Source organism: Lolium perenne, chromosome 2 (assembly GCF_019359855.2).
Source record: "Lolium perenne isolate Kyuss_39 chromosome 2, Kyuss_2.0, whole genome shotgun sequence".
Classification (NCBI taxonomy): Eukaryota; Viridiplantae; Streptophyta; class Magnoliopsida; order Poales; family Poaceae; genus Lolium; species Lolium perenne.
Window position 1 is genome coordinate 263,173,371 of NC_067245.2, and position 72,089 is coordinate 263,245,459.

Here is a 72,089-nt window from a genome sequence, read left to right on the forward strand (position 1 = left end):
CAGATCATACGCCCGCAGGATTCTGAACGTCTACTTTTCTACACTGACGACCTAGCTAGGTTTTCAACGCCCTCTATCACTGCGAACGATAGACCTCAACATTGAATCTAGCGCGAGCTAGGAGAGACTTCAACCCAGCTATGGGGATGGAGTGGTGGCTTCGAGGACCTGCATCGGCGTTTTGGTTTTACACTTCTGATCCGGTGCTCCTCCTCTAGAAAAATTATGAGTGCGTTAAACACAATAAAAGGGTAGATTTTTCTACACTTGTTCGTAAACGGGGACACGATCGTAATTTCAGTGTAGGTCCATCGTTCGTACAGTTTTCTACAGGCCCGTATGACCCGCGTTGTGTTGTACCTCGTTTTTATACGTATCTACGGTCACGTGCGTGTGCCGAGATAAAAAGGTCATATAAAGATCTTGCTTACGTGACCTCTTTTTTTTCTTACACGACGTACACGTATTGTATCAATATAGACAGGTATACATAAGGGTTTCGGCGAATCCAACACAGAAAAAAAAAACAAATATAACCCTTCAGCTTTGTTTAGGGGGAGCACCGGAGCATCCCTCTTGGTTTTACTTGCCTCGATGCTCTACGGATTACTTTGGTTTAGAAAGAGTATGCATGCCTTGATAATTAATTAATCTTGATCATCAACCATCACTGAGGTGATTTGGATAGGACGTAGTAGTATTAAAATAGCATCAGCGCTAGTATGAAAACACGAGAAAATAGTTTGGAGTAATTAGAATAGCACGTAGTATCATACCTCTATTTAACTGTCCAGTGCAGATGCATGCTGCTAGCTACGTAAGCAGAACGACACACAGATTATCGCGCCGGACTCGGTCCTTAAGCCATATCGAAAGGAATTGGCTCGCCTACTTACCGAGGAGGCCAAGCTCATCGTGACCCCCGTGACCGATGATATGGATTCTACTTAATAAGAATGGTTGGAGAAGAAGAAGATGATGATCCTTTGATCGAGATGTGTAATTTACTCGATCGCACTTCCAGTTGTTTCTAATTCTTTTGGACTTTGGGTATGCCGGTAAGGCCAGTTTTAGACATATTTTTGTACTAATTTTAATTATTTGCTACTTTTAGCTATTACTTGAATTATTTAATGTTTGAAATGTGGCCATAATTGTTTTTCTAAAACTGCAAGGCCGCGGGCGCGGACTAAATACGGGGCATCCTTGGGCCATTGGAAATCGGGGATGGACCTGGGCTTCTTCCCTGTCCGTGAGGCACCGCAAATGGAACATATGGATAATTAGGAGGTCCGCAATGCGATCCACCGTTAGAGATGACCTTAACAGACTGTCGAAGTATTCCCTCTGTTTCAGAATAGGGGTTAGCAACTTTATCTACATACGTATGTATGTCGTATCGAGACAATTCTGCGACACTTACTTTCAAACGTTGATAGTACGTTGAATCAATCGTGATATACACGTATACGTTTATTTTTTGTGCTGACACAAATCTGCATATGTTCATCAACTGGCCGGAGCTCTCAAACGATAATAAGGGGAATTGAATATCAAAACCGAGCTAAGTACTTCCTCGGCTGCTATGAATAAGACGCGCACGCTTTCTAAAAATTGTCTTTGACAGAAAATTTGGGTAAAAATATCTTGATTTTATATTTATATTGTACATATTTGAATATTTGATGCTGTTAGATGTGTTTTGAAAAAAGCTATCTAATGATACCAGTTTTTTTTTATCAATGCTCTTACTTCTCATATATCTAGACTGATTTTAAATCAAAGCTAAATATAAGAAAGCGCGTGTGCCTTATACATAAAAACGGTGGGAGAAGAACGAGTCCATTCATGCATGTGTTTCCTCTTTCCTTTGACGGCATGGAGGACGAGCCGTTCTTGATTTACTGCTGCGGCATGGAGGACGAGTCAGTACTTGCCTTGTCGATACTGTGTATGCACTCCGCTTGCATTGATGCTGCGTATAGTCGTATACACTCCACGCACGCGTACTTGTCGATCAGGGGAGCACTACGTGTGGATTATTAACGTATTGCATGCATGTGCACATGTCTTGCTACTCTAGGGGCAATAGATCGATGGTTTTGACACTCACAACAGCTAAAGAATTTGCATAAGAATGATGCTATTTCATATTTTTTTGTGAAAGAAAAGGAGAAAGATGAGAAAGAACACGCAATGATTCATGGCAAGCTGGTATGGGCAGCCAAAAACCCACTAGCCTTTCTATCCATCGTATTGAATATCATGTAAAGCGAGCGGAATAGTCGAAGCTATTGTATGGGTGTATGCGCGCGCCCCCTGTTCTTCGTTGACACGAATCCGAAAAAAATTATCCTTTCGGCATGTTGTAAGTCCAAAATATCAACTATACCTATACGTTTGACAAGGAAAATTTCCACAAAATTCACATTATTTGGACGGTAATTAAGTTTATTCACGATGCAGAGGGGTGTATCATAAACGCTGTTACTAGGCCGGCCGTAGGCAGCAACCGAATTTACCGCACGGTAAACCAAATTGATCATTATTTATTTTCTGATGGCATCAAACTGATACAATGTAAGACATTTCACACCATGCCTCAAACCGAATTTATTGCCGGGTCTTGAGAATGACGAAGTCGCCACAGGCGCTTCTCTATCAAAGGGAACATCGCCTCATACTAAAAAAAAATCGATTTTACGAGACACCAAAATATTAAATCTGTTGCTTAAACTCGGTTGGTCCGAGGGTATCACAATCCTTTTAACCATTCACTACATGTTACTCCCTCCGTCCCAAAATTTAAGGCGGCTAAGGATTGAACATAAGTCAAATCTTACTAACTTTGACCAAATATTTAGGAAAAACTATTTACATCTACAATGTCAAATAAACATATTAAGAAAATATATTTTATGATGAATCTATTGATATTGATTCAGTATTGGAAATATTCATATTTCTATCTATAAATTTGGTCAAACTTAAAAAATGTTGACTTTTAACTAATCCTTAAGCGTCTTATATTTTGGGACGGAGGGAGTAGTTCTCATGCCTCTGTATAGTTAGGATGCCCACAATTGAATTAAAAAGTCAACGCCATAAAAGTAATATAAGTACGTGAAAAACTAGTAAATCATGTAAAGCAATTGAGACTCGATCTACAGATTACACAGCCCCTTCATGTGTAGGATAAAAATATCCGTTACCGCTTTCTTCAACTGTGTAGATATTCCCCATAAAAAATAAAACACATCCCTATATAAAAAGAAACAAAAGTTGGCGCACAACTGCATAAAAAAGAAACAAAATTGGCACCATACAAGTACATGACAAACTTGTTAAACGTCTAAGGTGACGGAGATTCCATCCAAATACTACGTTGCCTTGTACAGTATGTGGGATAAAAATTATATCACTACCGTTTTAATCCGATGTGCACAAGTCCCTATAAACAAGTCTCTATTTTCAAACGCCGCAAAGATGATCATAAACGAGAAGAAATGTACACTCATAAATGGCCAGCTAGCTAGAGTAGTGAAAGAATCTCACCGTAGCAACTTTGACAGGGCAAACATCTTGAAACTAAGAGCATCTCTAGCAGAGCCTGTATATCTCTGAACCGAAAACGCGGAGTTCAGTCTTCTGTGTTTAATTTAGATGATTTTTGTCACGGCGCAGATTAGAAACCGAACTCGCGAATTGAAAAAACGAAAATCAAACGTCGCGGGAAAATGTGATGCGACGATCTTGCGAAATTGAACCCATTTTTCTCCAATCGAGCTACATTCGTCAATAATTTACATTAAACTAGCCAAAATACGTAGTAGTTCGAGCTACATTCGATAATTTGAGACCTAAACTACTAGATTAGGCCCCGGATTGTCACCGAGGCAGTTCTTACGGCGGCGGAGGTTTTTTCCGCGCCGGCAACTCCTACGCGACGATGACCGCGGCCACCTCGAACGTCGCCGCCTCCGTGGAGCTCCCGCAGGCTAGGGGCGGCCCATCTGCGTCGTCGTCGTCGTCATCGTTGTTGCCGTCGCCGCGCGGGGGAAGCGCCGGCAGCGGCGAGCTGCACGAGCTGGCGGGGCGCCTCCTCGACTTCTCCTTCGCGCTCCTCCTCGCGCGCTGCCCGGCACGCGAAAGCACGCGGCCACTTCCGTGCCGCCCGCTTCCAAGCACGGTCGGAGGCGGACCGCGCGAGACCTTACACCTGGCGGACGCGGAACTGGCTTCTTGTCGCTGATTCGGCCCCCTCCCTACCTACGCGTCTAAAGCGGCACATTGCGGACGGAGGGGTGGTGGTGGTAGCGGCGGAGCGGCGACAGCGCGGTGAAATTGCTCGCCGGAGAGGAGGCAGGCGGCGGCAGAGGAAGTGGTAGCGATGGAGGGGAGTAGGGTTTGGAAACCGAACTCCCTCTGTGGCCCCTTTTAATACGGGGCGGCCGCCGAGTTTTCTCGGACCCCCGAGCTCGTTTTACGGGCCAGACCGCGAGTTCGGGCTCCGCTTTGGCCCAGTTTCGACCTAAACCCGTATTTCCGTCGGACTTTTTCGATTTCGGTCAGTTTTAGGATTACTGTTAAAGATGCTCTAATCGTTCCAGAGTGAGTGACGAGATCAAGAACGACCCGAAGACCCAAAGTGGGACCCGTTTAAAACCGCACAAAGTTGTGCTGGTCAATTCAAATGCCAAGATAGCCTGGAATCATAGGCATTCCCATCTCCTGTTTTCTTTTTCTCTCAGCTGGCAACCGCTTGCTATAAATACGTACGCCACCACCATTATTTTGTCCTCAACAAACTCCAACACCCACACCTACACGGCTACAGCACAAAGAAACACGCAAACCTCTTGTCTGACGTCGAGTTCTCTCTACTTGGATCGACGGCCATAAGGCGAAAGTACTAGCATGGAGTTCGCCGGAGAAGTCGATGACTTCGGCCTCGACCTCATCCGCGAGCACCTCCTCGGGTGCGGCGGCGGTGTCCCCGCCACGGCGGCTAGCTACCTGGGCTCATTTTGCGACGACGTCACCATCCCCGTGCTGCCTCCTTCGGTGGCCGACCCGGCAGCGTACCAGCCCACGTCGTTCTTCCCGCCGCAGCAGGAGCAGCAGATGCAAGGCTACATGGACATGGCACAAGAGTACGCGAACTCCTCTCCGGCTGCCGACGTTGGCGAGGCGACGTTCCCTGCGCCGGAGCCGGTGATGATACAGCTTGGCGGCGAGCCGTCTCCTGTGAGGGCGCCGCCGTCGGCGCTGACCATCTCCCTGCCGGCTCCGGGCTCGTTCGGGTGGGCGGGTGATGCTGGCGCGCCAGCGCCGGTGGCGGTGGCCGACGCAGAGGACTTCCGCAAGTACCGCGGCGTGCGGCAGCGTCCGTGGGGCAAGTACGCCGCGGAGATCCGCGATCCCAAGCGCCGGGGCTCCCGCGTCTGGCTCGGCACCTACGACACCTCCAAGGAGGCCGCACGCGCGTACGATCGCGCCGCGTTCCGGATGCGCGGCGCCAAGGCCATCCTCAACTTCCCCAACGAGGTCGGCACCCGCGGCGCCGAGCTCTGGGCGCCTCCCGCTCCCGCGTTGCAGGACGCCGACGCCGGCGGCGCGACGAGCAAGCGGAAGAGATCGCAGGAACAGGAGGACTCCGAGGTGGAGGTGGTCGGGGTGGTGGTAAACAAGGCCGTGAAAACCGAGGCGCCGTCGACGTCGTCCGCCCCGGTATCGTCGTGGGACACGCTCTCGTCCATGTCGACGGGGACAGCGTCTTCGACAGTGACCTCGGCGGACACGACGCCGGACGGAGGGTTCCCTCCGACGCCGCAAACCTCCGACTGGGAGCAGTACTGGGATGCCTTACTGGGTGGCATGCCCCTGCTGTCGCCCATGTCGCCGCACCCGTCATTGGGGTTCCCGCCGCTGATCGTTAGTTAAGGCTTAAGAGATGGTTAATCACTGTCAATAACCTGGTTTTAGTTAGACAACGGCTTGATTCTGTTGGAACGCGCTTCTTTCAAGCTTATAAGCAGATGATTTGATGTGTGTTTATAGTTTATACAATACATACACATAAACATGGAGATCGGCCGATCTTCTAAAGAATAAGCAAATGATATGTGATACGTTTTGCTTTGTAGTACGCTGCTGTAAGTTGGTTATATGGGTTATACTGTTGTTCTCTCGTTCTTAGTTTGCTCCATTTTTAGCAGAAATCTGACATTATCTTAAGCCCTTTAATTAATTTGGAGACATTGTTCAAGATTTCTTGTTCTTATGCTGGATGGCTATTCAAATAACTAGAATGAAAAATGGGCAAATCGCAAACGAGCAGCAATATGATGCCATTGCATTATCACTAGGTGTTCCGGCACTCTATGGTTTCGCCATTAATCGGTATATATAGCTAGCTATTTCTTTTTATACTTTTGTCAGTTTAAAATAATTATCGGAAACTAAATCTGACAATTCCATTGTACTCTGCGAGAAATGTGAATATGGCTCTAGGGAGAACTCAAGATACCACGATCTCAAGTTCTCAACCCATTTTCAGGTACTGTTCTAAAAGATAAAATCTAAATAAATTGTAATAATGATATCTCTGGAGGCACACATACACTTTGTAGAAGCAAAAAAAAAACATCTTTGTAAGTTTTGTATACAACCTTGAGAAAACTCGTGCACATAGAAGGTTTAGTTGAAGCTTCCGTGTATAATTTTTTTGCCAAATGTATTTGCTTTTCTTTCCCAAATGAGAAAACGAAGAAGTAAGTTTGCTTGTTAAAAAAAAAGTAAGTTTGTACCATGTGACATTTGTTTTTTCGAAAAAAAAGGCTTCAGAACTTCGTTCTATATGACATTTGTTTGGGGTATTGCTGAAACCTTCCTCTCCGTATCATAGACTCGTCCACGACTTAGATCTTGAGAACAAGCACAACCGTATTCTAAAAATTTAGTCTAAGTATGGTAAGCAACGAGGCAATTCCCTAGATTATTGCATTTCATAGAATTAGGCTAAGGAGAATTCACCGCAAGGGACACGAACATCTGTATTAAGGGGCTTTCTTTTTTCGATAAAGGGAATATATTAAGGGGCTTTCAGAAGAAGAAAAAAAATCATTATTAAGTAAACAGACAGAGAAATATAAACAGAAAAACTGGCTTTGGCATATTACACCTGATTTGCGTTTCTAGATTGCTTGAACATTGACCCTGACCCCAGACTACATTCGATAAACATTTTTCTTGGTGCATTACATCTTATCCACATCAATGTTTTTTCCACGTCAAAAAGTATTAGTAGTACGTATTGGTACTGATTCGGCCATCACATCTCCCAACACACAATGAACAGGTGTACGTATGGAGTAGAATTTTCAGCAGTGCATATACCTTTTCCATTAGGTTTGTCGATCTTCCAGTTTAACTTCGTGGTACTTTTGCGCCACAGATGCTGGCGAACTGTGTAGTACTAACAGATCTATAAGAACATTCTGATTAATCCACAGGACAGTCAACAGTCAACGTGTAGCTAAAATAATGAGCTCAGATGATTACCTCGATCTAGTTTGAAGTGATTAACAAAGCTTGATCGAGCTGATGACTGTGGACTGGTTAAAGGTAGCCGGCCGGCCGGACATGTCATGCACGCAACAGATAAGGTCACGAGTCAACAACCGTATTACCGGGAGAGACCTGAAATTTGTCACCTTGCACGTGGACGAAGAAGTCCACCAGAGACCGATTTTGTTGATTCCCTCAACTAGCTGGTGCCGGCCGGAATCTAACCGATCATTCGTAGATGAATCTGAGCCTATCAGTTACTCCCATAGTACTTCACATACGAGGTTTGATCAAAGTTAAATTAACTCCGATAGGTTTGATCAATTATATGTAAAACCTTAATTATTGTTTGGAAAATATAAGTAATATCACTAGTACCATAATACAATGTTGTACTATTATCATATCATTCGTATTTGACCATGTATATATTAATAATTTGTTAAGAAGAAATGTTTAAATATTATAAAGCTTGACTTAACCAAACTTAAATCCAGAGTATTATGGAACAAAGGGAGTAATTAAGACGGGAACGTAAGTTGAGAACACAACATAGGACCTGGCCCTCTCACGAAGTCCATTCTCGATCCTAGAATTTTCATACAGTAGAAAAGGTTATTGGAAAAAGATTCTATGATAAAGTTATCTTAGTTTGGATCATATGATTGGAAGGTTGAAATTTCAATGAAACGTTTTTCTATGCTTACGTTTCATAGGAAGACCCCAAACGAACACTCCTTTTATCTCCCTTAATTTATGTTTTCTGTTCGTCACTTGTTTTGGTATATAAGGGACATTATAAAGGCGATAATATTCACCTCTTATTTCGGTGGGCCATATTATAAGTTGTAGACAGTCTTGCAGAAAATAAAAATAAAAACTCCCGTGGTGGTCTAGTTTTTCAAGGGTGGCGTTTTGTCTCCAAGGTGCACCTGGATGAACAGTAAAATCTTCAAAATTCAAAGTCACACAAAAAATGACATCATAGATGTTTGTGTCTTACACGTGTTTGCAACTTATAGTGAAGAAAAGACATATGGTGTGTCGTAAACAAACTAAACAAAAAATCAGGTCTCTGAAAAGCAATTTTAGAAGCACCTGATTTTTTTACGCAACCCCCGAAGCATGTCTTCTTTCAGCGAAGCTTTAGAGAGGTCCTCGTGGAAAATGGACAAAAACTTGTGAAATAATTTTTCATTTTTCTTTTAACAATTGTAGCAACACGTTTTAAATTAGGTGCATATGTACCCATGAGTTACTTTGAATTTTCATTTTTTTTTTCTTTTGAAGCACTCTATTTTGCTTTCGGAATGAAACCTTCGGTAGCCATATGATGTTTTATTGTTACATATACGTCCAACCTTACTTCTGGATGTTGCCAAAGAAAATAAATGAAATTGTATGCATCATGTTTTTAAATAAAAGGTCGACGATGTTCTTTATGCATGGTAATTAGACGTAGTTAGTTTAGCTATTGCTGCAAAAGCATAAGGTGGTCGACGATGTTCTTTATGCATGGTAATTGGACGTAGTTAGTTTAGTTATTGCTGCAAAAGCATAAGGTGTTCTTTTTGTTAGTCTAGCCTAGATCAGGGCCGAACCGCGCCGCCACCGCGTCCTACGGCCACCGAAACCGCCATGGCCACCGTCCACTCGCTTCGCCGCCACCAGTAGAGATGGTGATGGGCCCCGCCGTCTCCATCATTAGCGACAGAGGGCAAGACCGCCGCCGCCATGCCGCCCAAGATTTTCCCGGTGAAGCCCACGACGGTGGTAGGGGAGACGGACGGGAGGAGGAGGCAAGGAGCGACCCGTGCTGCCTCGCGGAGGCGGGATAGATTTGGTGTATAGATGGGGATTAGGCCTGAATATACACATGCTATGTGTGAATCTCTTGTCTTGGAGACTCGTAATCGTCTTTTCTTCGAATGCCCCTTTGCAGTTGTGCTGGCGGTACATTCTGCCCTCTTGGAGCGCCCCCCCCTATTGTTACTTTTCGTGAGATACCAGTTAAAGATTACATTGTGAGCTGAAAGGAGGCTCTTAGTAAACCTTTCTTGTTGGAGATTATCGTGCTTGTTTGGACATTCAGCCCAGCTTATCACTTTTGCTTCGGTGTCCCCCCCTCCCCTTCCTTCACACGTTGGTGAATTGAAACACGTGAACGGTTAAGATCTTTTCATACCTCTTCGTTGTCAGGGACGTAATGATTAACAGTGAATAAAAAGACATAACTACAAGCCCTAGAGTAGCATGTATGGTCCGTTTAAATCTATGTTGTTCAGTAGTTACACGCGCAGACAATGGTGTACGCTGGAAACTGAAACGTCCGTGGATAAAATATTCCGTCGACCACATCGGCTAGTAAAATTATTGAGTACAACTAGTATATTTGTACGAGAGTATATAGGGCTTGATATGGGTTTTTGCGGGCTAAGAAAAGAAGGCACCGGGGAAAATTTACCCCTTAAGTTTTGGTGAGGGGGGACACCGAAGCAAGCCTCCCAGCTTATATCGTTGGAGGAAAGAGTTTAAAGAGGAGATGGCATTTCTGCTTTATAAAGCTACCAGGAAATCTTATGGGCGCATGAAGGATTGGGTTTAGTTCAGCGCAGCTGTAGCCTAGTTTCCCTGCCTTAAGTTTCTTTCTTTGTTTGGCGCCGCTCTCTAGCTCCATTTGTACTATACTTAAACTTAAATACAAGCAGTGGGGAAACCTCTACCATAAAGCTTCAAAACAACTATTGATCGTAGTAGTCCTTTTTAAGGGATTCTTTTATTTTATTTTGTTTCTATTTAATAATTTGGTTGTGTAACTTGTGTGTATCAGTCTCGAGAAGGTTTTGACGTATTATCGCTGTAGAGGACTATACAGTCATTTATCGCATGAGTAATGTCCATCTGAAAGTCATTGTTTACCACGTAATACCAGTGACTTTGAGACATAAATTCCGTGACAACCTTCTACGACTTTTCGAGCAGCCGCCCTGCTGCTTCGTGATCTTGTTCTCTCTGTAAGCTGCGAGGAAGAATGAAACATGCGTTAACGGGGCGCGTCCGTCTGCAGCTACGAACCGTCGATATCAAGACTCAACAGACTCCAGGTCAACAAACGACGCTGGACTGCTTGCTACGCCATCAAGCTGTATCCTCGATATGCACTCCTGGAAATCCACAGCTAGGGCTACGGAGCTGAAATTTCTTGGGCTTCGCCGATCGATATGTGCTAGCTTGTTCCTTCCTTTAGGTTTCGTTCTGTTAGAGTAGCCGACTAGGTGTTACAGTACTTTTCTTCCACGTGAGCAGAAGGTAAGAAACAGTGATTCCAACTGACTCACAGAGATGATATTTAGCGACGTACAAAATGATCTATATTCTTCTGAAGTACCACCGTTTATTAAGATCGTTCCTTTTTTTTTCAAAATGGTTAACTTTGCTCTAGTCTCTGCATCAAGATGTACACGGCGGTTTTTATTCCATAGTTTCAGAGTGTTAAAAGAGCTTACAAATCATGGATCGCTCAAAGTTAAGATCGTCCATGGTATATATCAACATGATCGACTGACACATATATACTCCATCGCCCCAACAAGAAAAGGAATGCCACTCCTAAAAACCATAAAACCTCAACAAGCTCGGGCATGCTCTAGATTCCAGAAGACTACAACAACGCTAGCTGCGTCGTTTGCTTGTCAACGGCCAAAAGTTTAATTAGGCGAGGTCATCCGACAGATTCCAGGTAGACTGAATGTGTCTGTCGTGCTGGGTTATCAGTGAACGACCTGCAGATTAATGGGCCAGACGTGCACGGCCGGTTTGTGTCAAAGGGCGTGTGGATTAGTGGCTGTGTTCTATTAGCTAGTGTTAAATATATTGTATATGTGTGCGTTATGTAACCGGCCCACCTCTTAGTTTCTTGTATAGTTGAGGTAGATGCCCGCATCATGTATTATATATACGTGCCAAGGTGCACCGATCAATGTATTCCGCTTGCACCCAAAACCCTAGCCTTCTACATGGTATCAGATTCCTCCCTCGACTCCTAACCTAGCCGCCGCCGCCGCCGCGCCCTCCCTGCGCTGCCGCCGCCGCTGCCTCCTCGAGCCGCCGCCGCCGCCCTCTCCTCTGAGCCGCCGCCGTGGCCTACCCTCGAGCCGCCGCCCCACCGCGCGCCTCTCCCCCTCGACGCCGCCATGCAGTCCCCGGGCTCCTCCCTCTCTTCCGGCAGCAACCCCTTTGCTGGCCCGGACATGGCTCTCATCCGCGACCTCAACATCGCGATCGCGTCCCGGTAACCCTCAGCCAGACCTCCGCGTCCTACTCTCCTTGGAAGCGGTACTTCTCTCTCGTTTTTCGCGAGTTTCTTCTTCACAGGCACGTCGACGGCTCAGTGGACTCCCGTCTCATGGTCAACGACGAGGAGTGGATGATCATCGACGCCACCATCATCCGTTGGTTCTACCTCACCATCTCCACCGATCTCTTCCACACGGTGGTGGCCGACGAGGACGACGCCCGCGCCGTCTGGCTCAAGCTCAACGGTCTCTTCACCGACAACAAGCTCCAGCGCAAGGTCCTCCTTCATGGCGAATTCTACGGGTGCCACCAGCTCGACTCCTCCATCGACGACTACTGCATGCGCCTCAAAAAGATTGTGGACGAGCTTCACGATCTCGGCGAGCCCATCGGCGACGAGCTGCTCATCACCACCTTCACCGCCGGCCTGCACGAGGACTACGGGAACACCGCCTCCAACCTCACCCTGCTCCCGGACCCCACTTTCCCCAAGGTCGTGGCGTACCCCAAGCTTGAGGAGCGTCGGCTGCGGATGGTGCGGTCCCGCGCGACGCACACCGCCCTCGCCACCGGCACCCGCGCCGTACCGGCGCCCCCCGTCGCTCGCCCTCCGCCGCCCGGCTTTCCCCACCCGCCGGTCTACCAGCCGGCGCCGCCACCACCGCCACCGGCCCCACCCGCCAACGCCAACAACCGTCGCCGTGGGGGTCGTCGCGGCGGCCGCCGCCAGCAGCAGCAGCCCGGGCGCAGCAACAGCCCATGGGCGGCGCTGCCCGTCCGCAACAGGTCTTCCAGCCGGCCCCTTGGTACGCCGGGCAGAACCCCTGGACCGGCGTCGTGCATGCCTACACCATGCCGGTCCCCGGCGCGCCTGCCCCCGGCGTCCTCGGCCCGCGGCCACCCTCCCACCAGGCGTACTTCGCCGCGCCGCAGCAGTACATGCAGCCCTACGGGTCCTACATGGTAGGGTAGCCGTCGCAGCCAGGCGGGCTGCCACCGCTGCCCCCGATGCCGCCTGCGCCCTGGGATCCGGCCCTCCTCGCCGCGCTGCACGCCGCTCCGACACCGACCGCCTACGCTGGCGGCGGCGACTGGCACATGGACACGGGCGCCTCCGCTCATATGGCCGCCCACCCCGGTACCCTTCATACCTCCCGCCCCGTCACCACTTCTACTCGCATTACCGTCGGAGATGGCTCCTCTCTTCCTATCACTCATATAGGCCATGCATCTCTTCCGTCTACGTCCACTCCACTCTCATTGTCTAACGTCTTAGTTTCTCCTAACCTCATCAAAAATCTTGTCTCTGTTAAACTATTTACACGTGATAATCCTGTGACTGTTGAGTTTGACTTGTTTGGTTTCTCTGTCAAGGATTCCCGAACCCGGATGGTGCTCCTCCGATGTGACAGTCCCGGCGACCTCTACCCAGTGCACTCCTCGCCCTCCACATCCGCCGGCCCCGTCGCCCTCGCCACCGGTGTGGATCTTTGGCACGCTCGCTTGGGTCATCCCAACCCCGCCACCCTTCGTCACATTCTTAGGAGTTTTTCTTTCACGTGTAATAAGATCGCTGATCATTCTTGTCATGCGTGTCGTCTTGGCAAACATACTAGGCTTTCGTTTCCGGCTTCTTCTCATGTCGCCTCCTACCCTTTTGAGTTAATCCATAGTGATGTTTGGACCTCTCCAGTTGCAAGTAATACGGGCTATACTTACTACCTTGTCATCCTCGATGATTTCTCCCATTATGTGTGGACCTTTCCGTTGCGTCGCAAGTCCGATACTCTCGCCACTCTTGCCGCGTTTTATTCCTATGTCGCCACGCAGTTTGGTCGTCCCATTCTTGCGTTGCAAACAGACAACGGGAAGGAGTTTGACAACCTCGCTGTTCGCACTCTCCTCACCACTCATGGCACCACTTTTCGACTCACATGCCCTTACACTTCGCAACAGAATGGTCGCGCCGAACGCGTCCTCCGCACTCTCAATGACTGCGTTCGCACTCTCCTCTTTCACGCCTACATGCCTCCGCGTTTCTGGCCTGACGCGCTCTCTACAACCACTCTCCTTCTTAACATTCGCCCATGCCGCACCCGCGACAACTTCGCCCCTCATCATCTACTCTTCGGTGCACCACCTTCTTATGACGAGCTTCGCATCTTTGGCTGTCTCTGCTATCCTAGCATCGCCGCTACTGCGCCTCATAAGCTTGCACCCCGCTCGCTAGCCTGCGTCTTCCTTGGCTACCCACCCAACACAAAAGGATATCGCTGCTATGATCCCGTCTCCCATCGCGTCTTCACGTCGCGACACGTTTACTTTGACGAGATGCAGTTTCCTTTCAGCAGGTACCCGCCGCCACTCCCTCGCCGCCGGTACTCGCCTCGCCGTCCACCACGGACGATTTTGGACGGTCCAGCCTTGGGCCGCCCCCTGGCTTCGGCGCTGCATGCGCCTCGGGATGTGCTGCGACCCTCCCTGGTCGCGCCCCCTCGCCGCCCGGCTGCTCCCAGTCCGACTCCAACTCGGAGTCCGACACGTCGCCCGCTGCACCGCCTTCGGCGTCGCCCGCCCCTTCGGCCCCTGGCGTGGCCGGGGCCCCTGCCGCGACGGTGCCGACCGTCGCCCCTACGACGCGGTCTCGGACCGGTACTCACCGCCCGAGTCTGAGATACTCTAGCGACGAGTATCTCCTTGCGGCCTCCACGTCCGAGCCCTCTCCGATTCCCGTCTCCGTACGGGCAGCTCTTCGGGATCCTCACTGGTTCGCTGCGATGCAGGAGGAGTACGCCGCCCTACAGCGGAACCGCACCTGGACACTGGTTCCTCGGCCACCTCGCGCCAATGTCATCAGTGGCAAGTGGGTCTTTCGGCACAAGACTCACTCCGATGGCACCCTTGAGCGCTACAAGGCTCGTTGGGTGGTCCGCGGTTTCCGTCAGCATGCCGGCGTCGACTTCACCGAGACCTTTGCGCCGGTTGTTAAACGGGGCACGATTCGCACCGTGCTGCAGCTTGCGGTCTCTCGTGGCTGGCCAGTTCACCAGATGGATGTCTCCAATGCGTTTCTTCATGGACACCTTACTGAGCAGGTCTATTGTGAGCAACCTACTGGCTTTGTCGATGCTTCTCATCCTGGACATGTGTGCTTGCTATCTCGGTCGCTCTCCGGCCTCAAGCAAGCCCCTCGCGCCTGGTACCAGCGGATCGCCAGCTTTCTGCAGACTATGGGCTTCTGCGTCACTCGCTCGGATGCCTCGCTGTTCGTCTATCACCAGGGTGACATGACTGCCTACTTGCTCCTGTATGTTGACGACATCATACTCACGGCCTCCTCCGCCGCTCTCCTTCAGCAGCTTACTCTCCGGCTACGTGACGAGTTTGCCATCAAGGATCTGGGAGCTCTTCATTACTTCCTTGGCATTGAGGTCACTCGGCGTCCTGATGGCTTCTTTCTTCATCAGCAGAAGTATGCCCACGAGTTACTTGAGCGCGCCGGTATGCTCAACTGTCATCCTGTCGCCACGTACACCTGTGGACACGAAGGCCAAGGTTTCCACTCTCGACGGTTCTCTAGCTTCTAATGCTCCGTTCTATCGCTCTATAGTTGGAGCTCTTCAGTACCTGACACTCACACGCCCAGACTTGCAGTATGTTGTTCAGCAGGTGTGTCTCCATATGCACGCTCCTCGTGATTCCCATTGGATGCTCGTCAAACGGATTCTCCGCTATATCCGTGGCACGACGCATCTTGGGCTCACCCTCACAGCGTCCCCCTCTATGGAGATGGTGGCCTATTGGGATGCTGACTGGGCTGGCTGCCCCGACACTCGGCGCTCTACCTCTGGCTACTGCGTCTACCTCGGTCCCTCACTCGTTTCCTGGTCATCGAAACGACAGCCTACTGTCTCGCGCTCTAGCGCGGAGGCTGAGTACCGAGCTGTGGCCAACGCCGTTGCCGAGTGCACATGGCTCCGACAGCTGCTTCAGGAGTTGCATCACGGTGTGTCCCGCGCTACAGTTGTCTACTGTGACAACGTTTCGGCCATATATCTCTCCGCCAACCCCGTTCATCATCGCCGGACGAAGCACATTGAGCTTGACATTCACTTCGTACGCGACCAGGTTGCTCTCGGACAGACTAGGGTTCTTCATGTTCCGACTGCGCAACAGTTTGCCGATGTGATGACCAAGGGATTGCCGACTTCTACTTTTGAGGAGTTTCGTTCCAGTCTCTGTGTCTCTGGCGACGCTTCGACTGCGGGGGGTGTTGAATATATTGTATACTAGATGACACCTGCGCGTTGCAGCGGAGAATCATGTTGCTCCACGGATTGACAGTCTAATAGAACCATAAGTATATTATCTGTAATGGTGGGTTCTACAATAAACATAGACTCGGAATGACGAAGAGCAGCTTCCTAGCTGTGGATCGTTGGGAAAAAAAAAATTAAAGCTGGAGTGTTGGATTGTCCATATTGAGCATATTCCATCAGACCCAAGAGTATAAGACATTAAAAACAAAATTTGTTTGCAGAAGTATTTATGAAGAAAAAGAAGAGGATTTACAAAACACCATCTTCTATTTGTGCCAGGGTCAGTTGCATATCCTCTCTAAATTTTCTAACATGCGTTGCTAATAATTGAGTTTTAGATACATCAATTGAAGATGCTTAATTGTGCTAGATATACCATGCTACTCCCATCTGGTAAAAGAGAAAAACTTGGGCAAGAATAAATTATAATACTTTGAATATCATTGCACGGCAAGTGAGATAAAAATTTCAATCCAACCAACAATACATAAAGTTGAAGTCGAAGGTCAAACTGAGTCCATTGTACAAATCAGAATAGACATTGCCGGATGAGGAGGCCGTGGTATAACCAAGTCATCTAGAGTGCAGTCTTTTCCTTTTAACCTGCATGAAGAGTAAAAGGTAGGTCTGGTGAAGACAGTGAGATTTTATTTAATCTCCGAATCACATATTTTGCACATATAGAATAGTTCATGACAAAAGCATTTGAACAGGGGCATACCAATAACTGAGTTTATTATGTCTGACCAATAATTACGCAGCTACTAATTAAATTCAAGCACAAACAACTACACATGTGTGTTAGCATAACAACAATACATTTATTGTTTCCTGTTTTCTCTGCATAATCGGATATAAGAGAATGACTCGGAACTCAAAATCTATAGAGTTCAAGCCTATGTTGATCATACAATTAGTAGTAAGACAAATTTAAACGATGTCGCAAGAAATGGTCAGTACTTCGTAAACTTGTATATAGAATATTCCTGGTCTTGATCTGCACGAAATGGTGCATTTGCATCAGGAATAGGCATCTTGTTTACTCTTTATTTTTTGCGATAAGTGATCTGGTTTATTCAGCTTCATATAAACACCGAGCGGAGTGATTGAATGTAACATGAGATGAAGAGCATCATAAAAATTCAAGTAGTAAAAAGGATGAACATATCTTGATTCCCCTAGACCCTGGTAGCATAAATAGCTGAAGTAGGATGCAAGAGACAACCTCCGTTTAGGAGCTGAACAGCTTAACCGATTGAACTCTCATCTAGCATCTGCAAAACAAAGAACCCCAAAAGACAGTTTGTTTACTTAGCAACACCCGACCATGTTAGTTCCACTTCTAAAATCAGGTTGCTGTCTGCTCATATGAGACTTACACTACCACGCACCAGGACAGCACACTCATTTGAAAACGACCAGACAATATTAATCTGCATGAGTAGGACACAAACAAAATCGACGGCGTTGTCCTCCAATTCTCCCAGCACCAGGCATGGTCGTGAAGCAAGCTCACAATGGGGAAGAATCTGATCGATGACTGCATCATCTAGCAGCTGCCTAAGTAAAAAACTTAAAAGTACATGGTGGATGTGGAGGGTATGGCTCACGATTCAGAGGGCGCTACGGCAGCAGCATGAGCAATGGCGTGGACAGACTACCGTCGTGGAGGCCGGACGAAGGATATGATGTATCTCGAAGTGGATCAGGGTCTTTATAAGCATCAAAGCATGAGTTATCCTTTCGCCTACCTCCACAGGTTATGGCTCACGATTCAGATACCTCCATTGATTTCTTCAAGGGGTCGTGGAGGAAAGGAAGAGACATGATAACTCGTACCACCAGGGAAGATGTAGTAATGGGCTGCATGTGGGCTCAATAAATTGCCTGCACGGTTGCGCATTCTTTGGTAATGAAGAGACTATGTAGATTGAACGGAAACTGGAACCCAACGCACGACGACACAGCGTGCTGCGTGCGAATACGGCGTGAGAGGAACAGAGGCGACGTGGCTTCATGAGAGGCCAGGAAAATTAGTTAGTGGGGGCTTCCTATTTAGAGATAGAAGATGTGTGCGTTATGTAACCGGCCCACCTCCTAGTTTCTTGTATAGTTGAGGTAGAGGCCCGCATCATGTATTATATATATATACCAATGTGCACCGATCAATGTATTCCGCTTGCACCCAAAACCCTAGCCTTCTACAGCTAGCTTTGACAGTTTATTGTCTAGCTACGGCTCTTTAAGGTAAGGACGAAAAGTAAAACCCATTTAGAAGGACTTGCGCGCGGTAGCAAGACCGTAGAAATGTAGTGGAATAGTCGCAGGTATATTGGCATTCACATGTATTTCAGTACAGCACTTTTCGATTCAAGGGAAAGACCACCAGTTATGGCAAAATAACCACAATGTTTCAATGGTTAATTACTTCAAGGTCTGACTCAATATGCCATGTGTTCAAAAAGAATTTGCGTGGCTATAGCATCTAGCTAGCGTGAGGTGACGCTGCATTGCAGACAGTGCATGCTTCGATCTGAACCATCACTACGTACTGTATCACTTCAAATTTAAAGGTCTCTCTCTTTGTAGAGTACACAAGGTATGAGAAGATTCCGATCCGGTAACATTTAGGGTGTGTTCGATTTGGGGATGGGGTGGAATGGAATGGAACCATTCCATTCTACTGTCACGGAACCATTCCATCCCTGTGTTCGGTTTGGACAATTTTTTTATCACGGAACAGTTTTATCCCTGTGTTCGGTTTTGGAATGGGATGAGAATGGAATGGGTGAGATAGTCACCCGATTAATTATTGTAAACTCGATTAATTATTTGCTAAACTTGATTAAGTAGTGCTAAACTTGATTAATTATTGCTAAACTTGGTTAATTATTGCCAAACTTAATTAATCAGCGTGTGATAGTCACATGTTCCACCTCGTCCGGCCGAATCGGAGGAACCACTTCATTCCGGATCTAGAGGGAATATTTCATTTGGAGGAACCACTTCATTCCATTCCAGTTTGCAACCGAACGCAGGAACGGGCTCTGGGTGCGGAACGGTTCCATTCCGTTCCATCACATCCCCAAACCGAACACACCCTTAGTATCGACTCCGAAATAATTCTTTCTAAAGAGTCCTGCTCCGGTGCTCCCCCCCTAACAAAAGTTGAGAGGTTAATTTTTTTTTCTAACGTTAGTCCCGCTGACCCATATCCTGCCCATGTATGCCCGCCTGTATACATAGGGTATTTCTGTTCCAGATTTGGTGGGAAATTGGTGGGGCGATGTAGGCGGAGATGCCCACGATTCTTTTAATGTCCTGCCACTTTGGTATACGCACATCATCGTAGTAGTACACTATATGTGCAAAAATAATCGTACAAGACAATGCCGGCTACACGGGTCTCTAGTGGATCGTGCGTACATATCAGATTTTTAGATTTTATGATCATGACCCGCTTACAAAGAGGTATGAAAAGATCTTAACCTTCCTTGTTTTTTACGCGGCCTGATATTTGCTAAGGGGGGAGTCTAAATACATGATTGAACTATATATACACGCTCATAGGAGGTGAATGGTGCCTACTTTGAGTAAGATTTAACAAATCTCGGTTCGCACTTCATGGACATATTAGACGAGCCCGTTGGATCTCTACCAATGGTAAAAAAAAAAAGCATTGTACATCATAAGAAAAAATGTGAACATAAACAGAAGAATCTGGTAACTAAGCTTGGTGAGACCTCGACAATCCTAGTTGAATGAAAGAAATTCGTGAAGTCTGTAACATACAGTGACAAGACACACGATGAGAGCGTTGTTGGCGAAAAACAATCTGGATAACGCACTAGAAAATATGAGAAAGAAGAGGCAGGCAAAATACCCTCACGAAGAGAATAAGGACCACAACATCCTCTAAAGCATCCCTAACCCTTGAACTACAAAATCCCACAACTCCATAAAAACCTAAAATAAATGGAGTCAAAGAGATCTAACACTAAACCCAAGGTCTGGCCTTAACTGGTTGTGTCTGGCAATGATCTTATTAGAGGCATAGTTTTGGGAGTGGGGACTATCTTCAGGGTGAAAACCTAAGATCTTTGGTCAGGCGACGATGGCGCTGGTGCACTGTTCCCTTCTTGGAGGTGTCGCTTTAGGAGAGTCTGTATTTCAGGTGTTGTCACGGTGGTGGTTGTATTGCTGTTGCTAGGTTTGGAATGCTGTAGCGGGACTTTTATTTCTTAGTTTTCTTTACTCTTTTTTGGTTGTGTGCATCCGTACTGCCACTAGGCTGGGGCATTGTTGCAGAGGCTGGATGTAATTGGTATCTTTTGATATTAATATATTCCCTTTATCGAAAAATCTCAACATGAACAATATGGGGAATCCCTAAAACCTTACACATTGTCCTTGTATTTGACAAGATCTGCTTCCTTCCTATTCTATTGCTATCCTAGTTTACCACCTTTTCATTGTGGCCCCATGATCGATACTCCTACTTCCTCCACCGCTACCGTACCATGCGCATCCTCCTCCTCCCCCACTATCGCCGACATGCCCCATCGGCCCCTGGTCAACATCTTCTCTACAGTTACCCCACATCACTCTCACTGCCACACCCACCTGCTCATGATTTGCCTCCTCTCCATTGTGACTTGCGTCACCCCCACGTCCACTACCAAGCTCTACTGGCCCCAGCTCTGCCTTCTCTCCACCGAGGCATCGCGCCTGCCACGGTGCGCCCCGAGGGGCTACCTCCATTTCACAACGTCAATTCCAACGGCCCAAGGAGTATTGGGACTATGAAACGCTTGATTTCAAGTAAGGTAGGTGAGATCGATGGTGAGATTGTTGGTCAATTAGGGGTTGCCACTTGTCATTGTGTGGAGGAAGGATTAGGGGAGTTAAATTATATGAGAGGGGCTAGTTTTCCTCCTCGCAAAATGTAACATCCCAGGATTTCAGACGTTTGCGGGGTAGAATTAGAAAAGAGATGTGCATTGCATCGCAAAACTACGGAAAATTTCGCGCTTAATTGAATAAAAATCTAAGGGGAACAAGTTTCTCTCTCGACACCAGCTAGGGTTAGTGTTTCGAGAGTGCGATAAACTTGGACATGATCTCTTTTGAATTAGGGTTTCAAAAGGGGGAAACATTTGAATCCAACACATACAATTGAGTGATTGCTTTTGAAACAAGTTTCAATTGAATTTCAAACTTAAACATTACATGATATAAAAGACAATGAATAATTCAACAAATAATATTATATTTGGATAATTTAAACAATAAAAGAAAAGATATAAGATACAATTAGGTCAATACAGAAACCTTAAGCTTTATTCATCATCAGCAAGATACATTGTCATTACAATATCCAAATATAAATATTACATAATCATTTCAGAAATTGATAAAGGAAAAAAAAGGAAAAATTACAAGTAAATGAAGAACTAAACTAAACTACAACCTAGCTGTTGTCTTGATCTTCTTGATCATCTAGGAAGCTTTGATCTTCTTGATCCCTGCATAATTCAAAGAAAATACACATAGTTTGCCAAGTGGCAATGCCACTTGGATGTCAAAAGAAGTAAAACAGGAAGGATAAGACCAGACCAGCCGAGCTGATCCAATCAGCCCAAGTTCCAACATGGAGCACACACACAGCTGACCAGGATAGGTGCATGTAGAACAACACATAAGCCCATGGCAAGTCAGCAACTTCACAACACATTGCTGTCGACCAGAGAAGCAAGGAGAGGGCAGTATAAAAACTTTTCAACAGACACACCCTAGCCATTCATCGACAGGACCACCAAGGACAGCTAGAACACCAAGAATAGCAAGAACAGCTAGTCCAGTACTTATTTCACCAAGAATAAGTCAATGTTGAAGCAAACAATGGTGGAGTAGCACTAGCACAAGCCAACAAGGAGGAGCATGGCAAGCACCAGCAACCACACTGAAGCTAACCACTACATCAACACAAATCTAGGAGCTGGAGTGAGGTATACCATTAAACATGAACAAACCAGATAGTTTTGTTCACCATTTGCATAGCCATGCTACACACAAGCACCCTGTTTGATCATTATTTGGTCAATAGACCAAGTGGAGCCTAGTAGAAATGGCAAAGACCAGGGATGAATCAAATCTAAGACCATGGTTATGCCAACCAGTCAAGTTGTAGCATCTTCCAAATGGAAATAGGAAGGAAAACTATCCCAGATACTTACCGAAGCTACCTAGACTACATTAGCCCTTTTAAAACCATCAGATATGCAGAAATATATGTATCTGCAAGTATTTTTCAATAGCAAAATGTTGTTGGCAATCAAATATGATCACCCAGCAAGCTATAACCAATTTCCCAACAAGCCAACATAGGGGAGAGCAACCTAAGCTAGCAGATCATCACTGCAAAGGCTAGCTCAATCACCAAGCCTTCCAAACCATCAAGCCTACACAGATATCATCACCCAATAGGGTTCAATTTGCAGTTAGGGTTCCCAACAATAGTTGGCATCCATCTAGCTGAAATAATACAAGTAAAAGAGTCATCACTGCAAAGCAGTTCATCTCATTTATCTACTGGAACATGATAAACTACATAGATAAATAAATTAATTAACTGACAAATAACAGGGACACTTGCTAAGCATCAGATAGAGCACCACAAGCATACGCATGCTTTACCAAGCATAAGCAAACACCAGTACATGGTGTGAAGCTATACAATAGCACAGTTATTCACCGGTAAGCACAGGTAGATACCACATCAAGCATTTATCAAGCAAATGGTGATCACATGATCACCAGGGCTTGCAAGAGCAAGCTAGGCATCAGTAACTCACTGGAGTTACTGAATTGCTACAAACCAGCTAACAAATGCATTATCAGAGATCATAGAAACAATTTTATAATTAGCTGACGCCAGATAGAAGCACTCTGAGTATAAAACTCATCGATGGTGGAATCACCATGCTGAAGAGCATGCTCCTGGCGAACCACGGACAAGTAAAGAGCATCCTCAGACGGCTGATAGCGCTGACGAAGAAAAGCCCACTAAGCAGCAACAGTGGGAAGACCCATGAACTCAGCAACATACTGAGGCAGAACACTGGAAGTGAGAACAGCAGCAGCACGAGCATCCTCATCTATCCACTGAGTGTAGTCAGTCAGATCCAGCCGGTACGTCGCAAGAGCGGAAGAATACTCCTGGACCTTCCAGTCATACTCAGCCAGAGCAGAATCATCAGCACTCCTGGTTGCATCCTTGACCTCCTGAGTAGCATCGGGGAAAGGGCAACGGGCATCGGTGGAACAGGCACCGTAGGAGCAGTGGGGCGCGGCGGACAGAGGATCTCGCCAGAAAACACACCCCAAAGACGAAGACCGCGCATGTGGACGCGCATAAAGGCAGCGAAATCAGGATAATTTGTGCCATCAAAACTCACGGGCAGCGAGGAATCGCAAGATAGCCCGATGAGGAAGACATAGCCTTTTTTCTCTTTTTTTCCAGACGGGATCTAGATCGGGTCAACTCCCGATCGAATCACAGAACTGCACGCAGACGAGGATAGCGCGGGCGGACGGGGTGGCCCAGTGCGGGCGGACAGGGGCGGGTTGGGCGGCCGGAGCGAGCTGGCGAGCGGCGCAACCGGACGGGAGGTGGCCGGAGAAGAGGAGGGCGACGACAGAGCTGCGGCCAGAAATGGGAACCGGCGGTGACCGGGGCGAGTTGGCGGCGGCTATCACGGGATGTAAACTCGTAGCTCTGATACCATGTTAAGGTAATAGACTTGTTGTATTACCGGGGGCCAAAGGCCACAATATATAGTACAAGTATATGTGCAAATATGCAGGAAGCCCCCTAACATATGGGGAAACTACAATATACAAATATATACATCTAACAGTATCCATTAGCACATCATCAAGAATAGATGTATTAGTGCAACATGCCAACCAAGCAAGCCTAGTAATAGCTAGAGCATCACTGTAACCACACCTACACATGATTGGCACTTGCAAATTGCAAGAAATGCTTGCAGCAGTAGCCAAATGAGGCCATTAGAGATACTACATAGAGGCTAGAGCAATGGCAGCAAGCAGAGCTTGCTCAACCAACAACAGCAATAACATAGACAGTAGCATAGTAGGAAACAAATAACAACAAAACAAGCATAATAAGTAGAGCATCAGCAGAAGTTAGCAGCAGCACAGCCATTAGGGCAGTAGTGAGCACAGCAGCAGCAGGACCAGCACAGCAGCCACATGACCAGCACAGCAACAACAATTGCAGACATGGTCAGTACCCAAAAATGGGAAGCCTAGACAGTAGATAGGAGTTGGAGAAAAAGAGGAGGGGAGAATGGAGTGAAGGAGTCGCGTACCTGGAGTAGAAGCACCACAGGCGCCACCGTGGCGACACGGCGACATAGCCTCGCAAAGGCTACGCCAAGGCGCAGCCAAGCCAGGGCTCCACCGGGCACAGGAGCTCCAGCGCAGCACCGGCGAGGCACACGACATCACCACGGCGTCGAGGAACGCCGGGGTGAGGCGAATCACCGCGCACACCCCACAAACCCTAGATGCAGTAGTGTTGGGGCGAGCGGAGGAAGACGTTATCTTCAGATTGACGTAGACTAGAAGGTGTGCCATCAAGAGGCGGATCGATTGCGACCAACCACGCTGCCAGGGACCGCCGGAGACGACTGGGGAAAGCTGGCGATAGCGTAGGCGACGCAGCTCACGAGAGGGGGAGGAGTTGATGGGTTCGTTGCATAGAAAACAAAAATTTCTACCGTGAACAAGAACAAAACCAAGATCCAATCTAGGAAAAGCCAAGATATAATCTATGAAGATCGAAGCAACGAGATGCATGTGAGACTAACCCTCGAAGATTTCCAAAGCCTACGAGATTCGATCTCGTTGCTGATGTAGTCGATCATCCAGTGATGCAATCCGGCAGCACTTCCGTACTCGGTCGTGCGTACGGTGTCGATGAAGCCCGTCCTCTCCCCGTTCCAGCGGGCAGCGGAGGTGTGGTAGATTTCCACGAAATTCTAGCAGCACGACGGCGTGGTGGTGGAGGTGGAGGAATAAAACTACAGGGCTTCGCCTAAGCCAGAGCAGTGCATGGTCGAGGAGAGAGGGGGCGGCCAGGGTTTGGTCCAAGGGTATGGTGGCCGGCCACCCCCTCCCCTCTTTATATAGGTGGAGGGGTCGTCCTAGGGTTTCCCCTAGGGCCCACCCTCCCCTTGGCCGGCGCATGAAGGGGGGAGAACCCCTCCCCCAAGTCTTCCCCTTTATCTCTAAATTAAACCCTTTTAATTTTGGAGATAGATTCTATCTCTATATTTAAACCATTTAAATTAGAGATAGATCTTATCTCTAGGGGTGGGCCAGCCTAGGCCCACATGTCATAGTGGGCAGGACCCACCATGCCATGTGGTGCCTATGTGGCCTCTCCCGGGGTGGTGGGCCCACTGGTGACCCTTCTAGTACATTTTAGAACCTTCTAGAAGCTCCGTTCAAAACACCAGAACTTTCCTGAACCCCGGAAAATGACTTCCCATATATGAATCTTATTCTCCGGACTATTCCGGACCTCCTCGTGATGTCCTGGATCCCATCCGAGACTCCGAACAAACTTTGGTCTCCATCTCATATTCCGAATCTACTTATGCGACATCGAACCTTAAGCACGTCACCCTACGGTTCGTGAACTATGCAGACATGGTCGAGACTCCTCTCCGACCAATAACCAATAGCGGGATCTGGAGATCCATAATAGCTCCCACACATTCAGTGATAACTTAGTGATCGATTGAACCATTTACATACGATACCGATTCCCTTTGTCATGCGATACTTTACTTGTCCGAGGTTCAATCATCGGAATATCCATACCTTGTTCAACCTCGTTACCGACAAGTACTCTTTACTCATTACTGTGGTATGTCATCTCTTGTGATCCAATCACATTCTTGCAAGCTAATCAGACAACATTCCACCGAGAGGGCCCAGAGTATATCTATCCGTCATCGGGATGGACAAATCCCACTGTTGATCCATATGCCTCAACTCACACTTTCTGAATACTTAATCCCATCTTTATAACCACCCATTTACGCAATGGCATTTGATGTAATCAAAGTACCCTTCCGGTGTAAGTGATTTACATGATCTCATGGTCGAAGGATTAGGTAACTATGTATCGAAAGCTTATAGCAAGTTGAACTTAATGACTTGATCTCATGCTACGCTTATTTGGGTGTATGTCCATTATATCATTCACCCAATGACATAACCTTGTTATTAACAACATCCAATGTTCATGATCGCGAAACCACGATCATCTATTAATCAACAAGCTAGTTATACAAGAGGCTGACTAGGGACTCCTTGTTGTTTACATAACACACATGTATCAATGTTTCAGTTAATACAATTATAGCATGGGATGTAAACATTTATCATGAACACTAAGATATAACAATAACTAATTTATTATTGCCTCTTGGGCATATCTCCAAAAGTCTCCCACTTGCACTAGAGTCAATAATCTAGTTTACATTTGTAAAGATATAACACTTTGGCCTTCTGGTGCTTATCATGTTTTGCTCACGGGAGAGGTTTCAGTCAACGGATCTGACACGCTCAGAAACGTATGTATTTTGCAATTCATTTGCGTCTCCACGCATCACTCATTTTCCAAATGAGTCGGCATTAATCATATATGTTCAGTCTTCTGGTGGAACCTTAATTCCGTAGTCTGAAATATGTCACTAATATTCTCACACACAATATAGCTTCAAAGTTCTGACACTATCAGAACTACACCAAATTCTCAAAGAATTCCTCGACTTAACATCCTCAGTCATTGTCAAAACAATGACATACTCTGCCTTTGTTTGTAGAATCCGTCACAATATCTAGAACTCATCTAAATCTAGATAGACTTCTTATAGCTCATTGTGCTACCTTTTAAACAACACTTAGCCTAATTGAGATTGAAATTCATTTTTATATGTGACCAAACTAATATCGGTGCAACACCTTACATCGATTTGTTTTTTATTACCCTTACAAAACTATATATATATCCTTGGTTCTTCTAAAGCACTCGGGGATATTCTTACTGTTGTCCAATAATCATTACATGAATCATTCTGGTATATGCTCATAACACTTTAGAGCACAGGACATCTGATTTTTGTACATATTATTCGTGATCTAAAATCACTCATGTGTTTTTACTCATCGAGTGTTAAATACACTCAAGTCTTGTTAAACCTTCACATGGAAAAGAACACCTTCTTAATATTTTTATATTGAACTACTTCAATATTCATTCTATGTACTTTGACTTAAACTTATTATGTGTTTCAATCTATCTTCATAGATCTTGACACTAAGGGTGTGTTTGGTTGAGCTGTGGCTTATCTGAAAGCAGTTGTGGGCTATGTGCTGTGGAAAAGTAGCTGTGGCAGTGTGTTATGAGAAAGCAATGAAAGCCATATGACAAGTAGCTGTCTCAACTGTGGATGTGATGATAAATGTCTGATATACCCCTAAACACCTTAGAGATTACTTTATTAATATTTACCGATAATGATCTCACTAGCGATTGATTTAGATATAGATAATCAAGCTGTACGTAATTACCACATTATCTAGTTAATTAATCGATGAAACTTTCATGTGATTGCACCTTATCTGGTTGTAGGAGCTTCGGGCCAACCAATTGAAGCAAAAAGAACACAAATTAGTTAAGCATATGTTGACGTTATCACAACATACTAATTTTCACAAGCAAACAAACAGCAAACAGGTCACGTGAAGGGAGTTGAGGACGACATCCAGCTTCTCATGAGCGGGTCAGGGCAGGAGCGGAGCTAGCATCCTGGTCCAGATCCTGCGGCGGCATGTCCTCTTTGTCGAGCTCCTGCCTCGGCCGGCCGGTCTTCGTGGTCGACCTCGCTAGGCGGCCTGGCGTCCACAGCAAGTTGGTGTAGAGGGAGAGGACGACGGAAGCAGCTGGCAGGGAGGCAGGGAGAGAGGCTGTCGGTGGGGAAAAGGCGGGGATGTGGGGCACCGGAGGAGCTCGCCATCGAGCAGGGAGGCGACGGTAGCAGCTCCCAGCGATGCGCAAGAGAAAATGGGGATTGGAGGAAGGATTAGGGAACGGGAGGCAGGACACCGGTGGCAGGTGGTGGGTAAATTCTCCTCAGTTTTATGGGCAAAGAGGGAAATAGCCAAAAGCGAGCGCAGCCACAGCTGAAAAGCACCTCCGCGCGTGCTTTGCCCGCGACGCTACTTTTCCTATGGCTTTCGCGATAAGCGCGTTTGGTACATTTAGCGTTTGGTTGGGCTTATGGCTTATAAGCCGAGAAAGCCACATCAAAAGCCCAACCAAACACACCCTAAATATGTTTCAGTCCATATTCTTTCATTGAATTTAATTCTCAATGAAACCTTTTAATCACATCAAGTATATAATTACATCATTTATAATCAATGATATGGCAGCCACATATAATATTATAACTATGTCTCAGCGCTCCCACATAATTTCTTGCAAATGCAAGCATCTTCATTGTTTCTGATGAAATCAAAACTCTTTGATTATTTCATTCGGTGAAGATTCCAACTCTGTGATACTTACTTCATCCAGTGAAGTTTGTATACATATCTAGTATTCCACGGACTAGCAAAACTCTCGGTTTGTATCTAGTATACATCCTTCATACACACTTCTCGTAAGGAATGTATTTCTGCCATCCTACTATCATATCGCATAAAAGAAATATGTAGCGATTACTAGAATAATCCACATAGACTATAAGCATGGCTACGGAAGATCTAATCTTATCGTAGTCAACTCTTTGAACTTTTTCGTAAACAACTTTTTGACAAGTCGAGCTTCTTCAAGGATATTCCATCCAAGTCCATCAATTTTATAGATCCATTTACTTTCAAAAGTATTCACCTATCTTGGATTTCATGGCGCATAGCCATTTTAACGGAGTCAGGGCCCATCATAACTTCTTTGTATATAGTTGGTTTATCATTGTTCAAAATCAATCTTTTGTCCACAAATCATTTATTTGATCACAAAGTAAACCACATCTACAAGTTTCAATGGGTACTTTGATCTCCATGACTATAACACTTTGTAGACATGGGAGCCATGATCGTGGTGGCCGCTTCCGAAACCGTTTCCGATGCTGCGCTACTCTGATCATCATGCTCAGGTTCATAAACCTTATCAAGTTCCATTGTCCTCCCACTCAAATACTTCGCTAGAAACAATTTATTGGAAAAAGGAAACATCAACAAACACTTTTGTCTTTGACTTCATAGTGGAAAGAATTACCAATCAATTCTCTAGGATAACCAACAAAGACATTCATCCGATTTTGGTTGTAAACTTATTTACTTATGCTACGCATACAAAAATTTAAGAGAGGACTGCTAGGGTTTATACCCATGCCATAACTCATATGGAGTCATTTCAACGGATTATGATGACGCTCTATTTAGTGTAAAAGCGGTAGTCACTGTTGTCTACTGCTGGCGCGCAGTTGACGTGGGAGGTAGAAATCTCTGTGGTGTAACTTTTCTTCGTTCCCCGGCAACGGCGCCAGAAAATAGCTTCATGTCTACGCACGCTTCTATTCATGTAGACATTGTTGGGCCTCCAAGAGCAGAGGTTTGTAGAACAGCAGCAAGTTTCCCTTAAGTGAATCACCCAAGGTTTATCGAACTCAGGGAGGTAGAGGTCAAAGATATCTCTCTCAAGCAACCCTGCAATTACGATACAAGAAGTATCTTGTGTCCCCAACACACCTAATACACTTGTCAGATGTATAGGTGCACTAGTTCGGCGAAGAGATAGTGAAATACAAGTAATATGGATGATTGTAAGTAGTAATTGCAATCTGAAATAAAAATGGCAGCAAGCAAACATGTAACAGAACTTGTTGGAAATGGTGTTTCAATGCTTAGAAACAAGGCCTAGGGATCATACTTTCACTAGTGGACACTCTCAACATTGATCACATAACTGAATAAATAAATGCTACTTTCTACGCTCTCTTGTTGGATAACAAACACCATTCATTGTGTAGGGCTACAAAAGCACACCTCAAGCCGGAGTAAACAAGCTCCACAACATCCGGAGTTCATATTAAAGTAACCTCTAGAGTGCATAATAGACCATTGCAATTTAGACCGAGTACTAACATAGCATACACACTGTCAACAATAGCTATGAAAGGGGGAATAGATCGCATCAATACTATTATAGAAATAGTTAACTTCATAATCTACAAGAGATTACAAAACCTACGCCAAGTACTACATGATGCACACACTGTCAACATTACATCATGGAGGAGGAATAGACTACTTTAATAACATCACTGGAGTAGCACATAGATTAATAGTGATACAAAGCTCATGATCCATAAAGATCACACCATGGGAGAGAGAGATGAACCACATAGCTACCGGTAGAGCCTTCAGCCTCGGGGGAGAACTACTCCCTCCTCATCATGGGAGACATCAATGGCGATGAAGATGGCGGTGGTGTCGATGGAGATGACTCCGGGGGCACTTCCCCGTCCCGGCGGCTTGCCGGAACAGAGACTTCTGTCCCCCGAAACGGAGTTTCGCGATGGCGGTGGCGTCCCTGGAGTCTTTCTGGAGTTTCGTCAATCCGTATCGAAGTTTTAGGTCACGAGGGCTTATATGGGCGAAGAGGTGGCGCAAGAGGGGCACCAGGGCGCCCTCCCCACCTGGTGGCGCGGCCAGGCCTGGGCCCGCGCCCAGGTGTGGTGTGGGGCCTCCCTGGCCCGCCTCCAACTCTCCTTCGGTGATCTGGAACCTTCCGGGGAAAATAAGATATTTGGTCTTTGTTTCGTCGAATTCCGAGACTATTGCCCGAACAGCCTTTCTGGAACCAAAAATAGCATAAAAAAGGAACTGGCACTGTTGCATCTTGTTAATAGGTTAGTTCCGGAAAATGCATATAAATGATGTAAAGTGTGAACAAAACATGTAGGTATCATCATAAAATTAGCATGGAACATAAGAAATTATAGATACGTTTGAGACGTATCAAGCATCCCCAAGCTTAGTTCCTACTCGCCCTCGAGTAGGTAAACGATAACAAAGATAATTTCTGAAGTGACATGCTATCATAATCTTGATCAATACTATTGTAAAGCATATGTGATGAATGAAGTGATTCGAAGCAATGGTAAAGACAATGAATAAACAACTGAATCATATAGCAAAGACTTTTCATGAATAGTACTTTCAAGACAAGCATCAATAAGACTTGCATAAGATTTAACTCATAAAGCAATAGATTCTTAGTAGAAAGTTTTGAAGCAACACAAAGGAAGATATAAGTTTCAGCGGTTGCTTTCAACTTCAACATGTTTATCTCATGGATAATTGTCAACACAAAGTAATATGATGAATGCAAATAAGCAAGTATGTAGGAATCAATGCACAGTTAACACAAGTGTTTGCTTCTAAGATGGAAGGAAGTAGGTAAACTGACTCAACATAAAAGTAAAAGATTGGCCCTTCGCAGAGGGAAGCAGGGATAAAATCATGTGCTAGAGCTTTTCAAGTTTTGAAATCATATAGAGAGCATAAAAATAAAGTTTTGAGAGGTGTTTGTTGTTGTCAATGAATGGTAGTGGGCACTCTAACCCCCTTGCCAGACAGACTTTCAAAGAGCGGCTCCCATGAAGGACGTTATCTCTACCACCATGGTAGATCGTCCCTCTTCTCTTTTGTTTACACACATACTTTAGTGTAGTTTATTTTTATTTTTGGTTGACACTCCTTCCAACCTTTGCTTTCACAAGCCATGGCTAACCGAATCCTCAGGTGCCTTCCAACAATCACATACCATGAAGGAGTGTCTATTTATTTTAGTTTTATTTAGATGACACTCCTCCCCACCTTTGCTTTCTCAAGCCATGGCTAACCGAATCCTCGGGTGCCTTCCAACATTTCACATACCATGGAGGAGTGTCTATTTGCAAAATTAAGTTGCTTACTGACGAATCAGAGCAAAACATGTGAAGAGAATTATTAATGAAGGTTAATTAATTGGGGCTGGGAACCCCGTTGCCGGCTATTTTTGCAAAATTATTGGATAAGCGGATGAAGCCACTAGTCCATTGGTGAAAGTTGCCCACCAAGATTGAAAGATAAAACACCACATACTTCCTCATGAGCTATAAAACATTGACACAAATAAGAGGTAATAACTTTTGAATTGTTTAAAGGTAGCACACTAAGTATTTACTTGGAATGGCAGAAAATACCATGTAGTAGGTAGGTATGGTGGACACAAATGGCATAGTTTTTGGCTCAAGGATTTTGGATGCACGAGAAGTATTCCCTCTCAGTACAAGGTTTAGGCTAGCAAGGTTGTTTGAAGCAAACACAAGTATGAACCGGTACAACAAAACTTACATAAGAACATATTGCAGGCATTATAAGACTCTACACTGTTTTCCTTGTTGTTCAAACCCTCACCAGAAAATATCTAGACTTTAGAGAGACCAATCATGCAAACCAAATGTCAACAAGCTCTACAGTATTTCTTCATTAATAGGTGCAAAGTACATGATGCAAGAGCTTAAACATGATCTAATTGAGCACAACAATTGCCAAGTATCAAATTATTCAAGACATTATAGCAATTACCACATGTAGCATTTTCTGTTTCCAACCATATAACAATTAACGAAGCAGTTTCAACCTTCGCCATGAACATTAAGAATAAAGCTAAGAACATATGTGTTCATATGCAACAGCGGAGCGTGTCTCTCTCCCACACAATGAATGCTAGGATCCAATTTTATTCAAACAAACAAAAACAAGAACATAAAGACGCTCCAAGTAAAGCACATAAGATGTGACGGAATAAAAATATAGTTTCACTAGAGGTGACCTGATAAGTTGTCGATGAAGAAGGGGATGCCTTGGGCATCCCCAAGCTTAGATGCTTGAGTCTTCTTGAAATATGTAGGGATGAACCACGGGGGCATCCCCAAGCTTAGATTTTTCACTCTTCTTGATCCTATTGTATCATCCTCCTCTCTTGATCCTTGAAAACTTCCTCCACACAAAACTCAAAACAAACTCATTAGAGGGTTAGTGCATAATCAAAAATTCACATGTTCAGAGGTGACATAATCATTCTTAACACTTCTGGATATTTCACAAAGCTACTGAAAGTTAATGGAATAAAGAAATCCATCAAACATAGCAAAACAGGCAATGCGAAATAAAAGGCAGAATCTATCAAAACAGAACAGTCCGTAAAGACGAATTTTTCTGGGGCACTTAACTTGCTCAGATGAAAATGCTCAAATTGAATGAAAGTTGCGTACATATCGGAGGATCACGCACGTAAATTGGCAGATTTTTCTGAGTTACCTACAGAGAACCCTGCCCAAATTCGTGACAGATAGAAATCTGTTTCTGTGCAGTAATCCAAATCTAGTATCAACCTTGCTATCAAAGACTTTACTTGGCACAACAATGCAATAAAATAAAGATAAGGAGAGGTTGCTATAGTAGTAACAACTTCCAAGACACAACAAAACAGTAGCAAAATAAAAACATGGGTTATCTCCCAAGAAGTGCTTTCTTTATAGCCATTAAGATGGGCTTAGTAAATTTAATGATGCACTCGCAAGAAATAAGAGTTGAAGCAAAAGAGAGCATCAAAAAGCAAGTATGAAACAAATTTAAGCCTAACCCACTTCCTATGGGAAGGAATCTTGTACACAAATAAATTCATGAGGAGCAAAGTGACAAGCATAGGAAGATAAAATACGAGTAACTTCAAGATTCTCAACATAAAGAGGGGAAACTTAATATTATTAAGATGCATATAACCACTTTTCCCTCTCTCATAATAACTCTCAGTAGCATAATTGATGAAATCCACAATATAACCATCACTTAAAACATTCTTATCATGGTGCATATGCATAAAAGTATCATTAATTTTGGCATAAGAAGAATTCTTCTCATTAATAGTAATTGGAGCAGGATCATTATCAAGAATTTGAACATGGTAAACAAGTTGCATACTAAGGGAATTGTTTTTGGAAATCCCATCATAACTATGAAAAGTTTCATAAGGGTAATTATAACCTATGTCATAGCATTCTTTATAATAATTATCAAAGATTGGAGGCATAGTGTCATCATAAGAAATAGGATAGTTATCTTCCACAGTATGTTCATCTGTAACCTTACCATCATTGTTACTAGAAGGAGATGTATCAAGCATATAATCATCAGTAGCAAAAGGATTTTCAAACACCTCATCCCCAAGCTTAGAGCTTTCTATATCATTATGGGAAGAAGCATGGATAGTACTAATACTATGGCAATTATTAACATCATCATTTTCAGAATTAGTTTCCCAGAGATTTTTAATATCAAAAGTAGTGTGCTCTTCTAAATCATGATCACTAATGTATGTAAAGGGCATAGGAAGATCATTGTATTCAGATTCATTATCATAATAATCATTAGGAGCAACATACTTACGGTTACCTATCGTTATCTCATACACGCGGGGATATGATGTTACCTCTTTCTTTTTATTTCCCCTCTTCTTCTTTGTTCCCTTCTCCTTCTTCTTGTTCTTTTCCTTCTCCACGTTCCCTTATTTAGCAGGGAGAGGCTTGATGGGAGGCTTCTCCACATAACCTGATTTATTTCCAGAAACAAGAGAAGAAACTTGGGAGGATTCCTCCTTTTCATTAATAAGTTCAAAACACACAGCGGTCCTATCATATTTTGGCAAGGTGTCATCTTCTAAAATATTATGTATGTAAGTATTTGTATGGCAATTATTAATGCAATGAGAAAGACACCCATGCAGGACATCATCAATATCAAGATCACTCATATGTAACAAAGAAAATTTTCTTGATAACTCTTCACACTTCAAAAATAAAGTAAGTTCATCATGCTGATTAGGAGTAATTTCATCATCACAATACAAATTTGCAGCACTCATGGGGTTCGTATTATCATTGGAGGATCATTGAAAATTAAAATGACCCACTCTATGGCAAAGTTCACAAATAAAAGGATAGAGGGCACAAACTTTTTTACCAAGATCATCTAGAGCCCTAGACCACTTTCTAGTTTTTTTTATTCCTATGATGGATACAATATTCATCTTCGATTTGATTAATTCCACAAGGTCTATGCATTCCACAAAAATTAGCATGCTTATAAGAAATAGTATTTTCAGAAGTTTGGGCATGTTTATTGCAATCATTAACAACAATTTCATTTTTCATGCAAGTGTCTTTGAAAGGTTCATGATACTTATCAAAATTCTTCCTAGGCAAATTCAAAATGAGAGGCAAAAGCTTTATAAAGATTTGCAACAACTTGAGAGTCAAGACCATAAGTAGCACTCATATTTCGAATTTTATCAGTATCCATAAAAGTTTCAGTGCATTCATAATCATAATTTATACCTGACCCTTTACCTTTGTTGTTCTCCCATCCTTCAGTATTCTCCTGAATCCGATCAAGAAGGTCCCTTTTAAACTCTTCTTCATTGCGTGTAAATGATCCATAACAAGTAGTATCCAGCAAGGTTTTATCTTGAAAATAAAGTCTTGCATAGAAATTATCAATGATGATATTACCAGGAAGCTCATGAATGGGGCATTTGAGCATTAAAGACTTCAATCTCCCCCATGCTTGGGCAATACTCTCTCCATCATGAGGCTAGAAATTATATATGCGGTTCCGGTCTTTGTGAATTTCACTTGGAGGATAGAATTTAGAGTAAAATAGAGGCACAATATCCTTCCAATCAAGAGAATCCCCATTATTCATCAATTTATACCAATGCGCCGCTTTACCGGACAGCGACATAGAGAATAGTTTCTTCCTCACTTCATCCATAGAGATACCTACACACTTGAATAACCTGCATAATTCATGCAAAAACAGTAAATGATCTCCAGGATGGATAGTTCCATCCCCTTCATAGCGGTTATCCATAACACGTTCAATAATTTTCATGGGTATTTTGAAAGCAGTACTTTCAGTAGGTGGATTTAAAATATCACAAGCATCATTAGAGTTATCGCATATGGGAGATAAAGTATTATCAGAGCAAATTTTCTCCCCTAAAGATGGGAAGCTAAAAAGATCATAAAAACTAGCTTCCCCAAGCTTAGACTTCTCCATAGCATTAGCAGTAATTGCGTTCATACTAATAACATTGCTACTAGCATGCAAATAAGGTTCCATAGGTTTTTTAATTTTCGCATCAAACAATTCATGTCTTAACTCAGGAAATAGATTAAAAAGCTCACTGTTATTTTCCATTATGCCTAACTAGTGAAATAAAAACAAGAAACAAAAAGATGCAATTGCAGGATCTAAAGGAAATAGCTTCGAGCACTCACACACCGGCAACAGTGCTAGGAAATAGCTTAGTAGTCGGAGGATGTGAATACCTTTTACCTTACCTCTCCGGCAACAGCGCCAGAAAATAGCTTGCTGTCTACTGCTGGCGCGCAGTTGACGTGGGAGGTAGAAATCTCTGTGGTGTAACTTTTCTTCGTTCCCCGGCAACGGCACCAGAAAATAGCTTGATGTCTATGCACACTTTTATTCCTGTAGACAGTGTTGGGCCTCCAAGAGCAGAGGTTTGTAGAATAGCAGCAAGTTTCCCTTAAGTGAATCACCCAAGGTTTATCGAACTCAGGGAGGTAGAGGTCAAAGTTATCCCTCTCAAGCAACCCTGCAATTACGATACAAGAAGTCTCTTGTGTCCCCAACACACCTAATACACTTGTCATATGTATAGGTGCACTAGTTCGGTGAAGAGATAGTGAAATACAAGTAATATGGATGATTGTAAGTAGTAATTGCAATCTGAAATAAAAATGGCAGCAAGCAAACATGTAACAGAACTTGTTGGAAACGGTGCTTCAATGCTTAGAAACAAGGCCTAGGGATCATACTTTCACTAGTGGACACTCTCAACATTGATCACATAACTGAATAAATAAATGCTACTTTCTACACTCTCTTGTTGGATAACAAACACCATTCATTGTGTAGGGCTACAAAAGCACACCTCAAGCCGGAGTAAACAAGCTCCACAACATCCGGAGTTCATATTAAAGTAACCTCTAGAGTGCATAATAGACCATTGCAATTTAGACCGAGTACTAACATAGCATACACACTGTCAACAATATCTATGAAAGGGGGAATAGATCGCATCAATACTATTATAGTAATAGTTAACTTCATAATCTACAAGAGATTACAATCATAACCTACGCCAAGTACTACATGATGCACACACTGTCAACATTACATCATGGAGGAGGAATAGACTACTTTAATAACATCACTAGAGTAGCACATAGATTAATAGTGATATGATACGTCTCCGACGTATCGATAATTTCTTGTGTTCCATGCCACATTACTGATAATATCTACATGTTTTATGCACACTTTATGTCATATTCGTGCATTTTCTGGAACTAACCTATTAACAAGATGCCGAAGTGCCAGTTGCTGTTTTCTACTGTTTTTGGTTTCAGAAATCCTAGTAACGAAATATTCTCGGAATTGGACGAAATCAACGCCCAGGGTCCTATTTTGCCACGAAGCTTCCAGAAGACCGAAGAGGAGACGAAGTGGGGCCACGAGGTGGCCAGACTATAGGGCGGCGCGGCCCAGGTCTTGGCCGCGCCGACCTATAGTGTGGGCCCCTTGTGTGGCCCCCTGACCTGCCCTTCCGCCTACAAATAGCCTTCGTCGCGAAACCCCCAGTACCGAGAGCCACGATACGGAAAACCTTACTGAGACGCCGCCACCGCCAATCCCATCTCGGGGGATTCTGGAGATCTCCTCCGGCACCCTGCCGGAGAGGGGATTCATCTCCCGGAGGACTCTTCACCGCCATGGTCGCCTCCGGAGTGATGAGTGAGTAGTTCACCCCTGGACTATGGGTCCATAGCAGTAGCTAGATGGTTGTCTTCTCCTCATTGTGCTTCATTGTTGGATCTTGTAAGCTGCCTAACATGATCAAGATCATCTATCTGTAATACTATATGTTGTGTTTGTTGGGATCCGATGGATAGAGAATACTATGTTATGTTAATTATCAAGTTATTACCTATGTGTTGTTTATGATCTTGCATGCTCTCCGTTATTAGTAGAGGCTCTGGCCAAGTTTTTGCTCTTAACTCCAAGAGGGAGTATTTATGCTCGATAGTGGGTTCATGCCTCCATTGAATCTGGGACAGTGACAGAAAGTTCTAAGGTTGTGGATGTGCTATTGCCACTAGGGATAAAACATTGATGCTATGTCTAAGGATGTAGTTATTGATTACATTACGCACCATACTTAATGCAATTGTCTGTTGTTTGCAACTTAATACTGGAAGGGGTTCGGATGATAACCTGAAGGTGGACTTTTTAGGCATAGATGCATGCTGGATAGCGGTCTATGTACTTTGTCGTAATGCCCAATTAAATCTCACTATATTTATCATGTAATGTATGTGCATTGTTATGCCCTCTCTATTTGTCAATTGTCCGACTGTAATTTGTTCACCCAACATGCTTTTATCTTATGGGAGAGACACCTCTAGTGAACTGTGGACCCCGGTCCTATTCTTTACATCGCATACAATCTCTTTGCAATACTTGTTTCTTGTTTTCTGCAAACAATCATCTTCCACACAATACGGTTAATCCTTTGTTACAGCAAGCCGGTGAGATTCACAACCTCACTGTTTCGTTGGGGCAAAGTACTTTGGTTGCGTTGTGCAGGTTCCACGTTGGCGCCGGAATCCCTGGTATTGCGCCGCACTACATCCCGCCGCCATCAACCTTCAACGTGCTTCTTGGCTCCTCCTGGTTCGATAAACCTTGGTTTCTTTCTGAGGGAAAACTTGCTGCTGTGCGCATCATACCTTCCTCTTGGGGTTCCCAACGAACGTGTGAGTTACACGCCATCAAGCTCTTTTTCTGGCGCCATTGCCGGGGAGATCAAGACACGCTGCAAGGGGAGTCTCCACTTTCCAATCTCTTTACTTTGTTTTTGTCTTGCTTTATTTTATTTACTACTTTGTTTGCTGCATTATATCAAAACACAAAAAAAATTAGTTGCTAGCTTTACTTTATTTACTGTCTTGCACTCTATATCAAAAACACAAAAAAATTAGTTACTTGCATTTACTTTATCTAGTTTGCTTTATTCTTGTTGCTAAAATGAATACTCCTGAAAATACTAAGTTGTGCGACTTCACAACCACAAATAATAATGATTTCCTATGCACACCTATTGCTCCACCTGCTACTACAGCAGAATTCTTTGAAATTAAACCTGCTTTACTGAATCTTGTTATGAGAGAGCAATTTTCTGGTGTTAGTTCTGATGATGCTGCTGCCCATCTTAATAATTTTGTTGAACTATGTTAAATGCAAAAGTATAAGGATGTAGATGGTGATATTATTAAATTGAAATTGTTTCCTTTCTCATTAAGAGGAAGAGCTAAAGATTGGTTGCTATCTCTGCCTAAGAATAGTATTGATTCCTGGACTAAATGCAAGGATGCTTTTATTGGTAGATATTATCCCCCTGCTAAAATTATATCTTTGAGAAGTAGCATAATGAATTTTAAACAATTAGATACTGAACATGTTGCTCAAGCTTGGGAAAGAATGAAATCTTTGGTTAAAAATTGCCCAACACATGGACTGACTACTTGGATGATCATCCAAACCTTCTATGCAGGACTAAATTTTTCTTCGCGGAATTTATTGGATTCAGCTGCTGGAGGTACCTTTATGTCCATCACTCTTGGTGAAGCAACACAGCTCCTTGATAATATGATGATTAATTACTCTGAATGGCACACGGAAAGAGCTCCACAAGGTAAGAAGGTAAATTCTGTTGAAGAATCCTCTTCCTTGAATGATAAGATTGATGCTATTATGTCTATGCTTGTGAATGATAGGACTAATGTTGATCCTAATAATGTTCCGTTAGCTTCATTGGTTGCCCAAGAAGAACATGTTGATGTAAACTTCATTAAAAATAATAATTTCAACAACAATGCTTATCGGAACAATTCTAGTAATAACTATAGGCCATATCCTTCTACTAATGGTAATGGTTATGGTAATTCTTATGGGAATTCTTACAACAATAATAGGAGTGTACCCCCTGGTCTTGAAGCTATGCTTAAAGAATTTATGAGTACACAAACTGCCTTTAACAAATCTGTTGAGGAAAAACTCAATAAAATTGATATTCTCGCTTCTAAGGTTGATAGTCTTGCCTCTGATGTTGATCTTTTGAAATCGAAAGTTATGCCTAATAGGGATATTGAAAATAAAATTGTTACTACAGCAAATTCCATCCAAGTTAGAATTAATGAGAATATAAGATTAATGGCTGAATTGCGTGCTAGGTGGGATAGAGAAGAAAATGAAAAACTAGCTAAAGAGAAAAATGTAGCTAAAGTTTGGACTATTACCACCACAAGTAATGTTGATTCTTCACATGTTGCTGCACCTCCTACTATTAATGGTAAAATAATTGGTGTTGGCAATGTTTCTACTCCTAGTGCAAAGCGTACAAAGCTGGCTGAAATTGCTAAAACTGGTGAAATTGCTTGTGATAAAGCTGCTGAAATTTTTTCCAACCTTGGGGATGATGATCCCATTGCTGTAGCTCATAATGATTTAGATTTTGATGATTGCCACATCTCTGAAGTTATAAAGTTCTTACAAAAACTTGCTAAGAGTCCTAATGCTAGCGCTGTAAACTTGGCTTTCACAAAACATATTACAAATGCTCTCATAAAAGCTAGAGAAGAGAAACTAAAACTTGAAACTTCTATTCCTAGAAAGCTAGAAGATGGTTGGGAACCCATCATTAAAATGAGGGTCAATGATTTTGATTGTAATGCTTTATGTGATCTTGGTGCAAGTATTTCTGTTATGCCTAAGAAAGTCTATGATATGCTTGACTTGCCACCATTGAAAAATTGTTATTTGGATGTTAATCTCGCTGATAATGCTAAAAAGAAACCTTTGGGGAGAGTTGATAATGTTCATATTATGGTTAACAATAACCTTGTCCCCGTTGATTTTGTTGTCTTGGATATTGAATGCAATGCATCTTCCCCATTATATTGGGAAGACCTTTTCTTCGAACCGTTGGTGCTACTATTGATATGAAGGAAGGTAATATTAAATATCAATTTCCTCTCAAGAAAGGTATGGAACACTTCCCTAGAAAGAGAATGAAGTTACCTTATGATTCTATTATTAGAACAAATTATGATGTTGATGCTTCGTCTCTTGATAATACTTGATACACACTTTCTGCGCCTAGCTGAAAGGCGTTAAAGAAAAGCGCTTATGGGAGACAACCCATGTTTTTACTACAGTATTTTTGTTTTATATTTGAGTCTTGGAAGTTGTTTACTACTGTAGCAACCTCTCCTTATCTTAGTTTAGTGTTTTGTTGTGCCAAGTAAAGTCTTTGATAGTAAAGTTCATACTAGATTTGGATTACTGCGCAGTTTCGGATTTCTTTGCTGTCACGAATTTCGACCTGCCTCCCTGTAGGTAGCTCAGAAAATTAATCCAATTTACGTGCGTGATCCTCAGATATGTACGCAACTTTCATTCAATTTGGGCATTTTGATTTGAGCAAGTCTGGTGCCATTTTAAAATTCGTCTTTACGAACTGTTCTGTTTTGACAGATTCTGCCTTTTATTTCGCATTGCCTCTTTTGCTATGTTGGATGAATTTCTTTGATCCATTAATGTCCAGTAGCTTTATGCAATGTCCAGAAGTGTTAAGAATGATTTTGTCACCTCTGAACATGTTAATTTTTATTGTGCACTAACCCTCTTATGAGTTGTTTCGAGTTTGGTGTGGAGGAAGTTTTCAAGGATCAAGAGAGGAGTATGATGCAATATAATCAAGGAGAGTGAAAGCTCTAAAGTTGGGGATGCCCCGGTGGTTCACCCCTGCATATTCTAAGAAGACTCAAGCATCTAAGCTTGGGGATGCCCAAGGCATCCCCTTCTTCATCGACAACATTATCAGGTTCCTCCCCTGAAACTATATTTTTATTCCGTCACATCTTATGTGCTTTGCTTGGAGCGTCGGTTTGTTTTTGTTTTTGTTTTTGTTTGAATAAATGGATCCTAGCATTCACTGTATGGGAGAGAGACACGCTCCGCTGTTGCATATGGACAAGTATGTCCTTAGGCTTTACTCATAGTATTCATGGCGAAGTTTCTTCTTCGTTAAATTGTTATATGGTTGGAATTGGAAAATGCTACATGTAGTAATTCTAAAATGTCTAGAATAATGTGATACTTGGCAATTGTTGTGCTCATGTTTAAGCTCTTGCATCATATGCTTTGCACCCATTAATGAAGAAATACATAGAGTATGCTAAAATTTGGTTTGCATATTTGGTCTCTCTAAAGTCTAGATAATATCTAGTATTGAGTTTTGAACAACAAGGAAGACGGTGTAGAGTCTTATAATGTTTTCAATATGTCTTTTATGTGAGTTTTGCTGCACCGCTTCATCCTTGTGTTTGTTTCAAATAACCTTGCTAGCCTAAACCTTGTATCGAGAGGGAATACTTCTCATGCATCCAAAATCCTTGAGCCAACCACTATGCCATTTGTGTCCACCATACCTACCTACTACATGGTATTTCTCCGCCATTCCAAAGTAAATTTCTTGAGTGCTACCTTTAAATTTCCACTCTTCACCTTTGCAATATATAGCTCATGGGACAAATAGCTTAAAAACTATTGTGGTATTGAATATGTACTTATGCACTTTATCTCTTATTAAGTTGCTTGTTGTGCGATAACCATGTTTCTGGGGACGCCATCAACTATTCTTTGTTGAATATCATGTGAGTTGCTATGCATGTCCGTCTTGTCTGAAGTAAGAGAGATCTACCACCTTAATGGTTGGAGCATACATATTGTTAGAGAAGAACATTGGGCCGCTAACTAAAGCCATGATTCATGGTGGAAGTTTCTGTTTTGGACATATATCCTCAATCTCATATGAGAATAATAATTGTTGCCACATGCTTATGCATTAAAGAGGAGTCCATTATCTGTTGTCCATTTTGTCCCGGTATGGATGTCTAAGTTGAGAATAATCAAAAGCGAGAAATCCAAAATGCGAGCTTTCTCCTTAGACCTTTGTACAGGCGGCATGGAGGTACCCCATTATGACACTTGGTTAAAACATGTGTATTGCGATGATCCGGTAGTCCAAGCTAATTAGGACAAGGTGCGGGCACTATTAGTATACTATGTATGAGGCTTGCAACTTGTAAGATATAATTTACATAACTCATATGCTTTATTACTACCGTTGACAAAATTGTTTCATGTTTTCAAAATAAAAGCTCTAGCACAAATATAGCAATCGATGCTTTCCTCTTTGAAGGACCATTCTTTTTACTTTTAATGTTGAGTCAGTTCACCTATTTCTCTCCACCTCAAGAAGCAAACACTTGTGTGAACTGTGCATTGATTCCTACATACTTGCATATTGCACTTGTTATATTACTCTATGTTGACAATATCCACGAGATATACATGTTATAAGTTGAAAGCAACCGCTGAAACTTAATCTTCCTTTATGTTGCTTAATGCTTCTACTATGAATTATTGCTTTATGAGTTAACTCTTATGCAAGATTTATTGATGCTTGTCTTGAAGTGCTATTCATGAAAATTCTTTGCTTTATGATTCACTTGTTTACTCATGTCATTACCATTGTTTTGATCGCTGCATTCATTACATATGTTTACAAATAGTATGATCAAGGTTATGATGGCATGTCACTCCAGAAATTATCTTTGTTATCGTTTTACCTGCTCGGGACGAGCAGAACTAAGCTTGGGGATGCTGATACGTCTCCGACGTATCGATAATTTCTTGTGTTCCATGCCACATTATTGATAATATCTACATGTTTTATGCACACTTTATGTCATATTCGTGCATTTTCTGGAACTAACCTATTAACAAGATGCCGAAGTGCCGATTCTTTGTTTTCTGCTGTTTTTGGTTTCAGAAATCCTAGTAACGAAATATTCTCGGAATTGGACGAAATCAACGCCCAGGGTCCTATTTTGCCACGAAGCTTCCAGAAGACCGAAGAGGAGACGAAGTGGGGCCACGAGGTGGCCAGACTATAGGGCGGCGCGGCCCAGGTCTTGGCCGCGCCGACCTATAGTGTGGGCCCCTCGTGTGGCCCCCTGACCTGCCCTTCCGCCTACAAATAGCCTTCGTCGCGAAACCCCCAGTACCGAGAGCCACGATACGGAAAACCTTACTGAGACGCCGCCGCCGCCAATCCCATCTCGGGGGATTCTGGAGATCTCCTCCGGCACCCTGCCGGAGAGGGGATTCATCTCCCGGAGGACTCTTCACCGCCATGGTCGCCTCCGGAGTGATGAGTGAGTAGTTCACCCCTGGACTATGGGTCCATAGCAGTAGCTAGATGGTTGTCTTCTCCTCATTGTGCTTCATTGTTGGATCTTGTGAGCTGCCTAACATGATCAAGATCATCTATCTGTAATACTATATGTTGTGTTTGTCGGGATCCGATGGATAGAGAATACTATGTTATGTTAATTATCAAGTTATTACCTATGTGTTGTTTATGATCTTGCATGCTCTCCGTTATTAGTAGAGGCTCTGGCCAAGTTTTTGCTCTTAACTCCAAGAGGGAGTATTTATGCTCGATAGTGGGTTCATGCCTCCATTGAATGCGGGACGATGTGAGAAAGTTCTAAGGTTGTGGATGTGCTGTTGCCACTAGGGATAAAACATTGATGCTATGTCTAAGGATGTAGTTATTGATTACATTACGCACCATACTTAATGCAATTGTCTGTTGTTTGCAACTTAATACTGGAAGGGGTTCGGATGATAACCTGAAGGTGGACTTTTTAGGCATAGATGCATGCTGGATAGCGGTCTATGTACTTTGTCGTAATGCCCAATTAAATCTCACTATATTTATCATGTCATGTATGTGCATTGTTATGCCCTCTCTATTTGTCAATTGCCCGACTGTAATTTGTTCACCCAACATGCTTTTATCTTATGGGAGAGACACCTCTAGTGAACTATGGACCCCGGTCCTATTCTTTACATCGCATACAATCTACTGCAATACTTGTTTTACTGTTTTCTGCAAACAATCATCTTCCACACAATACGGTTAATCCTTTGTTACAGCAAGCCGGTGAGATTGACAACCTCACTGTTTCGTTGGGGCAAAGTACTTTGGTTGTGTTGTGCAGGTTCCACGTTGGCGCCGGAATCCCTGGTGTTGCGCCGCACTACATCCCGCCGCCATCAACCTTCAACGTGCTTCTTGGCTCCTCCTGGTTCGATAAACCTTGGTTTCTTTCTGAGGGAAAACTTGCTGCTGTGCGCATCATACCTTCCTCTTGGGGTTCCCAACAAACATGTGAGTTACACGCCATCATGATACAAAGCTCATGATCACATAAAGATCACACCATGGGAGAGAGAGATGAACCACATAGCTACCGGTAGAGCCCTCGGCCTCGGGGGAGAACTACTCCCTCCTCATCATGGGAGACAGCAATGGCGATGAAGATGGCGGTGGTGTCGATGGAGATGACTCCGGGGGCACTTCCCCGTCCTATCGGTGTGCCGGAACAGAGACTTCTGTCCCCCGAAATGGAGTTTCGCGATGGCGGCGGCGTCCCTGGAGTCTTTCTGGAGTTTCGTCAATCTGTATCGAAGTTTTAGGTCACGAGGGCTTATATGGGCGAAGAGGCGGCACAAGAGGGGCACCAGGGCGCCCTCCCCACCTGGTGGCGCGGCCAGGCCTGGGCCCGCGCCCAGGTGTGGTGTGGGGCCTCCCTGGCCCGCCTCCGACTCTCCTTCGGTGATCTGGAACCTTCCGGGAAAAATAAGATATTTGGTCTTTGTTTCGTCGAATTCCGAGAATATTGCCCGAACAGCCTTTCTAGAACCAAAAATAGCAGAAAACAGGAACTGGCACTGTTGCATCTTGTTAATAGGTTAGTTTCGGAAAATGCATATAAATGATGTAAAGTGTGAACAAAACATGTAGGTATCATCATAAAATTAGCATGGAACATAAGAAATTATACATACGTTCGAGACGTATCAGTCACCAAAGCATAATCCACAAAAATATATTGGTATCATTTTTATTTTATATCATCATTAGCCCAACAAGGTTTGGATACGTCCCCCGGATACTCCACCATCACTAAAACTCGTAATTCAAATATTTCCACCATGATCCAATCATAGATATTTGACTTTTCTATTACGATGATTTCTACTTCATGCTGAAGTTTATTTGAATCCATTCAAATGTTTCAAACTTCTTTCTTATCGAATAAATATATCCACATATATATATAATCAATTCATTGTTGGAAGTTTTCATGAAGTAGAAGAATCTCCCGCACACAACTATGCCGAGTGTAGCACATACATCATCATGTATGTTTCCACTAAGTCAGTTGCATGTTCAACTTTTGGCCTGAACGGTATTTCAGTCATTCTCTTTAGAAAAGATTTGCAAGTGCAAAACGATTCAAAAATCAAATGACTCCAAAAATCCATTCGCATGGAGTTTCTTCATGCGTTCCTTTCTAACATGACCTAAATGGCGGTTCCACAAATAAGTGGAATGCAAATCATTTGCCTTTATGGCATTTTAGCGTCAGTGTTATGCATGTGTGTTTCACCATTTAGATTTATAATAACTTATCCATCGTACATGGGGTAAGGTCATAATTTGAACAACTCATTGTTTTCATTTGACCAGAGCAAAATAACAATTATTAAGTTCTTTATTATAAATCTAAAGGGCTAGGTAGAATGCCAACGACAAACATAATAACACTTTATTATGTTCCAGACGTGCATTATTAACATATTCCTTATCAGTCACTTAGGCCATTGTATTCTTGTATTGCGTTGTATTGTATGACATCTCATACCAACCAATCTGGTACATATACTCAAGAACTTCATTGTGTGACCAATCAAAGAATACATTCATAACATGTATATCCTCTATATACACCTGAGCTAGACTTTCTAGTATTTTCTTTCTGCCAAAAATCTTTTTGTAGTTTCTTTTTTAGCTCTTCTCATTCTCAGAAAACACTTCACCTTCAATAACTTCTAGGTCCATTGGTCAAATACCAATAACCTTGAGGTTCTTACTTTGAAGTTGATCATCATATGACAAATGTTCCAGATTTCACTATTAGTAACTTTATAATGTGATGAACAATTTCACTCATAATTTTATCCATCAAATCATGACGACTTTCCGAGACCATGTATGTACATGCTAGGCTCGTAAAGTTTAACCTTAGTATTCACGTGTGCAAATCTGGCTTGCACCCGTTGTATGCACACATAGAATCTATAACAATCACGTGATGCTTCGAAACGATGAGTCGTAGCAACGGTGCATACTAAGGACGACCACTTCATGGATATGCGAATATCGTTAGTGTCCAACTAGTTGGAGGATTGGGACGCCTGGCGTCTTCAACCTTCGTACATTCCCATAAAACCTATGAGTTTATGTAGTCTCACTAGAATATATTCTATCATCTTGTAATAAGGTATTAGATATCACATATATCTCATACCTTGCTTATTTCTGAAAACAAAATTTCCAGCCCCTTACTTTTCAAACGGATTTGAACTTCAAGTTTCACGGAGACAAGATGACTTTAGGTACTAATTGAAACCATTGCTCTTTGAATCAACAATGTGAGGTTTACTAAAAGTATGCAATAGGACTTAATCATTTCTTGATTCTTTAACAATACGGTACCAGTCCGTAAAGTTTCTTGTCAGACTTAACAGTATTTCTATCTCAATTACAAGACTAGCGCATGGTAGATGCCGAATGCCAATTCTACAAATTTAATTCAAAATACTATTTAGACTATGTTCATGATAATTAGTTCATGTTTTAATCTAATTACTAATGAACTCCCACTTGATACAACATCCCTAATAGTTGTTTAGTGGTACACGATCCATATCCACTACACCAAAACCGATCATCACGTGAGATGATGTAGCTTCAATGGTGAACATCAACATGTTGATCATATCATCCATATGACTCGTGTTCAATCTTTCGGTTTCCTGTGTTCCGAGGCCATGTATGTACATGCTAGGCTCGTCAAGCAAACCCAAGTATTTCCGCGTGTGCAACATGGCTTACACCTGTTGTATGTGAACGTAGAATCTATCACATCCGATCATCACGAGATGCTTCAAAACGACAAACTTTAGCAACGGTGCATACGAGGGGAGAACACTTTATTATCTTGATATTAATGTGAGGGCTCATCTTATAATGCTACCGTCGCGATCTAAGCAAGATAAGATGCATAAAGGATTAACATCACATGCAATTCATAATATGTGATATGATATGGCCTTTCTTCTTGTGCTTTTGATCTCCATCTCCAAAGCACATGAGCATGATCTCCATCATCACCAGCATTGCACCAAGGTCCATGGCGCCGCTTCATGGTTGTCCATCACTTATAGCTACTATGACAACTACTTGAAATAAAGCTATTACATGACGAATAGACACGCAGGTCTTAAAAAATTTAAAGACAACCATTAGGCTCCTGCCGGTTGTCATAATGCAGTAATGAACATCTCATACATCAAATATAATCATCACATCATGGCCATATCACATCACCAAACCCTGCAAAAACAAGTTAGACGCCTCTAATTTGGTTTGCATATTTTACGTGGTTTAGAGTTTTCGAGTAAGATCCAATCTACCTACGAACATGAACCACAACGGTGATACTAGTGTTATCAATAGAAAGAGTAGATTGAATCTTCACTATGGTGGGAGAGACAAACACCCGCAAAGCAACTTATGCAATACAAGTTGCATGTCAAGCGTGGAGCAAGTCTCATGAGACGCGCTCATGTAAAGTTAGCCCGGGCCGCTTCATCCCATCATCCCGCAAGATGCAAAGTACACTAACTAGAAACAACAAGAGCATCAACGCCCACAAAACCATTGTGTTCTACTCGTGCAACAGATATATGCATAGACACGGCTCTGATACCACCGATGGGTTTGTTGCATAGAAAACAAAAAATTCTACCGTGAACAAGAACAAAACCAAGATCCAATCTAGGAAAAGCCAAGATCTAATCTGTGAAGATCGAAGCAACGGGATGCATGTGAGACTAACCCTCGAAGATTTCCAAAGCCTACGAGATTAGATCTTGTTGCTGATGTAGTCGATCATCCAGTGCTGCAATCCGGCAGCACTTCCGTACTTGGTCGTGCGTACGGTGTCGATGAAGCCCATCCTCTCCCCGTTCCAGCGGGCAGCGGAGGTGTGGTAGATCTCCACGGAATTCCAGCAGCACGACGGCGTGGTGGTGGAGGTGGAGGAATAAAACTGCAGGGCTTTGCCTAAGTCGGACCAGTGCATGGTGGAGGAGAGAGGGGGGTGGCCAGGGTTTGGTCCAAGGGTATGGTGGCCGGCCAACCCCTCCCCTCTTTATATAGGTGGAGGGGTCTGATACGTCTCAAACGTATCTATAATTTCTTATGATCCATGCTAGTTTTATGATGATACTCACATGTTTCATACACACTTTATGTCATTATTATGCATTTTCTGGCACTAACCTATTAACGAGATGCCGAAGCGCCAGTTCCTATTTTCTGCTGTTTTTGGTTTCAGAAATCCGACAAAGGAAATATTCTCGGAATTGGACGAAATCAACGCCCAGGGTCATATTTTTTCACGGAGCTTCCAGAAGACCGAAGAGCATACGAAGTGGGGCCACGAGGGGCCGTAACCATAGGGCGGCGCGGCCTGCATGGGGCCCGCGTTGGCCTATGGTGTGGGGCCCCTGCGCCGCCTCCAACCCTGCCCTTCCGCCTACTCAAACTCTCCGTCGCGAAAACCCTATCACCGAGAGCCACGATACGGAAATAGTTCCAGAGACACCGCCACCGCCAATCCCATCTCGGGGGATTCAGGAGATCGCCTCCGGCACCCTGCCGGAGAGGGGAATCATCTCCCGGAGGACTCTACATCACCATGATCGCCTCCGGACTGATGTGTGAGTACTTCATCCTTGGACTATGGGTCCATAGCAGTAGCTAGATGGTTGTCTTCTCCTCATTGTGCTATCATGTTAGATCTTGTGAGCTACCTATCATGATCAAGATCATCTATTTGTAATGCTACATGTTGTGTTTGTTGGGATCCAATGAATATGGAATACTATGTCAAGTTGATTATCAATCTATCATATATGTGTTGTTTATGATCTTGCATGCTCTCCGTTGCTAGTAGAGGCTCTGGCCAAGTTGATACTTGTAACTCCAAGAGGGAGTATTTATGCTCGATAGTGGGTTCATGCCTCCATTGAATCTGGGACAATGACAGAAAGTTCTAAGGTTGTGGATGTGCTGTTGCCACTAGGGAAAAAACAACGATGCTTTGTCTAAGGATATTTGTGTTGATTATATTACGCACCATACTTAATGCAATTGTCTGTTGTTTGCAACTTAATACTGGAAGGGGTGCGGATGCTAACCCGAAGGTGGATGATACGCGTACAGCACGCGTCCGTTGGGAACCCCAAGAGGAAGGTGTGATGCGTACAGCGGCAAGTTTTCCCTCAGTATGAAATCAAGGTTTATCGAACCAGTAGGAGCCAAGAAGCACGTTGAAGGTTGATGGCGGCGAGATGTAGTGCGGCGCAACACCAGGGATTCCGGCGCCAACGTGGAACCTGCACAACACAAACCAAGTACTTTGCCCCAACGAAACAGCGAGGTTGTCAATCTCACCGGCTTGCTGTAACAAAGGATTAGATGTATAGTGTGGATGATGATTGTTTGCAGAAAACAGTAGAACAGTATTGCAGTAGATTGTATTTCAGTATAGAGAATTGGACCGGGGTCCACAGTTCACTAGAGGTGTCTCTCCCATAAGATAAACAACATGTTGGGTGAACAAATTACAGTTGGGCAATTGACAAATAAAGAGGGCATGACCATGCACATACATATTATGATGAGTATTGTGAGATTTAATTGGGCATTACGACAAAGTACATAGACCGCTATCCAGCATGCATCTATGGCTAAAAAGTCCACCTTCAGGTTATCATCCGAACCCCCTCCAGTATTAAGTTGCTAACAACAGACAATTGCATTAAGTATTGCGCGTAATGTAATCAGTAACTACATCCTCGAACATAGCACCAATGTTTTATCCCTAGTGGCAACAGCACATCCATAATCTTAGAGATTTCTGTCACTTCCCCAGATTCACGGAGACATGAACCCACTATCGAGCATAAATACTCCCTCTTGGAGTTACAAGCATCTACTTGGCCAGAGCATCTACTAGTAACGGAGAGCATGCAAGATCATAAACAACACATAGATATAAATTGATAATCAACATAACATAGTATTCTCTATTCATCGGATCCCAACAAACGCAACATATAGAATTACAGATAGATGATCTTGATCATGTTCGGCAGCTCACAAGACCCGACAATTAAGCACAATGGGGAGAAGACAACCATCTAGCTACTGCTATGGACCCATAGTCCAGGGGTAGACTACTCACACATCACTCCGGAGGCGACCATGGCGGCGTAGAGTCCTCCGGGAGATGATTCCCCTCTCCGGCAGGGTGCCGGAGGCGATCTCCTGAATCCCCCGAGATGGGATTGGCGGCGGCGGCGTCTCTGGAAGGTTTTCCGTATCGTGGCTCTCGGTACTGGGGGTTTCGCGACGAAGGCTATTTGTAGGCGGAAGGGCAGGTCAGGGGGCCACACGAGGGGCCCACACTACAGGTCGGCGCGGCCAAGGCTTGGGCCGCGCCGCCCTAGGGTGTGGCCACCTCGTGGCCCCACTTCGTCTCCTCTTCGGTCTTCTGGAAGCTTTGTGGCAAAATAGGACCCTGGGCGTTGATTTCGTCCAATTCCGAGAATATTTCCTTACTAGGATTTCTGAAACCAAAAACAGCAGAAAACTTGACAGCGGCACTTCGGCATCTTGTTAATAGGTTAGTTCCAGAAAATGCACGAATATGACATAAAGTGTGCATAAAACATGTAGATATCATCAATAATGTGGCATGGAACATAAGAAATTATCGATACGTCGGAGACGTATCAGCATCCCCAAGCTTAGTTCCTGCTCGTCCCGAGCAGGTAAATAATAAACAAAGATAATTTCTGGAGTGACATGCCATCATAACCTTGATCATACTATTTGTAAAGCATATGTAGTGAATGCAGCGATCAAAACAATGTATATGACATGAGTAAACAAGTGAATCATATAGCAAAGACTTTTCATGAATAGTACTTCAAGACAAGCATCAATAAGTCTTGCATAAGAGTTAACTCATAAAGCAATAATTCATAGTAGAAGCATTGAAGCAACACAAAGGAAGATTAAGTTTCAGCGGTTGCTTTCAACTTATAACATGTATATCTCATGGATATTGTCAACATAGAGTAATATAATAAGTGCAATATGCAAATATGTAGGAATCAATGCACAGTTCACACAAGTGTTTGCTTCTTGAGGTGGAGAGAAATAGGTGAACTGACTCAACAATAAAAGTAAAAGAAAGGTCCTTCAAAGAGGAAAGCATCGATTTCTATATTTGTGCTAGAGCTTTGATTTTGAAAACAAGAAACAATTTTTTCAACGGTAGTAATAAAGCATATGTATCATGTAAATTATATCTTACAAGTTGCAAGCCTCATGCATAGTATACTAATAGTGCCCGCACCTTGTCCTAATTAGCTTGGACTACCGGGATCATCGCAATGCACATGTTTTAACCAAGTGTCACAAAGGGGTACCTCTATGCCGCTTTGTACAAAGGTCTAAGGAGAAAGCTCGCATCGGATTTCTCGCTATTGATTATTCTCAACTTAGACATCCATACCGGGACAACATAGACAACAGATAATGGACTCCTCTTTTATGCATAAGCATGTAGCAACAATTAATTTTCTCATATGAGATTGAGGATATATGTCCAAAACTGAAACTTCCACCATGGATCATGGCTTTAGTTAGCGGCCCAATGTTCTTCTCTAACAATATGCATGCTCTAACCATAAGGTGGTAGATCGCTCTTACTTCAGACAAGACGAACATGCATAGCAACTCACATGATATTCAACAAAGAGTAGTTGATGGCGTCCCCAGTGAACATGGTTATCGCACAACGAGCAACTTAATAAGAGATAAAGTGCATAAGTACATATTCAATACCACAATAGTTTTTAAGCTATTTGTCCCATGAGCTATATATTGTAAAGGTGGAGGATAGAAATTTAAAGGTAGCACTCAAGCAATTTACTTTGGAATGGCGGAGAAATACCATGTAGTGGGTAGGTATGGTGGACACAAATGGCATAGTGGTTGGCTCAAGTATTTTGGATGCATGAGAAGTATTCCCTCTCGATACAAGGTTTAGGCTAGCAAGGTTATTTGAAACAAACACAAGGATGAAGCGGTGCAGCAAAAATCACATAAAAGACATATTGAAAACATTATAAGACTCTACACTGTCTTCCTTGTTGTTCAAACTCAATACTAGAAATTATCTAGACCTTAGAGAGACCAAATATGCAAACCAAATTTTAGCATGCTCTATGTATTTCTTCATTAATGGGTGCAAAGCATATGATGCAAGAGCTTAAACATGAGCACAACAATTGCCAAGTACCACATTATCCAAGACATTTTAGCAATTACTACATGTATCATTTTCCAATTTCAACCATATATCAATTTAACGAAGAAGTTTCAACCTTCGCCATGAAAATTAAAAGCTAAGAACACATGTGTTCATACGAACCAGCGGAGCGTGTCTCTCTCCCACACAATCATTTATTCAAACAAAAACAAAAATAGAAACAAACAAACAGACGCTCCAAGTAAAGTACATAAGATGTGACCGAATAAAAATATAGTTTCAAGAGAAGGAACCTGATAATTTGTCGATGAAGAAGGGGATGCCTTGGGCATCCCCAAGCTTAGATGCTTGAGTCTTCTTGAAATATGCAGGGATGAACCACCGGGGCATCCCCAAGCTTAGAGCTTTCACTCTTCTTGATCACATTGTATCATCCTCCTCTCTTGACCCTTGAAAACTTCCTCCACACCAAACTCGAAACAAACTCATTAGAGGGTTAGTGCATAATCAAAAACTCACATGTTCAGAGGTGACACAATCATTCTTAACACTTCTGGACATTGCCCAAAGCTACTGAAAGTTAATGGAACAAAGAAATCCATTCAACATAGCAAAAGAGGCAATACGAAATAAAAGGCAGAATCTGTCAAAACAGAACAGTCCGTAAAGACGAATTTTATTGGGGCACCAGACTTGCTCAAATGAAAATGCTCAAATTGAATGAAAGTTGCGTACATATCTGAGGATCACTCACGTAAATTGGCATAATTTTCTGAGTTACCTACAGAGAATTTTGCCCAGATTCGTGACAGCAAAGAAATCTGTTTCTGCGCAGTAATCCAAATCTAGTATGAACTTTACTATCAACGACTTTACTTGGCACAACAAAACACTAAACTAAGATAAGGAGAGGTTGCTACAGTAGTAAACAACTTCCAAGACACAAAATAAAAACAAAGTACTGTAGTAAAAACCATGGGTTGTCTCCCATAAGCGCTTTTCTTTAACGCCTTTCAGCTAGGCGCAGAAAGTGTGTATCAAGTATTATCGAGAGACGAAGTATCAACATCATAATTTGTTCTAATAATAGAATCAAAAGGTAACTTCATTCTCTTTCTAGGGAAGTGTTTCATACCTTTCTTGAGAGGAAATTGATATTTTATATTACTTTCCTTCATATCAATGATAGCACCAACAGTTCGAAGAAAAGGTCTTCCCAATATAATGGGACAAGATGCATTGCATTCAATATCCAAGACAACAAAATCAACGGGGACAAGGTTATTGTTAACGGTAATGCGAACATTATCAACTTTCCCCAAAGGTTTCTTTGTAGAATGATCAGCAAGATTAACATCCAAATAACAATTTTTCAGCGGTGGCAAGTCAAGCATATTATAGATTTTCTTAGGCATAACGGAAATACTTGCACCAAGATCACATAAAGCATTACAATCAAAATCTTTAACCTTCATATTAATGATGGGCTCCCAACCATCCTCTAGCTTCCTAGGAATAGAAGCTTCGCGCTCTAATTTCTCCTCTCTAGCTTTTATGAGAGCATTTGTAATATGTTGCGTGAAAGCCAAGTTTATAGCACTAGCATTAGGACTTTTAGCAAGTTTTTGTAAGAACTTTATAACTTCAGAGATGTTGCAATCATCAAAATTCAATCCATTATAATCTAAAGCAATGGGATCATCATCCCCAATGTTGGAAAAAATTTCAGCAGTTTTATCACGAGCGATTTTAATGAGTTTTAGCGATTTCGGCGATTTCTCGCTTTGCATTAGAAGTGGAAACATTGCTAACACCAATTCTTTTATTATTAATAGTAGGAGGTGCAGCAACATGTGTAGCATTAGCATTACTAGTGGTGGTAATAGTCCAAACTTTAGCTACATTCTTCTCTTTAGCTAGTTTTTCATTTTCTTCTCTATCCCACCTAGCACGCAGTTCAGCCATTAATCTTATATTCTCATTAATTCTAACTTGGATGGCATTTGCTGTAGTAACAATTTTATTTTCAATATCCCTATTAGGCATAACTTTCGATTTCAAAAGATCAACATCAGAGGCAAGACTATCGACTTTAGAAGCAAGTATATCAATTTTCCCAAGCTTTTCTTCAACAGATTTGTTAAAAGCAGTTTGTGTACTAATAAATTCTTTAAGCATGGCTTCAAGTCCAGGGGGTGAACTCCTATTATTTTTGTAAGAATTCCCATAAGAATTACCATAGCCGTTGCTATTATTATAAGGATATGGCCTATAGTTATTACTAGAATTGTTCCGGTAAGCATTGTTGTTGAAATTATTATTTTTAATGAAGTTTACATCAACATGTTCTTCTTGTGCAACCAATGAAGCTAACGGAACATTATTAGGATCAACATTAGTCCTATCATTCACAAGCATAGACATAATAGCATCAATCTTATCACTCAAGGAAGAGGTTTCTTCGACAGAATTTACCTTCTTACCTTGTGGAGCTCTTTCCGTGTGCCATTCAGAGTAATTGATCATCATATTATCAAGAAGCTTTGTTGCTTCACCAAGAGTAATGGACATAAAGGTACCTCCAGCAGCTGAATCCAATAGGTTCCGCGAAGAAAAATTCAGTCCTGCATAAAAGGTTTGGATGACCATCCAAGTAGTCAGTCCATGGGTTGGGCAATTTTTAACCAAAGATTTCATTCTTTCCCATGCTTGTGCAACATGTTCAGTATCTAATTGTTTAAAATTCATTATGCTACTCCTCAAAGATATAATTTTAGCAGGGGGATAATATCTACCAATAAAAGCATCCTTGCATTTAGTCCATGAATCAATACTATTCTTAGGCAGAGATAGCAACCAATCTTTAGCTCTTCCTCTTAATGAGAAAGGGAACAATTTTAATTTTATAATGTCACCATCTACATCTTTATACTTTTGCATTTCACATAGTTCAACAAAATTATTAAGATGGGCAGCAGCATCATCAGAACTAACACCAGAAAATTGCTCTCGCATAACAAGATTCAGTAAAGCAGGTTTAATTTCAAAGAATTCTGCTGTAGTAGAAGGTGGAGCAATAGGTGTGCATAAGAAATCATTATTATTTGTGGTTGTGAAGTCACACAACTTAGTATTTTCAGGGTTGGCCATTTTAGCAACAGTAAATAAAGCAAACTAGATAAAGTAAATGCAAGTAACTAATTTTTTTGTGTTTTTGATATAGCGAACAAGATAGCAAATAAAGTAAAACTAGCAACTAATTTTTTTGTATTTTGATTTAGTGCAGCAAACAAAGTAGTAAATAAAACTAAGCAAGACAAAAACAAAGTAAAGAGATTGAGAAGTGGAGACTCCCCTTGCAGCGTGTCTTGATCTCCCCGGCAACGGCGCCAGAAAAAGTGCTTGATACGCGTACATCACGCGTCCGTTGGGAACCCCAAGAGGAAGGTGTGATGCGTACAGCGGCAAGTTTTCCCTCAGTATGAAATCAAGGTTTATCGAACCAGTAGGAGCCAAGAAGCACGTTGAAGGTTGATGGCGGCGAGATGTAGTGCGGCGCAACACCAGGGATTCCGGCGCCAACGTGGAACCTGCACAACACAAACCAAGTACTTTGCCCCAACGAAACAGCGAGGTTGTCAATCTCACCGGCTTGCTGTAACAAAGGATTAGATGTATAGTGTGGATGATGATTGTTTGCAGAAAACAGTAGAACAGTATTGCAGTAGATTGTATTTCAGTATAGAGAATTGGACCGGGGTCCACAGTTCACTAGAGGTGTCTCTCCCATTAGATAAACAACATGTTGGGTGAACAAATTACAGTTGGGCAATTGACAAATAAAGAGGGCATGACCATGCACATACATATTATGATGAGTATTGTGAGATTTAATTGGGCATTACGACAAAGTACATAGACCGCTATCTAGCATGCATCTATGGCTAAAAAGTCCACCTTCAGGTTATCATCCGAACCCCCTCCAGTATTAAGTTGCTAACAACAGACAATTGCATTAAGTATTGCGCGTAATGTAATCAGTAACTACATCCTCGAACATAGCACCAATATTTTATCCCTAGTGGCAACAGCACATCCATAATCTTAGAGATTTCTGTCACTTCCCCAGATTCACGGAGACATGAACCCACTATCGAGCATAAATACTCCCTCTTGGAGTTACAAGCATCTACTTGGCCAGAGCATCTACTAGTAACGGAGAGCATGCAAGATCATAAACAACACATAGATATAAATTGATAATCAACATAACATAGTATTCTCTATTCATCGGATCCCAACAAACGCAACATATAGAATTACAGATAGATGATCTTGATCATGTTCGGCAGCTCACAAGACCCGACAATTAAGCACAATGGGGAGAAGACAACCATCTAGCTACTGCTATGGACCCATAGTCCAGGGGTAGACTACTCACACATCACTCCGGAGGCGACCATGGCGGCGTAGAGTCCTCCGGGAGATGATTCCCCTCTCCGGCAGGGTGCCGGAGGCGATCTCCTGAATCCCCCGAGATGGGATTGGCGGCGGCGGCGTCTCTGGAAGGTTTTCCGTATCGTGGCTCTCGGTACTGGGGGTTTCGCGACGAAGGCTATTTGTAGGCGGAAGGGCAGGTCAGGGGGCCACACGAGGGGCCCACACTACAGGTCGGCGCGGCCAAGGCTTGGGCCGCGCCGCCCTAGGGTGTGGCCACCTCGTGGCCCCACTTCGTCTCCTCTTCGGTCTTCTGGAAGCTTCGTGGCAAAATAGGACCCTGGGCGTTGATTTCGTCCAATTCCGAGAATATTTCCTTACTAGGATTTCTGAAACCAAAAACAGCAGAACAAAGAATCGGCACTTCGGCATCTTGTTAATAGGTTAGTTCCAGAAAATGCACGAATATGACATAAAGTGTGCATAAAACATGTAGATATCATCAATAATGTGGCATGGAACATAAGAAATTATCGATACGTCGGAGACGTATCAGTGGACTTTTTAGGCATCGATGCATGCTGGATAGCGGTCTATGTACTTTGTCGTAATGCCCTAAGTAAATCTCATAGTAGTCATCATGATATGTATGTGCATTGTTATGCCCTCTCTATTTGTCAATTGCCCAACTGTAATTTGTTCACCCAACATGCTATTTCTTATTGGAGAGACACCACTAGTGAACTGTGGACCCCGGTCCATTCTTTTACATATGAATACAATCTACTGCAATCATTGTTCTCTGTTGCTCATTGCAAACAAACATCATTTTCCACACCATACGTTTAATCCTTTGTTTACAGCAAGCCGGTGAGATTGACAACCTCACTGTTAAGTTGGGGCAAAGTATTTTGATTGTGTTGTGCAGGTTCCACGTTGGTGCCGGCATCCCTGGTGTTGCGCCGCACTACACTCCTCCGCCAACAACCTTCACGTGGTCCTTGACTCTGTTGCGGTCAGAAACCCACTGGCGAGCAGCGACGGGCAACACAGGAGAGCCGGGAGCAACTTAGGGCTGCGGCTGGCCCTGGTCCCTCCGAGCGACGGCCCGCAAAGACTCCGGCACTCACGTCCGATGCTGGTGCAAGGGCGTGCCACCTGACCTATACCTGGTCAGGAAGGTGATGGAGATGCCTCGCTTAGTTTCCTGCATGGCATACACGTAAACATTAAATACGAGCCTCGATCGGCTCTCAGGTTGTCCTGTGAATCGGCTCAAAGAGCCGATCCACCCATGATTCGCACGAGGTGTACAAATATATGGTGGTCCTGCTTGATCAAGATAAAGCTAAAACGATCTACGACGATTTAGGGTTTTCACCGCATAATCGGAACATCCTACTCGTGATTGAGCCTCGCGGCCGCGCACGGTGATCGTAAGCCGATCCTAGACAAGGCCTAAAAACCAACACGAGGTTGATCCCCGGAACATCCTGTCTAGGGCTAGCAAACTACACCCTACGCGCCGCTGGATCCTTCAACCCTTTGTAAGGCCTAACTATGCAGATATTAAACTAATCCTTGAAGAACAAGAAGCAACCATAACGGATCGGATCTACTAAATAATGATCAAGCGGGGTGCCGCCCCTACACCTAAGATAGGTGTAAGGGCGGCTAGATGTCTAAGGGTTGCATGACGACAGCATATGATACGAAGAACAATGCTAACCCTAACACATCTAAGATAACTACGTTGCTCGCCATCAAAAAGGCTTCAGTACGAGCAACGCATGAACAACGAATAAACTTGTACTACCTAGATCGCAAGATGCGATCTAGGCAGCATGATGCTTACCCGGAAGAAACCCTCGAGACAAGGGAGTTGGCGATGCGCCTAGATTGGTTTGTGGTGAACGTGATTGTTGTCTTATTTCATAAACCCTAGATACATATTTATAGTCCGTAGACTTTATAACGTGGGAATAATCCCAACCGTGCACGAGCCAAACTCTAACTAACTGACACATATCCTACTATATTACAGATACACGGGCCAACTAGCCCAAACTTTGCATATAAGGCCGATTCACGTATATTCTTCCATGTATATTCTTCAAGCCCATCTTGATCGCGGCCCACCTATGACTCGGTCAAATTCTGGTGATAACACATGCCCCCCCTGGTTTTGGAATTGATAATTCCAAAATCACTCTGCCTTTTCTTCGTCGGGTCATGTCGTGGCAGAACAGAACCGTCGCAGTATTCTTCATCATGATGCCTTGCCTTCTCAACTTCTCTACAAAATTTGATAACTTTAGCATCACTTCCTCGGAAACTGCAATGGCATTAACTCTCCACTAGGCTTCCCCTTTATTTAACTGTGCCGATTGATTAGCCTTTTCATCCCCTTCCTCTGTTCTAGCTATCGGCACCAAAAAGCCCTCTTTCCCTGTAGCAATGTCTTCTTCTTCCTCCGTCTCCTCCGGCCTCTCTTTCCAATCTTCTTCCTCGAGTGAGCTGATGTCAGAGCCAGAGTGGGACTTCGACTTCATGTCAGATGGCCCACCAGAAGCCCTTGTCGGATCAGATGGCGACAGTGAAGATGACGATGATGACGAAGAGGAAGAAGCTCCGGCCGAAGGCTGGGGCAGCAGTGACGAGGAGTTCTCCGGAAGCAGCGCCGGCGGCAGCTACGACGCCGATGACGAGGGCAGCGAGGATTAGTAAAGTAGGATCAGTAGTACGCGAGCAATCGGCTCTTCTTTTGTTCCCCCTTTCTTGAGCAATCGGCTCTTCATTGTAAAAAACCCTCCTTTTATTAATGAAGAAGTATTTCCAATCAACTTTTCGCCGATAGTCAAAGTCAAACGATCTTCCAAAAGAGCCGATGGCACCGCATCGGTCTCTACCATAAAAACACGAGTAAGGTCGACCTAGCTGCCCCTCCAAACGGTAACCTGCGACCTCCGTCTGAGAAAGCAAACTCAGATCCCCAAATCGCCGCCTGAGCAGTTCCAACTCACGGCCACCTGCATCCCAGATCTCGACCGCGCCGCCCCCAACTCTACAGCGCATCCAATGGCGGAATCATCCAATACCAACGCCATGGTCTCCGGTCTGAAGGTAATCCTTAACCTCCTCTCGCCATTCGAATCGACGTTAGGATTAATAGCAAACACCTGAATTAATGTTTTGTTCCGCTATTAATTTAGGTCTCAGACATCCTACTGCCACATCCTTCTCTCGCAAATTCTATGTGCCTCGGTCCTCGTTCTTCCGAGAGTCCCGCCCTCTTAATTTCATGCGAAGCTAACAGAATCCCCTTCGTGAATCAGAACTTAGATCTGACTTCCTGGGCCGACTGCCTGCGAGCCTGGCCTAATCCTCCTGAGGGTTGGGTGGCATGGTACAATAGAGTATCCAAAACCCATTATGCCACCTGGGAAGCCATAGGGATAGCCGATGCCTTGTCATTATCATTGTCTCCCCTTGAGAAGAATGAAAATATTCTGAAAACCATCGGCTACTTCTGGTCTGATGCACTGAACTGCTTCATGTTTGGCCATGGCCCTATGACACCAACTCTGCTGCATATGGCCATGATCACAGGCCTAGACATTGCGTCCCCAAGCCCTTCTGCATTCAAACTGCCGAAAGTCCCTTTCACCCTTTCCTCTAAAAAAGAGTGTACTAGCTGGGGTGCCTACCTCAATCGTTATATGAAAACTAAAGGCCCTGTGACAGAGAGAGAACACACAGACTTCCTGAACTTCTGGTTGGAGCACTTCATATTCTGTGGCCCATCACTCGCCCCTACCAAGAATTACCTTTCCCTGGCCTATGAACTTGCCAAAGGCACCCAACTTGGCCTAGGCAAACTGTTTCTTGGAGAGGTCTATCGATCTCTTCAACTGATGTCTGTCAAGCTGTTCTCTCAAAAGACAGTTAAAACTGGCGGCCCCTGGTGGTTTATTTAGTTATGGGCTCAGCTATACTTTCAGAACCAGATCCCAGACTTCCCACCTTTGGCCACCTGCACCTTTCCGGATGCTAATGGAAAGGAGATCCGATGCACCAGCTATGGCCACGCTTTGTATGGTCTCCCAGGCAGCAGGCTGATCCCTAAGGAGGCAGCAGGGTGGTTCAAGGTTTTCTTCCAAGGTTTGGACAACCCCCTGTTCTTTCCTTATACTGAATCGGAGAACTTTGAGAACCCAGTCTCCTTTCGATTGGATAACTTTGCCGATGACGCTAGCACCCAGCATCTGTATTCTACCATGATTCGTCCTTGCTTCCTCCCCGTTGGCATGAGTACCTCGAACCGGATCATCAAGCCTGGTTATGAGTCTTACCAACTGGTAGTAGTAGCCCGACAGCTTGGCCTCGGGTAGGTGCCTCCACACTTCTTCCTACACCACCTGACAGCAAGCAGAGCTGAACTGCCTGACATCCTCACTGGCCAAAGGTGCTATACCTTCTTCGATGCTTTGGCCATTCCAATTCCCCACAACCTCCGTTTCTCCTTCACTACCGATGGTTTCGAGACTTGGTGGTCCATGTGGAAGACCCATGTCTTCAGAAGGGCTCTAGGACCGCTGCTGAGACAACTTGATGCCGAGTATGACGTTCCTGCAGACCAGGTACCATTACTTAAACATTTCTTGCAATGGCTTATGGTGATTGTCTGTAACCTGACTCCATCTCCTGGCAGCAACAAGATGGCCCAGCTCCCACGCAAGCCGATGGTTCCCCCTTCGCATTCCTTCCTCCGGCCCCAGTGGTTCTCTTACGCGAGCTCGCCACCCACGAAGAAAGTCATAATGCAGAGTCAGCCGATTTCACCGAAATCGGCTCCCAAGAGTAAAGCATCTTCGGGGCCAGTTGCCCCCCGAGCCTCGACTCAGGCGAGGACGGCAGTGAGGAAGGTGGCTGCCAGGAAGACCCTGAAGCGCAAAGCTCCTATCCAAGAAAGCTTGCACGTAAGTTGATTTGTGCCCTGTCCACATTTATCCGCTTTCCCAGTCTTTTGCAACACGCTCGTACTCTTTTCTACAGACTTCCACCGAAGAAACCTCCAGCGGGGCCGCAGAATCCAGCCAGAGGGATTCGAGCTCGGGCAATTCCGAGAGGTCCACCACCCAGAGCCAGACGGCTTCGGCAGCGCCGGCTTCTAAGAAAAGGTCGATTCCCGAGCCTCCTGCTCCCCAAGCCCCGACCAAATCGGGGTCACGCGTGAAGCGTCGGTGCGTCAAAAGGGCTCGTAAAGACCCACGAGCTTCTCCATCAAGCCAGGAGGTCTCAAATGTAATTATCTCCCTGGTTTATACTTCATGCTAACCCATTGCCATTTGGATTGGCTAACCACTTCCTTTTGCAGACCAAAGAAACCTCTAGCGGAGACGTCGAGGAGGTACTGATGCCGTCCGCCACGCTAGACCTAGCCACCTCGACGATCGCGGCTGACCAAGTGGCTGACCTAGCCAAGTCCACGGGAAAGCCGATTATCACCACATCGGCTGCTCCTCCTACCTTGGGAGAGGTACACCCCCTTTCCTTGGCTCTATCACTTTCTTCGTTGTATGCTAAACCCACTTTGTTTGTCTTGTCAGGGTTGTGATCTCTCGAGCTTGCTGACGTTCGATCCAGAATCCATCGAACCAACTACTTCCAAGGCAAGTGGAGAGCCCAGTCCTAGCACGGTCCATGGTCCACTCCAGCGTCTCAAGGATTTGCTCTCTTCCTCAATTGAGACCCTGGTTGAAAATTCCGAGGAAGTCAAAGGCATTCTCGAAGATATCCAACCCCATCTCCCTATGACACTGCAAGTGAAGCTTTGGCCAGCTGTGACTCTGTTGGTATTCAAGTCAAGGGTGCAATCGGCTCGCCAAAGGATTAATCTTCGCCACACCCAGCTTCCACTGAGAGCCGATATTGCAGACAAGTGTCAACGGCTCAACGAGAAGAAGGCTGCTTTAGACACCAAAACTGACACTTCTGCCCACAGTGCCGAACTCGGAACCCTGCGCAAGGAACTGGAGGACCTTGAAGAGAGGGTCAGGGTGACTAAGTAGCTTATCCAAGACAAGGAAGCCCTTATTGCCCGCTCACAAGAGGAAGCACAGGGCCTCACAGCCGATCTGAAGACCGACCTGGCTGAAATTCGTACCCTGAGCAGTCAGCTGGTGACGGGCAAAGATGAGGACGACGAGGCTGAGATTGCCGAGGTGGATCGTATCCGTGCTGACGCCCTTCACGCCCTCAGCGCGTTTCTTCAGTAGAGCCTTTAGAGGCAAATGTTTTACTGAACTTGGCATTTCGATGACTCCGCTTCGGCTGTACTGATTTTTTTTTACTGGCCGATTTTCCATCGGCCCCTAATATTTTATTGCCAACGTATCGCACATGTTCATAGCGTCTGTCTATCTAATTATGTGCCCCCCGAGCCGAATCTGTCAGGTTACTGCAGATATCGGCTCTGCAGTTGCGATAGGACTATACCTGAATATCGGCTCTGCAGCCATGACCAATGCCGATTTCCTCGAGCTCGCAAGCCGATGTAAGCCCATACCCCTGCTTTCCGTCACCTGTTAGATCGACGCTGAACACAGGCGAAGCATATGGCAAGGATAATACGGGGCGATTGCTGGAATTGGCCCCTGTCTTGATTGTATTGCTCGAAAGAGGCTTACATCTCGTCTGTGCCAGCCGATGTCCCATCACCGGCTTTCCTTCGTTTGGGGCGCCATACTTTCCTTTGTGATCGACCCTCTTCGTCCAGGGTTCGTTGAACTTTCGCGGCCAGATCAGGCCGCACCTTCCTTAGCGCGTGCAGGTACAACCTTTCGGCTTCCTCCAAGCCACGCAGTCGCTGAACCCTACGCCTTTGGAAACGGCTGAGTCCATCAGGGCACCACCTTGGCCGGTGGTATCTGCCCTCTTCTCCTTCACAGCCATCCTTTAACCCCTCGAGGTCTTCTTCTTGAGAGGAGTCAGTTTGCTTGTTCTTAGATGGGAGAGACCCAAGCCGTTTAGTAGATACCATGTGGGTGGGTTCTGTGAAAAGAGCCGATGAGGTCGGCTTCGAGGATTGCTTTGACCTCGTCATACTTCTTCTTGAGCTCCTCGGTCAGATCCTCGTACGTGACTGGAGCGCCGTCCGCCATCTCAGATGTAGATGGCGATGCGGTTGATGCGAAGATTGTCCCACCGGGCGTGCCAGAATGTGTTGCGGTCAGAAACCCACCGGCGAGCAGCGACGGGCAACACAGGAGAGCCGGGAGCAACTTAGGGCTGCGGCTGGCCCTGGTCCCTCCGAGCGACGGCCCGCAAAGACTCCGGCACGCACGTCCGATGCTGGTGCAAGGGCGTGCCACCTGACCTATACCTGGTCAGGAAGGTGATGGAGATGCCTCGCTTAGTTTCCTGCATGGCATACACGTAAACATTAAATACGAGCCTCGATCGGCTCTCAGGTTGTCCTGTGAATCGGCTCAAAGAGCCGATCCACCCATGATTCGCACGAGGTATACGAATATATGGTGGTCCTGCTTGATCAAGATAAAGCTAAAACGATCTACGACGATTTAGGGTTTTCACCGCATAATCGGAACATCCTACTCGTGATTGAGCCTCGCGGCCGCGCACGGTGATCGTAAGCCGATCCTAGACAAGGCCTAAAAACCAACACGAGGTTGATCCCCGGAACATCCTGTCTAGGGCTAGCAAACTACACCCTACGCGCCGCTGGATCCTTCAACCCTTTGTAAGGCCTAACTATGCAGATATTAAACTAATCCTTGAAGAACAAGGAGCAACCATAACGGATCGGATCTACTAAATAATGATCAAGCGGGGTGCCGCCCCTACACCTAAGATAGGTGTAAGGGCGGCTAGATGTCTAAGGGGTGCACGGCAAAGACATATGATACGAAGAACAATGCTAACCCTAACACATCTAAGATAACTACGTTGCTCGCCATCAAAAAGGCTTCAGTACGAGCAACGCATGAACAACGAATAAACTTGTACTGCCTAGATCGCAAGATGCGATCTAGGCAGCATGATGCTTACCCGGAAGAAACCCTCGAGACAAGGGAGTTGGCGATGCGCCTAGATTGGTTTGTGGTGAACGTGATTGTTGTCTTATTTCATAAACCCTAGATACATATTTATAGTCCGTAGACTTTCTAACGTGGGAATAATCCCAACCGTGCACGAGCCAAACTCTAACTAACCGACACGTATCCTACTATATTACAGATACACGGGCCAACTAGCCCAAACTTTGCATATAAGGCCGATTCACGTATATTCTTCCATGTATATTCTTCAAGCCCATCTTGATCGGGCCCCACCTATGACTCGGTCAAATTCTGGTGATAACACATGCCCCCCTGGTTTTGGAATTGATAATTCCAAAATCACTCTGCCTTTTCTTCGTCGGGTCATGTCGTGGCAGAACAGAACCGTCGCAGTATTCTTCATCATGATGCCTTGCCTTCTCAACTTCTCTACAAAATTTGATAACTTTAGCATCACTTCCTCGGAAACTGCAATGGCATTAACTCTCCACTAGGCTTCCCCTTTATTTAACTGTGCCGATTGATTAGCCTTTTCATCCCCTTCCTCTGTTCTAGCTATCGGCACCGAAAAGCCCTCTTTCCCTGTAGCAATGTCTTCTTCTTCCTCCGTCTCCTCCGGCCTCTCTTTCCAATCTTCTTCCTCGAGTGAGCTGATGTCAGAGCCAGAGTGGGACTTCGACTTCATGTCAGATGGCCCACCAGAAGCCCTTGTCGGATCAGATGGCGACAGTGAAGATGACGATGATGACGAAGAGGAAGAAGCTCCGGCCGAAGGCTGGGGCAGCAGTGACGAGGAGTTCTCCGGAAGCAGCGCCGGCGGCAGCTACGACGCCGATGACGAGGGCAGCGAGGATTAGTAAAGTAGGATCAGTAGTACGCGAGCAATCGGCTCTTCTTTTGTTCCCCCTTTCTTGAGCAATCGGCTCTTCATTGTAAAAAAACCCTCCTTTTATTAATGAAGAAGTATTTCCAGTCAACTTTTTGCCGATAGTCAAAGTCAAACGATCTCCCAAAAGAGCCGATGGCACCGCATCGGTCTCTACCATAAAAACACGAGTAAGGTCGACCTAGCTGCCCCTCCAAACGGTAACCTGCGACCTCCGTCTGAGAAAGCAAACTTAGATCCCCAAATCGCCGCCTGAGCAGTTCCAACTCACGGCCACCTGCATCCCAGATCTCGACCGCGCCGCCCCCAACTCTACAGCGCATCCAATGGCGGAATCATCCAATACAAACGCCATGGTCTCCGGTCTGAAGGTAATCCTTAACCTCCTCTCGCCATTCGAATCGACGTTAGGATTAATAGCAAACACCTAAATTAATGTTTTGTTCCGCTATTAATTTAGGTCTCAGACATCCTACTGCCACATCCTTCTCTCGCAAATTCTATGTGCCTCGGTCCTCGTTCTTCCGAGAGTCCCGCCCTCTTAATTTCATGCGAAGCTAACAGAATCCCCTTCGTGAATCAGAACTTAGATCTGACTTCCTGGGCTGACTGCCTGCGAGCCTGGCCTAATCCTCCTGAGGGTTGGGTGGCATGGTACAATAGAGTATCCAAAACCCATTATGCCACCTGGGAAGCCATAGGGATAGCCGATGCCTTGTCATTATCATTGTCTCCCCTTGAGAAGAATGAAAATATTCTGAAAACCATCGGCTACTTCTGGTCTGATGCACTGAACTGCTTCATGTTTGGCCATGGCCCTATGACACCAACTCTGCTGGATGTGGCCATGATCACAGGCCTAGACATTGCGTCCCCAAGCCCTTCTGCATTCAAACTGCCGAAAGTCCCTTTCACCCTTTCCTCTAGAAAAGAGTGTACCAGCTGGGGTGCCTACCTCAATCGTTATATGAAAACTAAAGGCCCTGTGACAGAGAGAGAACACACAGCCTTCCTGAACTTCTGGTTGGAGCACTTCATATTCTGTGGCCCATCACTCGCCCCTACCAAGAATTACCTTTCCCTGGCCTATGAACTTGCCAAAGGCACCCAACTTGGCCTAGGCAAACTGTTTCTTGGAGAGGTCTATCGATCTCTTCAACTGATGTCTGTCAAGCTGTTCTCTCAAAAGACAGTTAAAACTGGCGGCCCCTGGTGGTTTATTCAGTTATGGGCTCAGCTATACTTTCAGAACCAGATCCCAGACTTCCCACCTTTGGCCACCTGCACCTTTCCGGATGCTAATGGAAAGGAGATCCGATGCACCAGCTATGGCCACGCTTTGTATGGTCTCCCAGGCAGCAGGCTGATCCCTAAGGAGGCAGCAGGGTGGTTCAAGGTTTTCTTCCAAGGTTTGGACAACCCCCTGTTCTTTCCTTATACTGAATCGGAGAACTTTGAGAACCCAGTCTCCTTTCGATTGGATAACTTTGCCGATGACGCTAGCACCCAGCATCTGTATTCTATCATGATTCGTCCTTGCTTCCTCCCCGTTGGCATGAGTACCTCGAACCGGATCATCAAGCCTGGTTATGACTCTTACCAACCGGTAGTAGTAGCCCGACAGCTTGGCCTCGGGCAGGTGCCTCCACACTTCTTCCTACACCACCCGACGAAGCGAGCCGAACCGGGCCCGACATCCTCACTGGCCAAAGGTGCTATACCTTCTTCGATGCTTTGGCCATTCCAATTCCCCACAACCTCCGTTTCTCCTTCACTACCGATGGTTTCGAGACTTGGTGGTCCATGTGGAAGACCCATGTCTTCAGAAGGGCTCTAGGACCGCTGCTGAGACAACTTGATGCCGAGTATGACGTTCCTGCAGACCAGGTACCATTACTTAAACATTTCTTGCAATGGCTTATGGTGATTGTCTGTAACCTGACTCCATCTCCTGGCAGCAACAAGATGGCCCAGCTCCCACGCAAGCCGATGGTTCCCCCTTCGCATTCCTTCCTCCGGTCCCAGTGGTTCTCTTCTGCCAGAGCTCGCCACCCCTGAAGAAAGTCATAATGCAGAGTCAGCCGATTTCACCGAAATCGGCTCCCAAGAGTAAAGCATCTTCGGGGCCAGTTGCCCCCCGAGCCTCGACTCAGGCGAGGACGGCAGTGAGGAAGGTGGCTGCCAGGAAGACCCTGAAGCGCAAAGCTCCTATCCAAGAAAGCTTGCATGTAAGTTGATTTGTGCCCTGTCCACATTTATCCGCTTTCCCAGTCTTTTGCAACACGCTCGTACTCTTTTCTACAGACTTCCACCGAAGAAACCTCCAGCGGGGCCGCAGAATCCAGCCAGAGGGATTCGAGCTCGGGCAATTCCAAGAGGTCCACCACCCAGAGCCAGACGGCTTCGCCAGCGCCGGCTTCTAAGAAAAGGTCGATTCCCGAGCCTCCTGCTCCCCAAGCCCCGACCAAATCGGGGTCACGCGTGAAGCGTCGATGCGTCAAAAGGGCTCTTAAAGACCCACGAGCTTCTCCATCAAGCCAGGAGGTCTCAAATGTAATTATCTCCCTGGTTTATACTTCATGCTAACCCATTGCCATTTGGATTGGCTAACCACTTCCTTTTGCAGACCAAAGAAACCTCTAGCGGAGACGTCGAGGAGGTACTGATGCCGTCCGCCACGCTAGACCTAGCCACCTCGACGATCGCGGCTGACCAAGTGGCTGACCTAGCCAAGTCCACGGGAAAGCCGATTATCACCACATCGGCTGCTCCTCCTACCTTGGGAGAGGTACACCCCCTTTCCTTGGCTCTATCACTTTCTTCGTTGTATGCTAAACCCACTTTGTTTGTCTTGTCAGGGTTGTGATCTCTCGAGCTTGCTGACGTTCGATCCAGAATCCATCGAACCAACTACTTCCAAGGCAAGTGGAGAGCCCAGTCCTAGCACGGTCCATGGTCCACTCCAGCGTCTCAAGGATTTGCTCTCTTCCTCAATTGAGACCCTGGTTGAAAATTCCGAGGAAGTCAAAGGCATTCTCGAAGATATCCAACCCCATCTCCCTATGACACTGCAAGTGAAGCTTTGGCCAGCTGTGACTCTGTCGGTCTTCAAGTCAAGGGCGCAATCGGCTCGCCAAAGGATTAATTTTCGCCACACCCAGCTTCCACTGAGAGCCGATATTGCAGACAAGTGTCAACGGCTCAACGAGAAGAAGGCTGCTTTAGACGCCAAAACTGACACTTCTGCCCACAGTGCCGAACTCGGAACCCTGCGCAAGGAACTGGAGGACCTTGAAGAGAGGGTCAGGGTGACCAAGCAGCTTATCCAAGACAAGGAAGCCCTTATTGCCCGCTCACAAGAGGAAGCACAGGGCCTCACAGCCGATCTGAAGACCGACCTGGCTGAAATTCGTACCCTGAGCAGTCAGCTGGTGACGGGCAAAGATGAGGACGACGAGGCTGAGATTGCCGAGGTGGATCGCATCCGTGCTGACGCCCTTCACGCCCTCAGCGCGTTTCTTCAGTAGAGCCTTTAGAGGCAAATGTTTTACTGAACTTGGCATTTCGATGACTCCGCTTCGGCTGTACTGATTTTTTTTTTACTGGCCGGTTTTCCATCGGCCCCTAATATTTTATTGCCAACGTATCGCACATGTTCATAGCGTCTGTCTATCTAATTATGTGCCCCCCGAGCCGAATCTGTCAGGTTACTGCAGATATCGGCTCTGCAGTTGCGATAGGACTATACCTGAATATCGGCTCTGCAGCCATGACCAATGCCGATTTCCTCGAGCTCGCAAGCCGATGTAAGCCCATACCCCTGCTTTCCGTCACCTGTTAGATCGACGCTGAACACATGCGAAGCATATGGCAAGGATAATACGGGGCGATTGCTGGAATTGGCCCCTGTCTTGATTGTATTGCTCAAAAGAGGCTTACATCTCGTCCGTGCCAGCCGATGTCCCATCACCGGCTTTCCTTCGTTTGGGGCGCCATACTTTCCTTTGTGATCGACCCTCTTCGTCCAGGGTTCGTTGAACTTTCGCGGCCAGATCAGGCCGCACCTTCCTTAGCGCGTGCAGGTACAACCTTTCGGCTTCCTCCAAGCCACGCAGTCGCTGAACCCTACGCCTTTGGAAACCCACCAGGCGTGCCAGAATGTGTTGCGGTCAGAAACCCACCGGCGAGCAGCGACGGGCAACACAGGAGAGCCGGGAGCAACTTAGGGCTGCGGCTGGCCCTGGTCCCTCCGAGCGACGGCCCGCAAAGACTCCGGCACGCACGTCCGATGCTGGTGCAAGGGCGTGCCACCTGACCTATACCTGGTCAGGAAGGTGATGGAGATGCCTCGCTTAGTTTCCTGCATGGCATACACGTAAACATTAAATACGAGCCTCGATCGGCTCTCAGGTTGTCCTGTGAATCGGCTCAAAGAGCCGATCCACCCATGATTCGCACGAGGTGTACGAATATATTGTGGTCCTGCTTGATCAAGATAAAGCTAAAACGATCTACGACGATTTAGGGTTTTCACCGCATAATCGGAACATCCTACTCGTGATTGAGCCTCGCGGCCGTGCAC

At 44.7% G+C, this 72,089-nt stretch overlaps 1 protein-coding gene across 1 annotated transcript; it reads left to right on the forward strand.

Moving 5' to 3' along the window:
* The first annotated feature begins 4,854 nt into the window (after nucleotides 1–4,854).
* LOC127330609 (ethylene-responsive transcription factor 5) lies at nucleotides 4,855–6,158 on the forward strand. The gene has a single exon (XM_051356763.2). The coding sequence runs from the start codon at nucleotides 4,918–4,920 to the stop codon at nucleotides 5,941–5,943; it is 1,026 nt and encodes a 341-aa protein (XP_051212723.1). The 5' UTR covers nucleotides 4,855–4,917; the 3' UTR covers nucleotides 5,944–6,158.
* Nucleotides 6,159–72,089: the final 65,931 nt, after the last annotated feature.

What these genes read in the sequence shown, in the direction of transcription:
- LOC127330609 (XM_051356763.2), top strand. Translation starts at nt 4,918, where the DNA reads ATGGAGTTCGCCGGAGAAGTCGATGACTTCGGCCTCGACCTCATCCGC.